Source organism: Diceros bicornis, chromosome 39 (assembly GCF_020826845.1).
Source record: "Diceros bicornis minor isolate mBicDic1 chromosome 39, mDicBic1.mat.cur, whole genome shotgun sequence".
Taxonomy (NCBI): domain Eukaryota; kingdom Metazoa; phylum Chordata; class Mammalia; order Perissodactyla; family Rhinocerotidae; genus Diceros; species Diceros bicornis.
Window position 1 is genome coordinate 19,179,809 of NC_080778.1, and position 72,089 is coordinate 19,251,897.

A 72,089-nucleotide genomic window follows, 5' to 3' on the forward strand; every position below is an offset into this window, starting at 1 on the left:
GGAAAATTATACTATCAACCAGTGTTAAATAGAAAAGCTCCAAATCAATTATAAATTGAGAACAAATAGCAAAGGCTGAATGTGCTCTGCATAATATTTAAAAATGCCTTGATTCTAATTAAGTCTCTTCTATCAGACATCCCTCGCCCTTAATGCCTCTTTCCGAAGACAGTCTGTTATGACGAGGATGTGAAGTCTGGAAGAAACACAGCCACTGCAGGCGCGATGAGCCTTAGTCTACTCCTTCCAGGCTGGTGTCGGCCACTCCGGGCAGCTGGGGCCCGGCTGAGGCCCCGGCTGGCAGCCCCTCTGCTGCTGCTGCTGGTGGGGGCTGCCTGCTGGGCTCGGGTCCAGACATCCCAGCTGGAACTTGCTCACCTGCTGGGGCGGTTGGAGCAGGACCATGTGCCTCCATCGCCTTGAGGGAGGCCTCGGCTGAGGACTGTGGGGCCTGATCAGAAGCTCCTGCCTCTGGCTGCTGGGGCAGCTGATCAGCCTGCGCTCCAGCACAGGGACCCTTGCCTTGGGCCTCTGCTCCCGACTCTGCAGGGGGACTACTGGCCCCGGAGGGAGATTCTGCCTCATTGCCTCCTTCAGCCTCAGCCTGGGGACTTGGGGGAGCCAGGGGACTCTCTGAATGGCATAAAGGGCTCAGAGGGGGTTGCTCTGGCTCCTTGAGGGCCGTGTCACCATCCTCTTGAGGAGAGCCGAATTCTGGCTGGAGTTCTTTGGACCGGTCGAGGGTCGACTCTGGCCGATGAATGATCATGAAGGCTGCAGCCAGATTTTTCACAGCATCGTGAACTCTGTTGGCTTCCTCGGCATCAGCCTCTTCCCCCACAGAGACAGCTGCCTCAGGCTCTTCGTCGGAGGTGTACTGACTTTGGTCATCCTTTTCAGGCATTTTCGCTTCACGAATTTTTTTGTAGAGTTCATTTCTCTCTTCTTGTAAAGCTCGACAGAGATTCTCTAGCCTCCCAATTTTCATCACGAAGCACTCATATTCTTTAGCTCTCAATGCTTTCTGTGATTTGAAAACACACACGCATAAAAAGACATGAAAAGCAACAGTGTCAGGATGCCCTCTGGAGATGAGCAAAACTGTTTCTCCAGGAATTTGTCTGCCAAGCTCTGGGACCTGGCCACGGAGCAGTGGCTGCACAGACACTTGATCACAGACATCCCTTGTCTTTTTGTATTGTATGTGAGACTCTGGTAGAATTTTAATCACTGTATTCTTTTCCTTAGGAAAGAAAGATGGCAAAGCTTCTCTCTGCTTCAGTCCAGGGCCTCTAAAATCGTAAAGTAGATGGATTTTCTGCTTCTAAGACTTAGGAGGCGTAAGCAAAAGCTTGTGGCAAAATGAATGAGATGGACTGAGACTTGGCCGTCAGCAATGCCGTATCCATTCTATAGATAAACTGCTATGTGCTAATCCCGCAACTGTTCAATTTATGTTGATGAATGATAAGCACATCTCTTTGGAATTGATTGCAATTTGGGCTGAATTGTTAGAACAGTCATCATAACCAGAGAAACTCACCACACACTAATTCATGAGGCCGGCTGCTCAAAGTCTTCCATTCTCCTTTTCTCTAGAAGTGCCAGTTTGTGCGTGAAATTGTCCCTAGTCATCTTACTCCTACATCCCACCTTTGTGCTACTCTGTCCCCTTCAAGACTTTTTTCACTTGTGTACATGGAGAGGCCTTCACCTGTAAGCCCTGCCTCTCAGGTCAAGAGCCGTGACTCGTTGCCTTTATGGTCTCAAAACCTGCTCAGCACCTGATGCAATACCAGTATTTAAATGCCTGTTGGAGGAATTAAACAATCTCTCTCCATATCTGTCTATAAAATAGCACATACCCTGGGTGCTTGGGCTGGTGGCTTCTCTCAGTGGGTTCAAATCAACTAATTCATTCATCCTGCACCTGTTATGTGCCAGGCACCAGGGGAATTCAAAGACATTCATCTTTAAGGAATTCACAGTCTGGCAGGCATGGTGCTGCTTTGGTGACAGCTTTGAAATCGACAAGGAGGCATGGACTTAGGGTCACAGGGCTCTTGAAGAGCCTGGACCCGATTCTAAATTACTTTTGCTCCCATAGTTTCGATTACAATTTCAAATATTACAGCCCAGAAAAACTCAGCTCTTTTTCAAAGGCAATGATTTGCACTATTAGGTTATAGTTATTTTCTGAGGATGAGTATTTTGACTGGATGGGGCAGAGGAGCAGAGGGAGAGGCTCCTCACCTCTTCGATCATGTCCAGCAAGGCTTTGTTGCAGTTCTCGAACCGGGCTTTCCACGTGGCCGTGTCCTTTTCGAGCTTCTTCATCTTCTTAGTCGTCTACAGAAATTAGAGTGTTTTAATATTAATCCTGAAGACTTCATCTATCAAAGAAGCGGTTAGTTCCATATGTGACATCAAGGAAAGCCCTTTGGTTAGCAGCTGCTGAAGCAAACACAAGCTGGATGTCAAGGGACGGCGATGGAGTGGGAGAGTCACGATTTATTTCGGAATCATCTAGGTCTGTGGTCAACAGCCTTATTTGCACTGGAGCCAATTCAGGAAAAAGGAAACCATTTAGGGCCACGCTGTTTTGTCATTGCCATTTCTTTCATTTAGAATAAAAATAGCTTTACTGAGTCCCAAGAATAAGCCTGCAATTTAGATTATTTACTTTATTGAATAGAAGACTATCAGTGAGAAGGTTGGCCTGGGTTTTTAGCCCTTCAAGTGTTGGTAATATCTGGGCACGTCTGAGAAGGAGCCACACAAAGGCAGCTTGGTATTTGCTGTCCTGAAGTGTGTAGAGTGCAGTGCGGTTCACAGAATGTGATTACACGCATTATTCATTTCATCCTTGAAAGAGTCCCACAAGGGCCTCGAGTTCTGGTCTCACCTCCACTTCATAAATGGGGGAACTGAGGCTCAGAGAGGTGGAGTAATATTCAGGTGAGTTAGCAGCAGAGCGGGACTGCAGTCACTTCATTCCATTTAACGCAACGTGTGCAGAGTGTCTGCTGGTCACCAGGCTGGGGCTGGGAGTGGGGGATACAGAACTGAATGACAGGCAGCCTGTCTTTTTTGAACCTGAAACTGCTCACGTTCCTGGTTGTAGGATCTCCTCTCTGCTCGGATGAAGTGAAGGATAAGGTGTGTAATCGGGCACGGTTTCTTGGAGGAACCACAGCCGGCACTTGCTGCTGAGCGCCAAGCCGCCTGAGGCTGGGCACCCCCGGAGGCCAGAGGCTGGGTGCTATAGGGAAGCTAGATGAGCCTCCAGTGGTTTTACATTTTGATCATTTCTTAACCATGTTAGTAGTCTATAAACTTTTTAAGGTCATTAACCCCTTTAAGAATTTGATGAAATCTATGGGATCTCACTCAGAGAAATGCAAATATGCATATCAAAGTTTTTTGCTAATTCTCGGGTCCACCACCAAAAGTCTATAAATGAACCCCAGATTAGGAGCTCCTGATCTTAATCTTTAAGATTAAAATTTCTCTTTAAGATTTGTGGAGAACAGATTGGTGGTTACTGGAGGGAAAGGAGATGGGGGAGGGCTAAAGGGGTAAAGGGACACATATGTACAGTGACAGATGGCAACTAGACTTTTGATGGTGAACACGATGTAGTCTATGCAGAAGTCAAAATATAACGATGTACACCTGATGTTTACATAATGTTACAAACTAATGTGACCTCAATAAAAATAAAAAATAGCAAAAAAAGATTTATTCTATCTTAAAACTACGTGATTTCGAAATAAACACATTTCTCTTGCTCTAATATTTATTCCTACCTTAAAACTCTATAATTAAAAAATTTTAAACAATAGATCAACCCATCCTGGGGTGGGAAAGGTGTAAATGTTAACAAGTGTTGGCCTACTTAAGTTTGCTCACTGATTGTGAAATTCATCATATTTTTTATGAAAATGTTTTGAAAAAGATGTTTTCTACACTTAAATATGATTAATGCCAGTGCTTGTTCAGAAACATAATTCTAATGCTGATTTTGTTTTGGGAAAATGCTGAATTGAATAAGATTTAAACATTACATCCCACAATAACATTAGCACCTTATACTTGTAAAAGACTTTAAAAAAGTTTAAAACCCATTTAAAATATATCAGTTTCTTCAAACTTCACACTCTTGTGAAGGAGGGAAGGGAAACAGCATCTTGATTTGTAGATAAGAAAAATGAAATTGAAGGAAGTTAAGTGAATTGTCCAGCATGACTTGACCAGTAAGAACACACCCAGAATTTGAATTCAGGCTTCCATCTTCTCATTCAAGGCTCTGTCAATTACATCATACTACGTATCTTCTCTTCTAGGAAGGATGCTATGAAATGGTATTTTCTACTCTAATATTCTACTCTTGCATATTTATACGAAAGCTTTTTTTATCTTTAGAAGATTAGATATTTTTTGATTTCAGTATAAACAACATAATGTTAAATTTAGCTCTTTTTTTAGCTATCCATGGACTAGAAGAAGAAAATGTTCTTCCTCAGAGTGAAAATATATGCTAGTGTTTTTGAGCTTTTCTTTAGATTAATTCACCAGATACTTACAAATAAAAAAATACAACCCAAATCTCATTTGCACCTATAAATGTTTCATTACTTCATGAAATGCACTGGAATATCTTAGTGAGAGAAAAATGAACCCAAAGGAGGATTGTCTGTCAAAATAGAAAATGTCAATATTCCGTCGGGGAGAAGGAATACTCACTTTATCCATTTCCTGTTTGAAAGTGGCAAATACCTCATTGCTTTTTGTCAGTGTGCTCTGGAACTCTTCAAACCTTCCGGAGTAGAGAGTAAGCTGTAAACAAAGGAGAGAGTGGATCTATTTTAGGGCTGCTTTCAGAACAAAACATTGTTCACTATTTGAGAAGAAAAAATGATTTAGGGGAATTTTCAGTGCAACGTTCATAATATGTTCAGTTCTTTTATTTACGCGAGATCAACCTAGGTCAGTGAGTATGACGGAAGTACTTCTTTAAAGAAAAATAATAAAATATGTCATCATCATTTCATTATATCATAACTTTTACCAACAAACATTCATTGAGCTCTGAACACATGCATGGACTCCATGTACAAAAGTATTGAACACATGGTCCTGCTTTTGAGAGACCTGTGCTCCTGATGGGAAGGCATCCCATAGACAATTTGACTAAGGGACAGTAAGAACAAGTCGCCATGGCGGGTAATCACGTGAGCCGTGTTTTTGCGGAGAAGGTGAGCCCTGACCTTGGTCTTGAAGGAAGTGAGAATGTAGACAAATGAAAAGAAGTGATGATGGAAACGTGGGCCAGACGGGGACTAGGGCCACTGCCATTACGTGGCTTGTGCTTCTCCAGGCAATTGCCATTCCCATTTTAGATACTGTGGTCTTGTATATTTATGAATACAGTGCTCTAGCCAATAGCAGTTACATGCCCCTTTTTATCAAAATCAGCTTATTATACCAATTTTCTACAGATGGAAATAAGGAGTCTTGAAGAAGGAATGCCTTTTTCTACTTTGCACAGAAAAACATCATATGGGTGAGCATTGGCAAGTGTGTGGCTCACTATGGGCATATAGAGAAGAGCCTTTGTATCTCCACATCCTTAATTCCAAGACTTACGTTTGGGGTGGGAATAGGGCAGGACAGGGAAGGAAAGTGTGTAACTACTTGATTGTTAGTGACAGTAATACAATAATAAAATCTTGCTTTTAAAAATAATTTTAGGGGGCTTGCCCAGTGGCGTAGTGGGTAAGTTCACCCGGGGTTCACGGGATCGCAGGTTCGGGTCCTGGGAACAGATCTATGCATTGCTCATCAAGCCATGCTGTGGTGGCGTCCCATATATAAAGTACAGGAAGACTGGCAAAGATGTTAGCTCAGGGCCAATCTTCCTCACCAAAAAAAAAATCATAATAATAAATAAAAAATAAAAATAATTCTAGGATAGCATCTTTTGAGTGAACAGAGATTTGATACAGATGATCCAAGTTAGGAAAGCCTCCATTTTATTTTGTTTTATTTTTTATTTATTTACTTATTTATTTTTTAGGAAGATTGGCCCTGAACTAACATCTGTTGTCAATCTTCCTCTTTTTTTCCTTTTTTTCTCCTCAAAGCCCCCGTAGATAGTTGTACATCCTTCTAGTTGCTCTATGTGGGACGCCGCCTCAGCATGGCTTGACAAGTGGTGCGTAGGTCAGCGCCCAGGATCCGAACTGGTGAACCCCCGCCCACCTGCCAAAGCAGAGTATGCGAACTTAACTGCTACGCCACCGGCTGGCCCCTGAGCCTCCATTTTAAAATGTGTCTTTGGTACCCTTGAGTGTCCGGAACAGCCCAAGTCCTCAAATGGGCACAAAAACTTCTTCTGTATGAAGAAACTAACTTGCAGCGTCCAGCAACAAACAAGAACCTGAGTCTGCCCTTGGTAGACCGGGATGGTTGGGTTATAGGCACAAACGGCTAGCTGGTTGTAGCTGTGAGACTGTCGTTTCAAAAGCAGAGAAGAGGGCAGTAGGCTGGAGACTTCCCAGTCTTGGGAGATAGGAGTTAGAGGGAGTGTGTGTGTGTCAAACTCAGAAAATTTGCTTCTCTAGAATGGCTCATTCTCAAATAATTCAGAGTAGCAGAGGTGTTACTGTAGCAAGTAAGAATAACAAAATGATAACATAAAACCTTTCCATGGGTTTCAGATTTTCCAAAAACAAGTCAAACAACGGCTGATCAGCATTTTGAAATCACTCAGTGCCATGAGTATGTGACAGAGCTTGGGGCAACTTGGTGGCCTAAAATTTGTTTCTCATGATTCCTTGGCATACAGGTTAAAGAAGACCGTGTGAAGGGCTCAGGGAATTTATGGCCAGGAAGGTACCCCAGGGTTTTACACACACGCATGCCCACGCGCACACACACGGTACGTAAGACAATACCTACTCTTATTATGTGCCATGCACTCCAGACATGTCCCATTGCATTCTGTTTCATTTTTTTCAGAGTACTGTCTGGGAGCCACTGAATTGATTTCAGGGTCCACGTATAGTTCAAGCCTCTCAATTCGAGAGGCTCTACCCTAGGTAAACTCCCGTGGGCCTGGCTACCTAGACTGCACATGATCCAGCGGCCTGGGGTGGGAACAACTACTCCCAGCTGATCCTCTCTACCTTCTATCACCAAATATGTTCATTTGCATTCTTGGCCAAATGCTCCTCTTAACTACGTTTTCTTACTTCCTCCCTTTTTCCAACTTCTCGGTAATTCCAGCGGAGTTACATGGGGGTCGCAGACACTACGGTCTCCTGAGCTGGAGTTCAAGGCTGCAGACAGGAGGGGGCAGGAGTGAGCGCATGCGCACTCTGTCTCACAGATGCGCCCTTGGCAGTGTCCGTGAGAGCAAACACACCTTCCTCACCTGCCCTCTCCCCTTTCTTTGGGCAAAATGTTCTTTTTGGCATATCACCTGGGCAGATTTTGTTTCCCTTCCTTATGTTCTCTTGTGACATGGAGAAGACAGACACACCCAGAGTGCCAAGAAGTAATGTCTAACTTCATTACCACCTCTTCTGGCCTTTTCCTAGTGACTGTTTTTTTTTTTCCCCTCAACTTTTTTAATTTTTTTAAATTTTTGTGGTAAAATGTACATGACATAAAATTTACCATCTTAACCATTTAAATGTACAGTTCAGTAGTGTTAAGCATGTTCACATTGTTGTGCAACCAATCTCCAGAACTTTTTCCTCTTGCAAAACTGAAACTCTGTGCCAGTTAAACAACTCCCCATTTCCCCTCTTAGTGACTGTTTTTAATATTCTGCTTTTCTTCCTATTTGACCTCTTCATCATGGGTGGCGAAACTGTATGGATTATACTTTTCTAGGTAACCAATGCTAACACTTTCTGCTTATCCTAACTAAAATTGTACACTTCCTGTTTACTTCATGGATACTTGTCGGTAATATTTTCCTTCTCACTCTTATGCTGATGTGATGGATGTTTGGTTTGATGTGTCATGTTCTGGCTCTCACTTTGGTACTTCAGAGAAGCATGGAAAGGACATCCAGAGTTGTCCACAGTACTCCTGCCAGAGGCAGCAATAGAAACAGATTATTCTAGGGTGAGTACTGACAACAATTGCCCCAACTTTTCACTTTTAAATTGGCTGAGTGACACACATGTTATACACACATTCTTTTCGTAGGTCACCGAATTTTAATCTCAAACATTCATCGCGTATAGGAAACAGAAGCATACCCAGGAATTGTCTTAGCAAACTTGTGAGATTTGGTTTGGGAACAAGTCCAATTATAAGAGGAGTTGCAGAGGAATCTCCTCTCACCCTACATAGATAAGGTGAGGACCTGTGAGTTTAAAGACTATGATTACCCATCTTTCACAATTTACTCACTGGTCTTTCCCCTTGGACAGTCTTTTGTGTCTGCATTGCTGCGTTGTGTTTGTATTGCTGCCTTTTCACATCTACTGCCATCTTTGTCCTTACCGATCCAATGAACACTCTATTTGTAGTGAAAACTGTATCCCATTGATCATCTCTGACATTTACTCTGTTGCCTTGGTTTGTGTAATTGAAAGCCAGACATCTCTTCCCTAAGTGAGAATCATGCCCCAAATTGGCAAGCTGTTGTCTTATGACTGAAAGGTGACTTCTGTCTAGGAAAACACAATCTTGATATTTCTTTTGCTGAGACCATGGAAATGGAGACTAGGCCTTCCTCCCCTTTTAAAGACATTGTAAAACCAAGGAAGTGTTTGAATGCTATGCAAAATAATCTGTGATAGACTATTTTTCAGCGTTTAAAAGTTTTAAAAATATAATTTTGATACTTTTCGAGAGGAACTTGTTTCAACATTATTATCCATAGGGATTCAGGGCCTTTATATTCTTTTGATGATTAAGTAGTCACTGGAGTTTTGAAAGTGTCCTGAAGACAAATAGATAGAAAAAGGAGAGTCCTTGCAGATAGAGCTGCATGCCACAGGAAACCAGGCAGGGGAGGAGAAGGCAGGGTTCACTCAGCTGAGGGCTTCTTCAGCTATGGAAGTTCTCCGCGTCCATGAACTAGAGCTGAACAGTCTTGAAATCATCTTTTCCAGTGGTTCTTAAACTTTTCTTGCAACTAAAGCCTCTTTTTGTGTCATAAATCTCTATATGGACCCTCGCCTGTAAAACATTAATATTAGCTCATACACTAGTTGTTAGCATTTCTATTAGTATTATTATCATTAGATTGTGAGTTTAATTAGGAAGGCTTTTTTTTTTTTTTTTGCAGGGAAAGATTTGCTCTGAGCTAACATCTGTTGCCTATCTTCCTCTTTTTTTTTTCCTCCCCAAAGCCCCATGCATGGTTGTATATCCTAGTTGTAAGTCCTTCTAGTTCTTCTATGTGAGCTGCCACCACAGCATGGCAACTGACAGACAAGTGGTGTGGTTCGGCGACCGGGAAACAAACCCAGATCACCTAAGCAGTGAGAGCGCTGAACTTTAACCACTAGGCCATCAGGGCTGGCTTTAATTAGGCAGGATTTTGACTCTCTCATTGATGCTGTATCTCCAACATCTAAAACCATGCCTAGCACTTAGAGGTGCTTAATCAATTTTGGTTGAGTTAATTATGCATACAATGGGCCAGGCACTGACCTAAGTGCTTTGCATGCATAGCTTGAAAACGAACTGCGTGTATTACATATTCATTAACTAGTTTTCCTTTTATAAACTTAATCAAACATATGAATAATTGCCATTCATAGCCACTGAGTGAGAGCTGATGCAATGCCAAAAGCAGCCACATTTTAGAAAGTAGCTACTGCCTTATGTGCTCTTACGTTTTGGAAATCCTGAAAAGTAATGGAGCTCCCAAAGGTCGGAGGACTCCAACCTGGATCATTGATCATTGCAGCATCCGTGTGTTACAGACAAGGACATTTAGGTCTGGGAGGTTTAGGTGAGTTGCACAGTCAGACAGCTTCTCAGCAAAAGAGCCAGGACTCTGACCCTGGTCTCTGGACTCAGTCCAGGCTCAGGGGATGAACATTGACAAGTCTAGAAGCCCTGGGAGGTGCTTTTTCAAATTTGAGGAGGCATAGGTGGGAAAGTGAGTCATACCTTTCTGTTTTATTTCACAGGTCATTAGAGGCCTAGATTCTGATGCCAGCCGAATGACTCACTCTCAGCCCAGATTCTATTGGTATTAATCTATTCTTCTCAAGTTCATTATCTCTGTGTAGCATAGAGGAGTAGAGATTGCTTGTAACAGACGATGTGAATGATGGGGAGCTGCTACTGTTGCCACCCGCCCCACACCATGAATGTGGTGGCTTCTGTGACTGCCTAAAGGATGACCCTGAGTTTGTAACTCCAGAATCTAATCTTTCAACTCCGGGTCCTTCGAGTCTATTAATGGTAAAAAACATTGTTGTTCCAAGTTCTATGTAGTCAGTATTTTAAAACGATTTTGATACATTATGTTGCTGGGAGGAAACATTCGGTGCATGTGTCGGAAAAGGATGCTTTAGCAAGGTTGGATATGAAAATGTTATCTGTGTTTTTATCTATGCAGTGGTAGAATCTGTGATTTCAAGTTTCTTATTTCCCTTATTTGCTTTTTTTAAATGAACAAGTATTCATTGACCTTGTTCATTCATACAATGAACAAGTATCTTTTTCTTTTACAATGAATGGGAATTCAGCAGTCAGCACATAAACATTTACAAGTGAATTACACAAGTCTTAAATTAACGCTGCCCAGCTCAGAAGGCTTCTGATTTCCTCCCCTGTTGTGAATTTGCTCTGTGAGTTTACAGTCCCTTCAGCACTTGGGTGGAAGGGGAGCCAGAGCCCCTCGGCCGCCCTCCATGGCAGGATGGCTCTCCTGGAACCTGACACGGAAGTTTGCCAGGAGGAGCAGAGCCCCAAGGGCATGGGAAAGACAGACTGCTCTAGCTTTCCTCCAGAAGCAGCTGTTGCTATTTTTGAGTCTGAATTGCTGTTATTTTTGAGTCTAAAATATGAATTCCCATTGTCTAATCAATACACACACATGACATCAAGAAGCCAAATCAAAATGGCTCCTGCCTTTCGGCCATTTCTAGTCATTTGCCACTGACAAGGCCAACCTCTGATAGCACAGAAACTTGGGCACTGACTCTATTTTTCTAATTTCCTTTTATTATAAATAATATCAGACAAGTAAGGACATTTTCCATCTTGACAGTTATAGATGGTGCATCTGAAGAGTTTACCTTTTATTCTTACCTTACGAGGGTAATGTGGGAGGTGAGAGAGAGGACGTAGGACATCAGCTTACTCTGATGGACCATCTTGGTGTCCTCACTTGTATGTCAACAAACCTTTTGACTGGAGGTTGTTGGTGCAGAGCATTTATTTTTCTTAGATATAACACTGTGTTGTTATTTTTACTTAAAAATAATATACATGAAGTTATTCTTCATTTCTAACTCCTGTCCCCTGTCGCCTGCCACATATGAGGCCTGTGCAGATTACCTTTGGTTCACAGCCTCTTGACTTGGGAACAGCAAGGAGAGCACACCCCATGCACTGTTGTCCCCCCACTTCACCTGAGCCTGCAGGACGGTCTCTTGCTCCTTCAGCACTTTGGCCTGAAGTTTCCACTCTGCTGCCTGGCTCAGCAACTGTGAGAGAGAGAATGCATGGAAAGACTGTCAGATTGTCTTGTAAATTACCATTTGGTTGTAACTTACATATACAACTTAATAACTAGCTAATTAACACCCTTAAGTAATTTTTTGGGAACTTTGTAAAGAATCTAAGAAAGCTGAGAAAACAACTAGTCTTAAAAGTTGGATTCTCAACGAAAAATTAAGGTTCTAATGGAAAAAAAGGGGAAAACAGTCTCCAACTCAAGCATGAATCACACAAAATTCAACCTCCCACCAAATTCTGGAATCTTCTCTAGCAATCTTGCCCAACGTCATTCAGCCTCTGCTTGAACATTTCCAGAACATTCCCACCTGGGGCATTGTTGTGAGCAACTGTTCTTTTATAGTAAACCCAAAGTTATTCTTTTAGACCACTGTTCTCCACCCGTAGCATGCATCAGAATCTCCTAGAGATCATGTAAGAATGCAGGTCCCTCTCAGAGAACATGAGTTAGAGAGTATAGGGCGTGTGGAATCTGCACTTATAGCAAATACCCAGGATGCCAGGATGGTTTGGATATTGGTGGTCCATGGTTTACATTTTGAGAGACACTGGCTTAGAAATTTGACCTGTTGTTCTAAATCCTATATAAAGTTTACAAAATAAGTCTCATCTCTCTTCCATAAGGCAGCTCTTCAAATACAACCAAGGCCCTCATACCAAACATGGTCAGAACTGGGAGCTGATGGGTCAAATTGGAAAAGTTGTTCTAGACATAAAAACGACACACATACATAAAAAACGTTATTTTAACTTAAGATATATGTTCACTTATTTATCACTTTTGATGTAGGGCTGTGGTCTCTGTTGGGATATGGATCTTTTGATTGGAATTCAGAGTTTTGTTTTGTTTTTACAATAATCATATCCATAATGTGCCATATAAGGATGTGCATATATATATATTTTTTAAAACAATAGTGCTAGAACCTAAAGTCCTAAAGATATTTGTGAAGTCTCTTGATTGGATAATTCTCTAGAGTTTTACACCTTTCTGTCTTCTATAGCTACTCACATTGAGTTTGACAATCGTTTTTTGCTATTTGCCTGCATCTAGTTTTTCAAAGCATTAAGCATAGTTTTCATAGAAATACCTTTCTTTTCATACATATTTCATCAGTTTATGTATCATTCTGTTGATGTACATGATACAAAAACAAGGATAACTGCAAACAAAAGGTTTGCGAGCCAAGGGCTGATTCTTGGTCAGCTCCATCTGACCTAACTGGGGTTCCATGTGAGGACATTCTGAAGTGGCTGACTAGCCGCAGGATTCAACATGCTGGGGGCATCTGTCAGGGCGTCTACAGAGAGAGTGGTGAACATCCGGGATTAATCTGGTTAGTCAGGCAGGTGGCCGTCAGTTAAGAAGTTTCTGTTGTATTTGAAGACAGGCTGATCTAAATTTTCTCCTTTTTTTAATCCTCATTGTAAAGAAATGTCTGTAAGGTCCATGTATTACTTTTGTAACCAGAACAGAAAACAATACAATCATTCTTTTTAAAACTTGAAGGCATCTTTTTTCTTATCCAAGTTTATCTTGTGCACTTGGCTTGGCCTCTCCATTTGTAAAATAGGTTCTCTCTGTTCTTCTAGGCCTCCCAGTAAGAATGAGGATTAATTGTTATAGAGGCGCACTTGACTTGGTGTACGAAGGGTTTGGGGCAGCTACGGGGTAGAAGACTGCAGTGCCCCCTCCGGCCATGTGAGCAGTGTGGTGGCAGCGTCCATGGCCTCTGCTTCCCCACACAGGCTGAGGAGCCCTACTGTGATGGGTGGTCCCTGATCGAGGGGGAGGCAGGTGGCTGCCTCTTCTGCTCGAGGTGAAGAAATCCCCCAGCTCTAACTTGATATTTCATCACTTTCAAAGAGAAACGTCAGAGCTGGAACCCAGGTAGGTGGCCAGCTTGGAAGAACTGAGGAGGCTACCTTTCTTTGACTCAAATCTGCTATCTTTTGCTAAACCAAAGTAGGAAAATAGGGAGCATGCTAGTTTCTTGCTAGAGCTGGATCACTCCGCGTCTGCCCCCCAGTCTCCCTCATGTGAATCTCTGTCTAGCTGTTCCTCTGTCCTGTCTCATATATTATGTACCAAAGGTACTGATGCCCCACAGGAAGCATATTTTACCCGAGGGCAATTACACCAACAGGAGAATATCTATTTTCTTAGATTCTGAATAACAATTAAATGCTTTATTTCTTACTTTGAGAGCTAGGTTATACATGGATTGAATAAATTAATCTTTTTATTAAGAGCACATGGACTTCTGACTTGAAATTATCCAATGTCCACCAGGTTGTGTTCTCCAAAATTCGTGCTTTTGTTGCCACGTTTGAAAATGGAAGTTATTTTTAAATCACTATTCTAACAAATTAGGGTGATTCTAGTCTGATTTTAGGTAAATGTGGATCTCGTGATCAGATGTTAAATGGCCAAATTGAAATAATTGGTCCATTGACTATGTCTTAATTCTCTGTCTCCCCAGCAACAGGCACACACTTCCACTTGTGGCTCTGAAACACGCCTCTGAGTGTGCTGTCCTGTCAGAGCTTGGATTTGGGATACACTGGGATGTGGAGGTATGTTGGAAGTGTGACCAACACGTCTTGGTCACTTAGCAGTATATGACCTTAAACAAGGTGCATATCCTCTTTGAACCTCAATTCTCTCATCTGTAGAATGGCCCTGCAGCTGTTGTGGAGTATTTGGAGTTAATGAGATGTCAGTAAAAGCCACCACTCAGTTTCTTAAACTAAAACCTCAGGAGTCATCCTTGACTCCTCCTTCTCCCCACTGTCACCATCTTCAGTCCAGAGCCTTGCCTGTTGGTTGTGCATTGCTAATATAACTTTTATCCATGTCCAGCTGTCCTTCTCCACTGCCACCTCCCTAATCCAAGCCATCACCATATCTCATCCAGATTGCTGAGGCGCCTCCCCACTATCTTCTTGCTTTCTGGCCCCTCTTTAGTTCATTTTCCACCCACAGGCCAAATTCATCTTTTACAGTTGCAAAGCAGATCATGTCATTTCCTTTGCTAAAAGTACCCAGTATCTTCCCATGGTGTTTCCAATAAAATCCAAAAGCGTATACAGTTACACAATTGGGCCCGCGCTGACCTCTCCAACTTCATTCTGAACTTCCTCCCACTGGGTCAACGTGCTCTTGCTTCCCTGACCTTTTCCTGTTTCTGGAGGATGCCAAGCTGGTTCTAACACCAGGCCTTTGTCATTGCTGCAGACACTGCTGCTGGAGCCCTCCTCTCTGGGTCCTTCTCGTCAGGCAGGGCTCGGCTCAAGCATCCTCCCCTCCAGGAGGCCATCCTGTCACCCAGTCTAAAGTAGATCCCCTCCTCTGCCTCTTGTCATTGCCTCCTCATTTCCCCTAATGATTAGCAGCACTAATCATTATCTGAAGTTATCCTTCCTCGTTTGTTTGCTGGTTTATAGCCTGTCTCTGCCCACTTAGACGCTAGTCTCCATGCTGGGACATGGCCTTCTCGGTCTTGTTCACCTCTATACCTCAGCACCTAGGATGGTGTTTAGCATAAGACAGGTGCTTGAAAAAGATTTGTTGAATGGATGCATGACTATGTTATGTACAAAATAGTGTAGGTACTGTGGCTTCTACTGGGCTGGCCAATTTAGTTCCCCACTGGAGCTCAGGCTCCCTCTCCATCAGTCTAGTGCTCTAGGACCATTATCAAAACCAACTTTCTCAGGGGCTCTCTGACCCCGAGGCAGACTGGACAAGCACACTGACTCGAGCGATAAGTACATATTCCTTCTCTCGTTTGTGTCGCTCCTCTGCGTCCTTCATCATTTCTTGTGCCTGCTCCAGTTTTGCGTCCACCAGCTTCTGCTGCAGTTCTCTGTGTTTAAATATTTTGTCCAGATGCTAAGGAAAAAATAAAGGGCGTGCATCAAGCTTGACTTATCATTGGTACCAAAAGATGTAAAATCAAGAAGTGTTATTCACATAAACACACATTCTCCAGGTTTTAAGAAAGAAAAAAAAGAGGAGAATTAATGCATTGGCATTACTGGTGGCTTTCTATAAAAGCCATAAATTGGTGGAGCCCCCATCATTTTGCACCACACAAAAGTGGCTGCAAAAGATAGAGGTGCCAGAGCTCAGCAGTGTGAACTCCAAAAGGAACCAGCATTGTTTCTCTAAATTTGGTAACTATTAGATATGATGCTAGCTATTACGCTAGATAACACAGATAATGATGGATATTGCAAGGGCTGCAGCACTAACACTTGGCATTTTGTCTCCTTCTATGAATAAAAAACCACTTTTTCTTTTTTTGATGAGGAAGATCGGCTCTGAGCTAACATCCGTTGCCAATCTTCCTCTTTTTGCTGAGGAAGATTGGCCCTGGGCTAACATCCATGCCCATCTTCCTCTACTTTGTATGTGGGACGCCTGCCACAGCATGGCTTGATGAGCGGTGCATAGGTCCACGCCCAGGATCTGAACCTGTGAACCCCAGGCCCTAAAGAGGAGCTCGTGAACTTAACCACTACGCCACCAGGGTGGCCCCTAAAAAACCACTTTCAATCCCAACATTAATACAATTTATCATGGAATTCTCCTCCACATTCTTGCCTCAAGTGTTGTGAGGAAGCTCTAGGGTGCCAGCACGTGGCCCTAGGTCTGGGACTGAGGCGGAAGCCCCCTGCCTTCAACTCTGTCCCTCTGATGGGAAAGGCCAAGCGTCATGGGTCACAGAAGAATTGATATGCAAATGTGCTACTGCCTCCTCCACATCTTGGATTTCCTCTATTGCTTGGTGAAGAGAAGCTTCCAACTCTGCCTGAACATGGAGAACTTCTCGGTCATTTGAGGTCCCACTGGCAGGAGGACATGCAGAGCTCTACCCTTGGGCCTTCCATACAACCCATCCCAGACACATACAACTGGTCTACCAGGCCATTCCCATCTGAGATCTCTCTGGAGAGTACGGATATTTTTTTTTTTTAGCTCCTTCCCTTTTGCTTTCACTTGAACCTCCACTCTGGAGAGGGACTGATCTTTGTGACAAGAAGGGGTCACGGCATGGCATCCTGGCTCACTGTGAGGAGTTTCTTGATTTACCAAACTGCCGCTACCATGTGCTGCTGGCTCCGTTTTCTCTTGATAAAATGTCAGCGTGTTGCCAACAGAGTCACTTTGACGATGTTATGTTACATTTTCAGGCAGAGATTTAAAATGTGGGTGGGATGGGGAAAGGAATATGATATATTAAAATCCTGAGGGGAATCTGGAGTCTTAAAAACATATTAAATATTAAAATACAATTTTGGAATAATAAATGATCCTTATAGTCCTCCTAATGTAAAGTATTGAAAGTAAAACCCTTTTGGTTTTTATGCCAGTGGGTAAGGGATGTAACTTTGTAGGCTCTGCTTCCCATCCATAAAATGTGGATGATGTTATTATCTAGTGCATAAGAGTTTTGAGACAATTAAATAACATAGTGTATGTAAAGTATAGTACTTAGCACATTGTCTGTCACAAACTAAGCACTGAACAAATAATAACATTATTATTACAATTATTACACTATTAATACTATTATTAAATTGTTGGGTATATAGAATACAGACCCATAATTTAGATGACATGGGGATTCTTAAGAGGAAGTGTGTGAGATATTTTTTGGCTCTAAAGAGAGGGTTTTATAAAGGCTAAGAAATACTGTTTTCAAGGCTAACTGGGCTCATGGCCTGCCACTTTCTTTTTTTATTATTGTAATTTTCTTTTTATTGAGGTCATATGATTTATAACATTGTATAAATTTCAGGTGCACATTATTATATTTCAGCTTCTGTATAGAGTACATCGTGTTCACCATCAATAGTCTAGTTGCCATCTGTCACCATACATATGTGCTCCTCTACCCTTTTTGCCCTCCTCCCACTCCCTTCCCCTCTGGTAACTGCCTATCAGTTCCCCTTATCTGTGTGTTTATTTGTTTATCTTCTACATATGAGTGAGATCATACAGTAATTGTCGTTCTCTGTCTGACTTATTTCACTTAGCATAATACCCCCAAGGTCCGTCCATGTTGTAGCAAGTGGCACGATTTTGTCTTTTTTATGGCTGAGTAGTATTCCATTGTGTATATATACCACATATTCTTTACCCATTCATCCACTGATGGGCACTTTCTATTTATTGCCTTTGCTTTGCAGTGATTCCAGTTTTGAAGAAATCTCATATGGATTTCAGTCAGGTATTTGGCAATAGATCTGTTTTTATTTTGGCTAGTAAAAGAAATCCAATCCCAAATATGAATCATGTGAGAAGGCTGGCCATAACTTCCTTATTAGCCAAGTTCCCCACCTTCACAACCCCAGATCCAGATCTACCTACAGTGCTTCTAGGCAGTTTGGTGTGGTTCTCACCTCCTCTCTGAGCTCGTATTGATCAATGATGCTCTTCAGTTTCTCTGCAAGTTCTGTGTTCTCCTGACACAGCTTCATATTTCGCTCACTCTGCTGCTCAATCTGGGCCTGGATATCTGTCAGGGTGCTCTGGAAATGATTCGTGATCTCCTTCCTTTTCTCTTCCTCCTCGCGTGCCCGCTGAAGGGTTTCCTCCTGTGGATAAAAAGCAAAATATTTTGTTATGCTGGTTTGCATGCACCCTGGGTTCCTAGAACTCAGGGTTAGGTCAATGAAAGGAGATGAGTGTGCAGGGTAAGGAGGATGTTTTTCCTCAGTTGTCCAGAGTTCACGTTGCTCAGCCCCAAAATACATGTCTGAGCAAATGTCTCAGCTGTGAATACACAGTCACTTCGAGCAGATGTGGTGGGGGCCTTGAATTTGATAGTTGGTGATGAATAGGCTTGTTTCAAAGATGACTGGACTCCTGCGTAGTGAATAAACTGCAGCGATTTCTAACAAACATGCAATTGCACAGTTTTGATCTCTTGGCTGTGGCCTGGAGAAAAGGTCACCGGGTTTTACTGATTGATGAGACAGATTATGAGTTCCCTTGGTTTAGTACAGAAAGAAGAACAATAGATCTTAGATTTCTCTGTAAAAATTTATGGCATATTAACCACATAATTGTATTATCCAAGTTTTGTAAATCTAAGTGATCACAATATAAACTTTTTCTTAGTAAGAAAAAACTTTCATCAAAGAGCTTAAAAAGGAAACTAGCTGTAGATCAATTACAGTGATTCAAGAATGTAAAAGGAAATCTTTGAAAATAAGCTGGATATTTTATTTCTGAAAGAACAATTATCCCATATGTCACACAGGATTATTGAAACGTTCAATGTAAATTTTGAATCTGAAAGCAATAGTGAGTTTCAAATTTCTTTAACTCTAAAATGAAACATCTAATTTTCCCCTCTTCTACTTTGTTAACATTCAGAATTGGAAATTAACTTTTACATCATTTCTGTTTCTTTTCTCCTAAATCAGAACTCTCCCTTCACTGCTAATCACTAATAATGTATCCAAATTTTCCCCATATCTATATTGAGAATTGTTTGCTTTGTGATTATTCCTCTCATTCTTTTAGAATAAAAGGGTTTAATCTTGCTACATCATACCAAAGATAGAGACACTGCTGACAAGTGGTACAGACATTTTAGGATTCCTTTCAGTTCTGATTAATTATTATTATAAAAGCTTGCTCCATTGTTGGCAAGTAAAATTATACTGTGTTTAGTTGCCTACCATGATCAAATTATGTGACATGATTTTTAAAAAGAAATAATGATTTAAACATAAGTAATTGCACAAATCTTTATTATGACAGTAGAATAATGTGATCAAAATAAAAACTGATGCTGAAAATATGTGCTCTGGAAATATTTTAATTTATCATTAGGTATCCTCTTTCCACTACAATAGTAACATAATTTTCTAACTCTAATATAACTTCTGATATCAGAATCATAATTTATTCGTGGTATAAACATTTACTGAGTGGCAATTTCTTAGGGATATTATAGAAGATATCTGTACTTGCTAAACTGAAGAAATTAACTGAGATGTTATTTCCTTGAACTTTGTATGCTAACACTTGCTATACATATTTTACTAAAAATGATTATGACCATCTGTTAAGTGCCACTGAATATACACATGATAGTGATTGTCTCCTTATTGATCCTGATTAGCTTAGAAGTCAACAAGCTCCTAGTGGTAGATCTACAGACCATGATCTGAATGCCATTTGCATTTATAACTATTCCAACTATAAATGAAAGAGTAGATGAAAGAACCATTCCATGCTACCCAGCAAGTCTGAGTTTTTCACTAGCAACTGGCTAAAGAAGGTATGGATGCATTAAACATATGTGAAACCATCATAGCACCCAAACTTGGCCCACAGAATGGCAGCTTGCATTTGACATTACATTGTTCTTCAATGAGAGAAAGATAAATCCAGCAAAATCTTATAAAATTTGTGTCCATTGATAAAGAATTTACAATCATTTGGATGATGTCTGAGACAAAATTTTCTTTATCAAGCATATTATTCAAAGTAAAAATTAATAATGCAAATAATTGAGGGACAAAGTCTGAAATAACTAAGAAAACAAAATTTGCAAGCATCATTATGCATCTTAGAACTGGTGCTGTGCCTGGCACATAATCCATAGGTACTCAGTAAATGTTTATTTAATGAATCAATGACATTAATTTACATATAAACATATGAGTAACTTGGACTAGGTGATTCCTATATTCCTTTCCACATTAAAATGCTGTGATATTCTGATAACAGATCCTACTTCTTTATTAAAATCATGTTCCCTGAAACACTTACCCATTTCTTACTGGGCAGTTCTTTTTCAGTATAATTTGAAGCTCAGATTTAGTGCTTCAAATATGTATAGTATTTTGTTGAAATAAGCCCATGTCTCAGACTTTCATTGGTCTTTTTCTAAACTATCCTAAATTGTGAGGTTTTGTGGGATTTTTTTTGACTTATTGAAAAATCAAATTTAATAAAGAACAGTAAAAGTTAAAATTTATGGTAGTGGAAAGGGTGTTGGTATGCATTCTCTTTCTATATCTTCCCAAGCTCCTAGCATGTGGATTTTTGAATCAGATGTACTTAGACTGTTTCACTAGTATGGCCAAGGAAGCTTATACCATGCTGACCCTTCTGCAAATAACAACTATAAACTCTGGCCAAAATGCAAGAAACAACTAATTAAAGACATTGGAGAGTCAACAAAATCAGGCAGATTCTGAAGGGAAGTTGACACCTGTAAAAAAGAATGGTATGTTGTAAGTTTCCCATTTTTTAATAGCTTTTAGCTTGAGGGAGGACTGCAATTGGCAGCTGCACAGGATGGGTAAAACTCTCATAGAAGCCTACCATCATTCTGGTCTGAAGAACAAAAGCACAGAGTTCTGGGCAACTATAGCTACTGGAAGGTGAGGGAGATTCTCTGGAAAGTCAAAGAGAGAATGAGAGAGAGAGCCCTAAATTCTGTGAATAAACTCTGCCCAAATCTTTGGTTGACCCTGAATCACACATGTGCAGGGCAGACTCAAAGTAGTCTAACTAAGGAAAAAAGAAGTGAACTGAAATTTGAGCTGCTGCCCAAAAGAGAGTTTGCAGCTTGATTCTAACCAAGTTAATTGCCTTCCTAAGAAAAAAAAAGAATCAGCATTCTTCAAGGTGTATATTAGAATCCATCTTCTCCACAACACAACATCCAGGATACAATCTACGATCACTTGACATATGGAGAACAAGACCCATTCTCAAAAGAAAAGATAATCAGAGGAGGTCTACTCCATAATGACCTAGATGTGGAATCAGCAGACAAGAATTTTAAAACAGGTGTTATAACTATGTTCATTGATATAAAGGAAAATACTATCTCAATGAATGAAAGGATAGGAAATCTCAGGAGAGAAAAATAATCTGTAAATAAGAATCAAAGGGAAATTCTGGAGTTAAAAGTTACAAAACATGAAATTTAAAAATCACTGGATGGACTTAGAACAGAATAGAGATGACAGAGGAAAGAGTCAATGATGGTGAAGATAGACCAATAAAATGATCTAATCTGAAGATAAAAGAGAAAAATGATTGGTGAAGAACATGAAGAGAGACTCAAGGACCTGTGAGACAATATCCAAAGGTCTAACACAAATCCAGTTAGAATCTTAGAAGGAAAGGAGAGAGAGGGAATGGAACAGAAAAAATATTTGAAGAAATAATGGCTGAAACTTCCCCAAATTTGGTGAAAGACATAAATTACAAATACAAGAAGCTCAGAAAATTCCGAAGTAGGATAAATATGAAGAAAACCACACCTGCGCATGAAGCAGTCAGAGTTCTAAGAACCAAAGATCAATAGAGAAACCTTGAAAGTCACCAGAGATAAATGACATCACATACAGGGGTACAATAATTCAAATTATTGTTGATTTTCATCAGAATTATGAAGGCCAGAACACAGAATCTATAAAAGACTGAGGGAAAGAAAGAAAAGAAAAAAAACCTTTATCAACTCAGAATTCTATATCCAATGAATATAGTCTTCAATAACAAAAGCAAAAGAAAGACATTTTAAAGATGAAAAGCAAATAAGAGAATTGATTTCCAGCAGACCTGTACTATAAGAAATATTGAAGTGATTCTTCAGGCTGAAGGGAATGACACAAAACAGAAAAACTTGAAGCTTCTGAAGGACTAAAATGCATCAGAAATGGTAAATATCTGGGTAAAAAAAAAATAGTTTTTGCATTTGATTTTTAAAGAAATATTGTTTAAAGCAAAAATTATAACATTGTCTCATGGGCTTTGTAAATGTATGTAAATGTGATACACATAACAGTTATAGGCTAAAGGTGGGGGAAGTAAATGGACCTATTTTAGCTGCAACGTTTCTACATATTATGTGAAATGGAACAGTATTAACTCCAGTTAGAGTGTGAAAAGTTAAGGATGTATATGGTAATCACAGAACAACCCCTATAAAGACCAAGAGGTATAATTAAAAATCCAAGAGATAAATTAAAATATAATTTTAAAAGCATTCAAATAATCCAAAGACAGGGGTAACAAATAGCAAATAAACAATAAAATGGTAGACATATATCCAACCACACTAATAATTACAAGATATGTTAATAGACTAATACTCTAATTGAAAGGCAGATACTGTATGAACGAAAGTAAGCAAGGTCCAACTCTATACTGTCTATAAGAGATGCACTTTAACATAAAGACCCAGGTTGAAAATAAATGGACAGAAAGAAATGTACCATGCAAACAATGAGAGTAAGAAAGCTGGAGTGGCTATTTTGATATCAGATAATGTAGACATCAGAATAAAGATTATTACTGAAGAACATTTCATAGTGATAAAACAGTCAACTCATCAAGGAGACATAACAATCATAAATGTGTATATACCTAATGTCAAGCCTTCAGAAAAATACATGAAGTAAAAATTGACATAACTAAAAGGAGAAGTCAACAATTCCACAACCACACTAGGAGATTTTTAACACCCATTTCTCAGCAATTACCAGAACAAATGGACAAAAATTCAATAAAGACATAAATGATCTAGAGCTAACTGTTACTTATACATTACACCTCTCATCTGAAGAACAGACATTCTTTCCAAGTACATAGAGTATGTTCATCAAGATAGACCATATATGATGGGCTATAAAAATTAAACGACACTTCTACATAATTCACGGGTGAAAGAAAAAATCAGAAGAGAAATTAAAAAATAGTTTGAATATAAATCCTAATTTTGACACTTAAAATATGCGTGACCTTGGACAACTGATTTGGATTGCTGAGTCTCAGTTTCTTCACCAATGAAATGGAGATATTAACTCTCACAGGGTTGTTGTGAAGATTAAATAAAATAACATCTGTAAAGCACTTAGCACAACTCCTGGAATAATAAGGATTCTTAATTTCAGTTCATAACTGTAAGCGAGGACTGAGAGTGTGTGGCTATATCTACAGGGTCTCCTGACGCTTCCACCATTCTGTCCTTGAACGCTACCCCAAGAGACCCAGCCACATCATCCCACTCGTTAAACCTCTTTGTTGATAAATCTTCCCACTCGATTTAATTTTTGTCTCTTTGCTATACAACACTACCGAAAGCAGGAAATTTATATAAACACAGAGAGCTATTACTTGAATACATATCTTGAGTTGAGGATGGTGCTCTCATCCCAGGCCCCCATCTGACCTGGGTTTTGATTGTCCCTAGTGCAAAGATTGAAGAGATGCCAGAAGCTCATCTCCTACAACTCATAATTTGAGAGTTAGAGTTCATCAGTTCAATAGATATCAAAAACCAGTTCTGGACTATGAGCAGCCATTGTCCTCTTCTATTTTTCTTCCTAACTCCGTTGTACAAACTCAGCAATGATCTTAATCTCTCTGTTTCTTAAAGTATCTCCTTTTAAACACATGTAATAACAATTATCTCACAGGAATATTGGTGTCTAATTAATTCTTGTTTGTCAAAAGCTTTAGGATCTTCAGCTGGAAAGGGTATTGTGAACACATGCAGGGTTATCTTGGAGAGCCCTGCATCTTGCTTATTGAACGGAGCTAGTGCCTGTGTGTAATCAAATTAACCACACTGCTAGAGGCTCACGCTGTAATTAATGAAGCCCATGCAGACTGAATGAAGTGATCAGTCTATTATTTTTAGATTGAATAATTAAATCTGAAGAGCTTCAGTGTTTTTTCAAGTAGCTTCTTTTTTTCAGCTGACTATTAACTTTTTGGCTCTCAATCTTGCTTTCTCGTGTAAATTAGCTTTGTGTCAATTTATTTCATGTCCTGCAGATTTCATTATCATACAAAAAATGTAGAACTTTTCCAAGTTTGTATTTTAAAGAACAGAAGAAAGGCCTACCTTAAAAGACAAAACAAAACACACTCAACGTAAGAAAAAGGTGAGGGGCTGGCCAGATGGGGCAGCGACTAAGTTCACGCCTTCCGCTTCCTCAGCCCAGGGTTCGCCGGTTCAGATCCTAGGCGCAGACCATCAAACGGTGATGAAGGCGAAGGTGGTGACAAAGGTGATGCCATGGGAAGGCGATGTTCCACACAAAAGAACTAGAAGGACCTACAACTAGGATATACAACTATGTACTGGGGCTTTGGGGAGAAAAAAGAAAAAAAATAGAGGAAGATTGGTAACAGATATTAGCTCAGGGCCAATCTTCCTCAAAAAAAAAAAATGAGAGAGGGAAAAAAAGATAAAGGTGAGAGGGGAGGGGAGGGCACATATTTTACTGAGAGCCTGCTCTGTGTCAGGTATTAAGTGGCACCTTACATTTGTGACCTCATTTAATTTTTCCTGGACCACACAGTGAAGTTGGTACAATCTCCATTTTATGGCTGAGAGAACAGGCTCGGGAGGTAAAATAATTTATGGAAGGTCATAGGTGAGCACGTGGCTGGGCTAGTATTTGAACCCAAGTCTTTCTGGTTCTAAAACTCATGCTCTTCCCACGGGTGGCAGAAGCCTGTGTCTATGCAGCAGGCAAGAAAGAGTGTTATGCAGACACACGTGGTAGCACACACCTTCAGCGTCTTGTTGTGTCTCTGCAGCTCCCGGCACAGACTCTCCAGTTTGCTCCGGGCGAGGACAGCTCTGCTGTGTTCACCTTGTAACTGGTCCTTTTCTTTCTGGATCTGTACCTGTTTCTTTTGTAGGAGTTTTAGCTTCTTTTGCTCAGTGCGATGTTCATCGAGCTAGACATGAAGTGCAAACAGGAAAGAACACGGCAGGAATCTCTTTTGAGTTGATAGAAAAGGAACAAAACAGGAAATGCCTAAAGATCACTGTCTGATTGTTTGGAAACATTTTGCTATTATCACTGTCCCTCGGGAATCAAATGAACCCACAAATGTTATCTTTGAAATAATTGTAGATACGGTTTTTAAGGCATAACTTTTATAGGTTTTTCCTTATCATCCTTAATGTTATTGATCTCTTCCTACTTTGAGCTTCTTTTTGGTGGTCTATAAATAGTTTTTCTCTCTTGAGTCTATCTAATGATGCCAGCCAATATAGAAAGGCATGTGTCAGCATCTGTAAATTGCCAGAATTCCCGATAACGCCTTGCCTTGGGGCAGTGATCAACAGTGTGTCTCCTTGGTTTACAGTTAGTCCTCCCAATTCTTTCTCAAAACAAGTTTATAGCAACTATTTTAAAAAATAGGAAAGAGAAAAGCAGGCTCCTGGTAAGTAGAAGATGAAGTCCTCTTTATAATTTTGGGCTATGAGTGTGAGAAAGTGTCACTGACTAGGTGCCTCAAGAAACTCAAAGGTGGGTTTGGAAGTAATTAACTGTTTTTCCAAGTTGCTTCTTTTGCCTTTCTATGTTAGGGAGATGTAACCACCAGCCATCCTGAAACTGACCAAGCCTCACCACAAGAACTATGCCCATGACCTTTGCTTTATTTTTAATGCAAAGATCTCTCCAGGAGGAGCTTAGGCCTCATTATGGGGAAGCATGTTCTGCAACTGAGCCTGTGCAAGTGAACACTCGCCTCTCCTTTTTGAATGTTCATTACCGAACCAAAATAAAAGTTCCTGCTTCCCTTTGTTCGGGGACGCCACGACTTTGGAAATGATTCCTTGTGGCCTCCTATTTGCTGCAAATACACTTTACTTTATGAGACAACTTCCACTGGCGTAGAGTCTTATTTAACTCACCAGGAGGCGAGCCCACTTGGTTCGGGAACAAAAGGGGAAGAGAAAGTACCCCCAACTACCTAGCATTGACGATTTTTCACTAAAGCTTCAGAAATGACCACTGCACAACTCAACAGCATAAATGGCAAGTATCTGTAACATGCCCTGCAACCCCGATCCCAGACAACTTCCGTGCTTTTGGTGAATAAATCATGATGCTTTTTTCTGCTGAGCACAGGCGGGGCCTCTTCTTACCGTCCTCCAGCAGCCACAACTGAAGTACCCGAGACAGCATGGAAAATGAAACCGGTGCACCACCGGGCTTTCCATCCCGGGATGCTAAAGTTCTGGAGTAGGGTTGCGCAATAAAATGTAGGACACCCAGTTACGTTTGAATTTCAAATAAATAAGGAATAATTTTTTACTAAAAGCATTTCCAAAGTATTGCATGGGACATACTCTTACTAAAAAAATGTGTTTACCTGAAATGCAAAGTTAACTGGGCATTCTGTATTTTTTAGTTGCAAAATTTGGCACCATTTTTATGGAATTCTAGTCGAGGTGGGGGAGTTTGGGGATCAGAAGCCGTCAGAAGCTAGCATACTCTAGGGGTGTGGTCTCAGCCTGTCAATCACTGCGGCCATAGCATGCTGGCAACCCTCTGTCCAGGGCCATTTCCTCTCTGGACCCAGTTCCCTGAGTGCCTGAATGGTGCCTAAGCGGGGTAGGTGCTTGTATTGATAACAATCTTGTTGGCTCCTGAGGAGGAAGAGCCCTGGGGAGCCCTGGGCCCCAGGTGTTCCTGGTGCCTCGCAGAGCCTGATGCAAATGGAGACACACGCCACAGGAGCCCTGATACCTGTCTCAGTTTCCCTGCCTTGAAAAAGCGTTTGTTCTTTCTGAACTAGATGAATGGGACTGTCATCCTGTCCTCAAGTTCATGTCTTATTTGACTCCGTTCCTCCCTTCCTCCTCCCACACTGATATGTCCATTATAATAACCCTTGCCACACTAAGCTGGGGATATTCACACACCATATTCTGACATCATACTTATGGGCAGTTTTTACTTATGAGTGAGAATTAGCATCAGGAAAAACTAGGCCCATATTACTATAAATATTGATTGAAAGTGACATCTTTCTTGAGGTTCAATTGGAAAATCAATGATATTTTATTATATATTTCTCATGCTAACTTGCTCATAGGATAGATGAGGTTTTTACACCTTTCATTTTGCACCATAGTTAGTAGAGAGAGGTGAAACTTTTGTGCTTATATTTGGACTTTAAATGACCTATTGTCCTTTGTTGAAATTTATATATTGTTATTATTGTTATTGCCATTACAGTTTAGACTTTACCTTTTGAAGATTAAATCACATGTCAGTGTTCCTCAGCCTTAGCACTATTGACATATTGGGTCAGATAATTCTCTGTTGTGGGGGCCTGTCCTGTGCAATCTAGGTTGTTTAGCAGCATCCCTGGCCATTACCCTCTAGATGCTGGTAGCACCCCCAATGGTGACATCCAAAAGCTCTCCAGATAGACATTGCCTATCGTCCCATCGTGGGCCAAAGTGCCCCTGTTTGGGGAACACTGCCCTGTGTGGATTCATCTGAGCATCAGGAGGAGGATATCCCACATGTGTTTCATAAGTTGGAAGAGATGATTTCTGCTTGTTCATCAACCATTTAATGTCCTAGTTTTACAGCAAGATCATCCACATTTGAAATTTAGCTACATCTATCTTGCTTTGCTCTAAATAAAAACTCAACTCTCTGACAATTTTTTTTTTAGAGTGTGGCTAATTTTACTCAAGTACTTCAGATGTATGTGAATGCATATGGGGTTTCTTAATGAATGAAAGCAAGCATATTGCCACTGAATCAACTCCAGTCAAATGCTGGCGTTGTGATTTAACAATGCACTTAGATACGGTTCTTCTGTACAATTGTAATAGGCATATAGCATTTTTACCTGCAATTTCTATTGCTCTCCCTTTCTTTTTTGTTATTAAGTTAAAAGAGTAAAATTAATGCCAAGTACAAATTTAGACTAGTATTAGTGATGTTGTAACTACACTAAAATTGAGGAAATTTGCAAAAAATATTTCTCCCAGGCCATTTCTTAATTTAGTCATGAGGTATTCTTATTTATTAATGAATTTACCCTTATTTATTAGTGAATACAATAGTAGATAATACCACAGGATTCAGAATCTGTAAAGGTGAGTGAGCTAGAGTGGCAGTTTGATTCACAGCTTTGAATGTGATGACTTATTCTTTGTTAACACTTATATTTCAAACACTTTCTATATTAATATCCAAATCAATGAGCAGGGAAATAGATTTTAGTCTCCAAGTAAAAGATGGAAATTCTTCATAATTTTTCCTTTCCGAAGAGGAAATGTAATGGGTTTTTTGGGTCAGTTTTCTCCAATTCATTTTTTTCTAGAATGATCTTGTGGGTTTTAAAGTTTATTATAGGACATGAAACAAATGCCCAAGTATAGCAATGAGGAGAATCTTTGGAAAAATACCCTCTGTGGGGGTGACTGCTTGGCTAGGAGGGGGAGTAGGTGCAGACAGTTTCCAGAGACCAAGGTGAACAGCCCGGGCTCCTGGGCAGACTGGAGAAGTGATTCTCCTCCCATGTACTGCTGTGGGGCTGCAGCATGGTGAATGGCTTCCTGTGCTAGTCTAGAATGCTATCCAGTCTGGCCAATTACAGAATATGGCACTAGAAACTAAACATGAATGGCCTAGATATGAGTAGATAAATTGAAGGGGCAAAAGGAAAATGATGTGTAAAATATTGAAAAGAGCAAGGATGGACAGGTGAAAATGGGGGCCATATTTTTGGTAAAAATATTACTATTCTTATTATTTTTTGCTGAGGAAGATTCACTGTGAGCTAACATCTATTGCCAACCTTCCTCTTTTTTTTGCTTGAGAAAGATTAGCCCTGAGCTAACATCTGTAACAATCATCCCTTATTTTATAAGTGGGTTGCTGCCTCAGCATGGCTGCTGAGTGGTGTAGGTCTGCGCCCGGGATCTGAACCTGCCAACCTGGGCTGCTGACGTGGAGTGCGCCAAACTTAACCACTATGCCACCAGGCTGGCCCCCGAAAAATATTATTTTTGTTGACACCTAACATTTTATGGCATTGAAATTGTTCATAGATGGTTAATAGCTGATATTAAACAAGTTGCAATAAAATTGGTCCACTGATACTTTATAAATTTCTGCCATTCTTTTGGAAAGTAACAAGGCCATTAAAAAAAAAAAGCATTCATACTTGTTTGATTTAATAATCCCATTTCTGGAACTTTTTCATAAAATCATAAAAAAGAAGGAGGAACAAATCTAACGAAGATAATGTTCACTGCAGCAATATTTGGTAAAGCAAATAGTCGAAAGATTCTAAACGTCCCCAAATTAGAGAACCAGTAGATATGGCCACTTAATGGGAAATGACATAGCTTTTAGAAAATGTAATTATGAAGACTATAAACTGCATGGGAAAATGTCTGTCACATGAGGCAAAAAACCAGATACCAAATTATATGTACCTTACCCTGGTAATTATAATAAAAGGTATCTGCACATATAGCAGAACTGGAAAGGAAGATGGATAAATCAAAGTTTGTGTTTAGATTATGGGACTAGAGATGTTTTAACTTGTGTTGTGTATTCAGCATTTTTCTTATATCATCATGATGTGATTTATGTGATTAAAAAATAATTTAAAAGTATTGTTGGGAGAGTTGAGCAATCAGCCAGTCTCTCAGGGTCTCAGAATCTCTCTGGGTCTATTGCATGACAATTCAGCATAGAGGAGGCATGAATACAAAGGAAGAAAGGAAAGAACAAATAGGGATTACAGGACTAAAGTGATAAATAAATGGCAAGCAATATGATATATTGGAGCATATGAGGAAGCCATTTGGTGTAAAACTAATTTGGCCTGAGCTTTTTTCTCCAAAAGGGCCTGTAGCCTTTGAACATGCATTGTATATCTGCTTTAAACAATTAACATGTCCCAAAGACAAGAACAAATGGCCTTAAGATAATGATGAAACTTCCTCCACATTGGCATTTCCTTAAGGATAAGCATCTCTTCCTAGGCTAGGATTTGATTGCTGTGCTCATCCTGTGACCACCCAACTTGAGGCAACAGGCCTGCTACCTGCCGCACCCATCGAGACCTGATACCTGCTGTGTCCATCAATCACTGTGCTGACAGGGCAAGCTGACAGGGCAATCTCGTGACTATTGTAAAAGGGACATTGCAATCATATGTGATACATGCTCTTTGAGGGTATATAACCACTCTGTACACCCGACATCTTTGGTGCCCTTCCTTCCTTGGGGAAAGAAGGCCCCGGGCTATATGATCCTCAAATTTGGCTCATAGTAAACTCACCCCAATTTTGATTGATAGATTGACTGTGGATTATTTGTGTCAACAAAAGTCAGAGTGAAAAAGAAAACAAGTCACTCACTAAACTCTACTCCATCAATAGGGATAAGATGCAACCAGGGTCCTGACGGCTCTGTGGGCCTGAAGCTTATTCGGTTTTGGAGGCCTTCTTTTAAAAAAACACTAAACAAAAAACAAAATTAAGAAAAGAGAATTATGTCCAGGGCTTCCGAGGGGCCCCTGCAAGTGGAAGACCCTGACTGGAAGCTCCTTTAGCTGCACAGTAAATCTGCCTGCGGGAGCAGTTCAACTACTGCTGGAATTGTTTTGCTGTGTATGTGGACTTAAGTTTTATTCTCCTGTCACTGCTTCTCCAAAAGAAATAAGTAAGTGAAAAAAATTTTTTAAAGAAAGGAAGCAAAAAGGAGAGAGAAGCACATTGCCTAGCTACACTTAGAGAGTGCCACAACCCAGCTGTGGGTCTCGTGCACCCCAGGGTAGTGCACAGACGTCAAATGTAGTTCCTTTATCAAGTTCTTGTGAGAGTTCATGGAAACCAGATATGCTGGCTTCACTGAACTTTCGCCTTTTTCCACCTGGCCCATGAAAAGAGGACTGGCAAGGAGACAATCCACTTCACGGATTCTCTGGCGTCTGGGAGGGCTTCCCTTCCTCCAGTGGGGATTGAGAGTGATTGAGAGGGAGATTGCATGGGAAGGACCTAAAACTGAGCACAAAGCAACCACATCAAAGGCTTTGCCATTGTGGGGGAGGGGAGAAGAATATAGAGCAAAGAGAAAAGGAAGGAAGGGAGGGAGGAAGGCAGGAAGGGAAGAATGGAGGGAGGAAGGAAGTTGTCAAGACCAAATGAGATTGTGTCACCAACTGAGGGCTGGGATTAACTCAACCCTCTGTCTTCCTGAGTGGACACCCTGAAAAACCTTGGGCATGAAAGTTTGCCTTTATGTTGGGTGTGTTAACCTTTTATTGCACAACCAGAAAGAACTTTTAAATATCCACAATTTTTAATTATCTATATTTCTCTCTTCCATCCCCCACATTATACACATAATGGGAGATGGAGAAGACTCCAATTCTATCCTCTTTCTTCCTTTTGCTGTTATTCCTCAGTTTTTCTGTTTCTTTTTCCTTTGAAAAAAATTCTGCTTTTATGAATTCTAGCTTTGGTTTGTCTGAATTGACTCACCATGGTCTATAATGAGGTACCAGAAAAGCTAACAGCCTCCTTTCTTGGCTCTAACCAGAACCTGAATCTTTCTGACAAAAAGAGCTAATCAAAGATCTTACCAATTCAGCATACTTCTTGAATAAGAAATCAAGCTTTTCTTCAGGGGTTTGCAGCTTGTTCAGATTTTGCATTAGCAGGTTGGCTTCTTTGCCTTAAAAGAAAACAAAAACCATAAAGACATTTCTAAAAATAAATGTTGAACTTGAAGTCAGATGATATGGGCTAGAATCTTAGATTGTTCGCTCGCTAGTTAGTATCCAACCAAGGTTGGCCAAGCCACTTAACCTAGGTATAACAATAGAACCTCAGATATAATTTTCTTTTCCTCTAAGAAGGGATGACACCTACGTGATAGAGTAAGTGAGGACTGGCTGAGAAGTTTGTGAAAATGTGTGGTACAGTGTCAGGCTCATGGTAGATTCACAATAAATGTCTGCTGTAACAGGAGTCCCCAAATTTTCATCCCAAGAATCCATTCTTGTTACTTCTCCCCATAGTCTAAATATTTGAAAGAATTTTGAGTATTTTGAAAATATGAACCATGGAGTTGCTAGAATTCCAGCCCAAAGAGGAAGAATTTGACAGCTGAGTCTGCCCATCTTTTTGTTTGTTTGTTTTGTTTTTCTCCTTTTAGTACTTCTTTCTTTGTTTTTTTTTTTTTTATTTTTGGTGAGGAAGATTAGCCCTGAGCTAACATCTGTTGCCAATCCTGCTCTTTTTGCTGAGGAAGATTGGCCCTGGGCTACCATCTGTGCCCATCTTCCTCTAGTTTATACGTGGGATGCCTGCCACAGCATAGCTTGATTAGCAGTGCATAGGTCTGTGCCTGGGATCCGAAGCTGCGAATCTCAGGCTGCCAACGTGGAGTGTGTGAACTTAACCACTACATCACTGGGCTGGCCCCCCCGTGCTCTTTTTTGGGGGAGAATAATTCACTTTTGTTCATGAGCCCCATCCGTGAGATTTGGGTGGGAATAACTCTGATCACATTTCCTATGAAGCAGAGAATAAAATCAATGTAGAGAGAAAAAACGGAGCCCAGACATGGAGGGCCTTTTCCACAGGCCTTTTTGTGTCTCTGTGAGAGAGTGTAACCTCCCTGGGCCTTCCTTTCTCCCACCCACGCCTTAATCTTCACCTCTCCTGACAACCTCTCTCTTTAATCAGAGCAGGGAGGTCAAGACACGCTGTAAAGCCCATGTTTCCTGATATAAATTTGCTTAAGAATATTAACAATTTTGACAGTCTTTCCCCCAAACAGGCATTTTCCCTTTGCTGGAATATTGGCTTTCATCCTGGAGAGGCAGATATATCATGGAGTTAGGGTGTGGGATGTGAACTTCGGGATGTGGGACATACTTGGACAGTTGTGTATCGCTTACCAACAGGGAATCATTCTGAGAAATGTGTGGTTAGGTGATTTGGTCATTGTGTGAACATCACAGAGTGTACTTACACAAACCTAGATGGTACAGCCTACTACACACCTAGGCTATGTGGTACTAATCTCATGGGACCAGCGTCGTATATGTGGTCTGTCATCGATTAAAACATCGTTATTCAGTGCATGACTATACTAAAAAATTACTCCTTATTTATCTAAAATTCAAATTTCCCTTGCCATTCTGTATTTTTATTTGGCTAAATTTGGTAACTCTAGTGGCATCAAGGAATTTTTGGTCTAGAAGGAACCTCAAAGAGCATCCAGACAACTGGTTAATTTTATAGATTAAGAATCTAAGGCCCAGAGAATCCCAGAGTTACATAATCAGCACTGGCAGAGCCGAGGCTTGAATCCAACGTTAGTCTACTTGCCCTAAATCACTCCACTCTCATATGGAATTCTGATGCCAGGGAAACCTAGGGAAAAAAAATGGAAACTTTTTTTGAAAAAAATGACCTCATTCTAACAGCTGGTTTCCGTCTATCTTTGCCCAGCGAGTCAGTTCCGACTAGAGACAAGGCCTAAGAGGGGAGAAGGTGGAGTGAGTGGTGTTCCCACCAGCTCTCCAATTACAGCCTGCAGCATAACGTGCTGCGGCCTTTAAACTGACAATCACGGCTGCCCCACCCCCACTGGGACCATGCCTTCCAGTTCTTTCTCCAGCACAAGAATGGGCTTGCATCCATCATCCTTGTACCGCTGATCAGATTTGGCCCAGGACCCAGCACCCTGGCCCATGGCAAGTGCTCAGTAAATGTTGGTAATAATGGAACAAAACACAGCTGACTGGTGCACACTAGTATCATGTAATCAAATGAACACTGTCCTGAACACAACTTGGTGACGGACTAGATGAAAGACAGGTCTTACCCGCACCTGTGACATGTAATGTACGATGCCTCTCAGTGTGAGTGCCGACATAAAAAATTATTACAGGTCTCGTTTGGGGGAGATAGAAACACTTGAGAGAGTCCAGTGGGTCTCTTTTTCTCTCCACATTAAGTATCTTCTCTCCTTTTTGTTGTCTTTAACTGTGAGAAGAGGGTTTTTTTTAATCGTCACACTCATTGAGGTCTCTTTCTGCTCTCATATTCTATTATTTTGTTTAGATTAACGTTTAGATGCATGACTACCCTTCAAAAATGATTTCTCCCTTCAATAAAAAATCCAAGAAGTTGGAATCAGGCAGGTATGGAATCCATAGATTTGTGACATCAGAGGGCTTAGCGTGTAAACTTCCATTGGTTTTGCTGGGCTAGAGTGCTGTGTGGGGTTACTGTGGAAGAGGAGAATAGAAAGAAATTTGCTCATCTTCTAAGAAAAGCTGTAATTACAATTCCACGGAAATGGGGTCATTTGGTGATAGTGTCAGACACAAGAGGAAAAATCGACTTCATTCAGGGACATTTTATCAGGAGGGGATGACCTGCCTTCTTCCCAATGTGTCATTCTAAAGCAATGTGATTGTGATTAGTCATAAGGAAAGCAAAGGACAGACCTGAAGTCCCCATTAAAGCTGGGAAGTCACGTGGTGGGCATCTGGCCACCACCCCACAAAATGCTCAGTTTGGTAGCAAGTCTACACAAAAGTAGAACCACCTGGACAGGAAGAACAACCACGTGACAGATGGCTGTGCCACTGGCACAGTCATAGACTGAGGGAGTATTCATTATAAAGGAATTATTTTTACGTCAAAGAATTTAAAAACCTTAAGTGAAGACAATGAAATTAGCTATAGAAATGTAGACTAAGATTTTTCTTAAACTTTTAGCATAGTAATAACTGTTTATACTGCTTGGTGATAAATTATGCAGATTTAATAAGTGTTCCAAACTATGCTTTTTTTCTTCCAAAATTACCTTTTAGAACTTTGGGGCTAAAATTTGGTCCTAGATACACGTGTCCCTCTCTTCACCCTTCCTGATTTCCATGGGTTGTGGCAGAAGCTTAAAGCAGGAAAAGATGGTGAATGTTGTGTTTCAAGCATTAGACCCAGATTCACATTTTAATGTTAATTTTGTTTTCTTTCTAATAATTTAAAAATAATGAGTGTGATACAAATAGTTCCTGAGCATCTATAGATATCTTTTAAGGGAAATAAGATTCATGTACCTAGAGGATAGGAAGGACAGTAGAGTTAAATTCACACTGGACATGAGTTCTAGAACTGACTCTGCCATCAACTAGTTGAGTAACCCTTTTTTACAGATTTTTAAACCCTCTGAGCTTCAGTTTCCCTGTCTATACAATTAGTAGGTTGACTAAATGGATTCTGAGTTCAGCCTCTAAGATTTGATGATTCCATGACTGAAATAGCTTTAATCATTTTTAGCTTGATTTAACATTGTTTGGATGTTATATTTGTCTTCCTAAAATGTTTTTGTCCACTTTTTGAATTTATAAAGATTCTCTGACCCCTCCTGGTTATGGTTTTTGTTTGTTTCTCTTGGTTTTATTGACTCTATCAGTTTTGAAAATACTACTTTCATGTATTGTCTAGTCACATTGTTTTCCAATTGGCCAACATTTTATATCTCTTGTATTTTAGTGACCTTGGTGTGTGTATTTGGAAGTTTGGTCTCTCACTCTGTTGAGGGGTGGATCTGGACCTTTTATTAGGTCAGTTGATGATGTGTTTAAACTACTGGCAATTTCTCGGCTATAACTATAAAGAAAACTTTCTTGAAGAGAAAAAACTTGAAGAGTCTAATAATGAAGAGATTATTCTGGGAAAACAAAATAAAGCAAAATCTTATAATGAAAAAGAAAAATATCAGAAAGAGCAGTAAGATGCTGATCCATCCAGTCTCGACTCTGGTCAGAAGAGAGAACAAATCATTTTGCTCAGGATGTTTTTCTCTCCCCTTCCATCTCCTTTTCTCACACCTCCTCTCCTTTCCGGATCTGGCCTAAGTTCTAGCTTCTCTAGGAATCTACTCATGAACCTTTTAGTCTCTGCTGATTCCTCTTCCCCCAGAATTCCTCTGGACTCCTGCCATCTCTTCCAGAAAATTCAGCACCTGTATCAAAGCAATAGATTATGTCCCTCTCAGAGTGAAACTAGAAATCAAGCTAGAATGGATGAAGCAGACCATCTGGGAAAGTGACCATTCTAAGGCAGAGTAAGTAACTGGCTGAAGACATTTCAGAAGACAAATGTCCTAGTCAAGATGCCTCTCAGAAGGCAGAACTGAAACTCACCTGTAACTAGAAAGACCAAACCCATTAACTGAGCTACAGTAAACACTTCTCAACAACAGCTCTATTGTTTTTATATGCCTTCTGTCCTGCAATATTAGTGACTTCAGTTCTGCCCCTTGCTTCCTTTATGACTAATCTCACAATCACGTCAACTAGTTGAGTAACCTTTATTGCAAACACTTAAACTCTCGAGGCTTCAATTTCTCTGTCTATAAAATTAATGGGTTGACTAGATGGAGTCTGAGCTCAAAATGGACCTGTGGATAGGCTTTGTTTTTCTCCCAGGGTATTCTATCAGTTCTCAACCTAAAAATCAGAAAGTATATTATATTTTACCATTGTTTTGTGCTTATGACTATGTGCTGCTTCGGCAGCCCATAGAATATTGGCAGAGACGTGATTAATAAGACACTTGTGAGCCTGGAGGATGGAGTGGGAAGCAAGGGGGATACTTTAGATGTTAACAGGATGTGTCATGGTGCTGTCTAATTCAGAATCTGTTTTTGTTTCTTTCAGTTCAGATGCAAAGGAGAAAGTGGCTCTACCAACTAAAGAGATTTTAAAATGCTCCCCCAAGCGCTGTGGTGTGTAGTGTGTTGATTGCAGGAGGATGTGCAGCCTCTAAAGGAGATAGAGGTCTTGATTGCTTGGGTTGTAGAGACATTTCCCAAATATTCAGAGAAGTGAAAGAAGGGTCTTTTAGTCCAACAAGCTTCGGAAATGTTATAAACTATGCCCATCACTATTGGAAATTTTCATTGTCGTATATATTTAAAGTCAGAGAATTTTGGCGATAAGGAAACTTGAACTTTGTCTGAAATCTCAAACAGCCCAAAGTGGACACTTTGGAAATTTTTGGGTTAGAGAGTCAGAATATTTCAGCATCTCAAAAATACCAATAAAGCAACTATTATCTGATAAACATACAATAATTAAAGACTCGTCTTTGATCAAGTATGTGAGCAAAGTCTAAGGCTATATCTTCAGGTACAGGTTGAATGACTTACTAAAATTCTACTGAAGGTCCATATAGGTTCTAAAAGAAGAACACAGATGCACTTCATATTTCCTCCAAAAGGGTGGAGGAAGCACTTTCTGAAGCATCAGACCTGTTGCTTCCAAAAGCTGTTTATGTCAAAATTACCCTGGGTGACTTGGCCCCACTCCAGACCTACCAATTCTGTGTTCAGGAAACAGCATTTTTGACAAATTCTGTACTTGATTCTAGTGCACACTTAAGTTTGAAAATCATTGGTCTAGACGATGGTGCAGTGTCATTTAATTGATAAACAGCCAAGAAGCCTGCTCAAGTCCCTTGCGGACAACTGAAATAATATTGTCATATTTTGATTAGCCTAAAAATGTTGTTTTAATTCATAATGTAGCTGAAATGGTACAGTGTTTAGAAGAATATGCTGATAGTATTCAGAGAAATGCCAAGGAAGGGTCAGCAGTTTACACACATGTAATTAGGTGGACCCACCTGGGCGCTCTGATACACAAACATTGGTTCTGATCAAACACATTCAATTGAAATTTGGTAACCTGTAGATAGTGGCAGAACTAAAGTTGTGGAGTTTTTTCTTTCTCTAAAATATTTTGATTATTGGTAATTATAAGGTTACCATAGATTTTGAAATAATTCAGGGAAGACAGAGTAGTGGTCATCTTGAACTTTACCTCTGCTTTCTTCATATCCATGCCCCCAAGACAACACATACAGATTCCTATATAGAAGTAGTTTTAGAGTGATAAGCAAAAGAACTTTCCTGGTTAGGTACACTTGAAATCATTCATCTCTGCCACGTGACTTTGTGTTGTCTTATGGAAAGTTTAACAATGACAAATGCAAAGGGATATTGCTGAGATGCTTTTGATAGAGAAGGAAAAATGGCTCTGTAAAACAAAGCAACTTCATTCTCTTTCCCAGAGTTCCAGAACACTAGAGTGATGCTAATCTTGCGATTTGGAATTTGGTATTAGTTGGGTTATTTTAATCTTTACGCTGGGTAGGTCAGGTGTGCTATTTGAATGTGCCTTTCAGCCCTTCTTGAAAGTATTGCCAACAATGGGTTTTAAGCATCATAGTGATGTCCTATGTCAGCATAGACATACTTTTGGGTTTACAGATAACCTGTTACTGGAGTCTGAACCCAGTTCTCACTCCAGTACCTGTGATCCTTCACTCTGCCACACTGTCTTCCAGAAATGAGTAAGACATGGTCACTGCCCTTGATAGATTCTCCATCCAGCTTGGGAAGTAGGCATGTAAATAAAAGATTACTGTAGAAAAATTAATGGAGAACTAAGGAAGGCGATGCTTCCTCTACCTGGGCATGTCAGAGAATGTATCACAGAGGTGGCATTTGTAGAGAGTGCTACAGGGAAATTCACCAAGGAAGGAAGACAGAGGGACTCTCATGTGTGCAGTAACATGCTTTCACTCGTAGCTAGAGAACTAACTCTCTCACCCTCTTTCACAGCCATTTTTGGTGTAAACAATCCACCATGCTCTCCTAACAATTTTCATGTGCCTGTTCTCACACTGCCCTATGTAACAACTAGTTTGCATGTTTGTTTCTCTCTCCATACCTAGAGTGCCTTAACCAAACGGTCTTGAAGATTTATTTATCTTTGTGCACCTAGCACAGTACCTCATGAAGACTAGACATTAATGAATATTTTGCTGAACCAATTAACTAACCAGAGTAAAAATATTTTCTGCAATTTTTGACATTCTATAATTGATACATTTCCTAAGTTTTGTTAAATAAAAGAATATATAGTAATGGAACATACTACTAAGTGATCTAATTGACAATCATTTTATATACAGAACCATCCCTATATTTATATTTTGTTTAAATCCAGATTCCACTAGCTTTGCTTTAAACAGTTTTCCTTTCATTCATTCACTCATTCATTCATCCTAATAACAAACATTTATTGAGCATCTAACATATGCCATCCACTGTTCTAGACACCAGGCATCCAGTGATATCCAAATATACACAGTCTCTGCTCTTGAGGTAAAAGAGCTGATGGGGAAGTCATGCATGAACCAAATAATCACAGAAGTAAATGCATACTCTCAAATGCTGATAGACACTAGGAAGGGAAGATGCATGGTGCAATAGAAACAGAAAACAGGAAGACTTTATCTAAGGTTGGGCTAAAAAGATGCCATTTGAGTTGTGAGCTGAAAAATGAGTTAAGTGTCCAAAGGGCTGAACTGGGGAATGGGCAGGAATTTCTAGGTGGAGAAAATAGGAGGGACCCAGGCCCTGTAAGTGATGGAGCATGGCATGTTCAAAGAACATGTTTCAGTTCAAAGAACTGAAAGAGAAGTTCAGAATGTCTAGCTGTTAGGCTGTAGCAGTGGTGGTGGTGACAGGGGCAGAGTGTCCAGGAAGGGGACGTTGTGGGGTAAAGTGATGGGACACAAAGCTGGAGAGATGCTTAAGGCCTGAAAGACCGTATTAAGAATTCTGGCCTTTGTCCTAAGAGCAGTGGGAAGCCATTGAGGACAGAGGGTAGGTGGGTGACATGTTGAAAGTTCACTTTAACTCTATCTAGGGGAAACGCCTGGGGACAAGTACAGTAAGAGAAGATGCAGGGAGATCCTAAAGGAAGCTATTGTAGTAATCCAAATATGACATGTGGCTTCTAGTAAAGGCTAGAGGAAGTGCCCCTTTTAGGAATAATTCAAAGAAAAGTCATACATTAGAACATAACTACTTGCCTAATCCTTTTAGGATTTTCTTTTCCAATTTTTGCTCTTTATTGCTGGCAGGCTCTTTGGCTGTGAGGGGCTCTCCAGAAGCCACGGGTTCTCTCTCCGTCACTTCAGTGGCCTCCTCGCCATCCCCGTCCTCATTGTCAGGTGGTTCTGGGTTCTCAGGCTGTTCCTGGGCCTTGGTGGGACCCCCTTTCCCTGCCGTGCCGGCAGTAGGCCCGTACGTGTTGATGATGTCTTCCAGTTGTCGATTCAACTCTTCAGAGATATCATGAGCTCCCTGCTCAGGCTGCACACCTGCCTCCTCCTCTGATGCTCGGAGTGGGGTTGAGGAAGCCTGATCATCTTGCTTCTCCAGGTCATTTTGAGCGGGTAATGATGAAATGTCCCCAGGAGGTGTCGATTGGGGGTCCCCCGGGAGTGGCACAGAGTGATTCGTCTCCATACCGGGAGTAGAATCTAGTGGAAGCCCAGCAGGTTTTATGTAGTTAACCTAGTTAAATGTAAATGGTAAGGATAGCCTCAAACGGATACCTACTAATTACAGTTTCTAACATAGAGTGAATGTACTTTCACAAACCATCAATATTGCAATTAAGTAGGTAGGAACAGTAGGAAGCCATTTTTCCAAATTGGGTCTTTTAGCATACTTTGGTGTTGGTCTTTTTGGTGGACATATTTGTCATTTTGCTTAGAATAGCCCATTTGTGTTGCAATTCTCATATAATTCTATGTTGATTTACAGTCATTGGAAGTACATGGATGTATACATTTAAAATGTTTAAATTTTAAATGTTGTTTTTTTCAAAGTTAAAACATTTAATGCAAAATCCATTGAACTTACTAAAATTATTCATAACAATAACATTCCTAAACTATTTTAATCTATAAATGAAGGTTTGATTAATATGAGTACATTGATGTAAATGAATTATTATACTGGTTACAGGAGATACTTTGTTGCTTTTCTGGTATTTTCCTTTTCCCAGATGAGTAACGTGTAATTATCAATCAGGAAAACACTATTCTTGAGGTTCAAACTAGCATCGTTTTTGAAATAAGACAGAAAATGAGGGAAGATATAAGTTAACACACAAACTAGTATGAAAACATGGTGATACTCATAATAATAATTCCTTGAATTTCTATAACGTATTTTTTGTTCCAATATAAAAACTAACTTTCTTTTAGAAAAAAACATTGCAACCTTCCCTTCTCAGTCAAGAAGCCCTAGGATAAGTTAATTTTTAAGAAATAGCAATGTTTAATGAACAGGGAGGGAATGAACTAGGGAAATAACCCAGATATAATATGGGCTCTTTGGAAATAGGGGATAAGGGACTAGCTGAGTCAAGGGTTCTAGAGTTTATGGCTATTGCCATTTCTAGGGTTGTAATAGATTTGGCTTAGGCCTTTAAGTTATGGTGCGTTTCATTTGTAAGTGATATTTAATGGTGATGCTGCTAATTAGCAGCATAAAAATATGACAGGGTCCTCATAATGCACAGGTTTTGCTGCTGTGTGGCTTGAGAGCGAAAACAAAAACACACTGTTCTGTGCACTGCACAGCTTCCTCCCCCCAGCCTCAGGGCAGCTGATGTCAAATGCTTGAACACCAAGAACAGAAAACTCAACATACAGACATTGCCACCCACTTGTGACCCCCAGCAAGGACTCATTAACTTAGAAGGAAGTGCTTTTTCTCTCGCCCATCTTAATTCACCACCTTTATTATCAAATGATGCAGTAGACAGCTTCACTGTCTCCATCACTGCAATCTCTTTATCCCGACACTTACTTGTTGGGCACACTCATCTATATATAACTTACGCCTCCCCTGAACTTGGAGAGAGACACACGGCACCTGCTGTCCAGCCAGGAGTTATTTTAAGCTCTTCTAAAAGGAGCCCTGGCATTTAGCACTTCATCTTTGAAAATCAAAGGAAGAGAATACTTTTTAATACAAATTGAAAACAGCAAACATTTACTGGTTTAAATCCAGATGTGGGTTTTAAAGTGTTAGGAGGCTTCTTAGGATGAAATAAAATCTAAAGTTAACCAAACTTCAAAGCAAGGAATTTAAACTGATTGTCTAGAGGAGTTTTAGTGTCGTTAGTCTAAATGCAAGTGTTTTGTTTGTATTTGATCTATTCTTCATTCATCAGAGGCCATAATCATTGATGTTTTTTCTACTAATTCCGTGGATATCCTTTAAACTCATGTTCCACATTTGCTTTAAAATAGAATAACTGAGTTGTTATAAACCACAGGACAACTCAATTCGTAAAAGTAGCCTCAAGATAAATCAACAAGAGGAAAAAAACAAAATCCAACACCTCTGTTACTTTTAAATTGTCTCCTTCCATGTTGATTAATTTAGCAAGAAATTATTTCTAAATTTTATCTTCTATAAACTTTATTGCCTGTCTTTTTTGTCCTCTGAGAGAATTTTTCACGTGTACTGGCAGTCCCAGCAGATTATCACACACACGTCCCTTCCTGAGCAACACAGTTTAATTATAAATACAACAATGGAAAGTTCTTCAACAGTTCACTGGCAATCTCAAAGGTGCAAGTTTCGAACACCACAAACCGCACCCAACACCTTCTCACAGGGCTTGGGGGAGTGTTTGTCACACTTACCAGAAGGCAAGGAGCTGAGCAGAAAGAGAAAGGAGAGGCAAGAGGCAGCAGAAAGCTAGTCAAAGCAGCAGCAACAGCAGGAGACAGGCGGGCAGCTGTGTTCTTACAGGGGAGAGAGACCAAACACACACACACACACACACACACACGCACACACACACACAGGCACCGAGGCCGCAGGAGAGCAGGGAGGGGGCGGGGAGGGTAGAGGCACATCCTATGACACAGCAAGAGAGAAATACACCCAAGCTTCTGTAGCAGTCTCCTGGGCAAATGTCTCAGAAAAGAGGAGCAGCTGATAGATCTTATCAGACTCCCCATGTTTCATCCTTTTGAAAATGTAAACTCTCAGTATACAGCCTCTTTGCTAGCACGATTTTTCACCATTGTTGTTCTTTTGGGCAGAGATCGGTTTTTCTTATTTCTTGGTTCATTTCCAGTGTGGTTTCTGATTCATCTCCTTTTTTTCCCCTCTTACGCTAGCCTAATTAGTGTCAGGTTTCTTAAAGGAATCATGGAAAACAAAAAACAATGGCATAACAAAAAGGAGGTGCTAGAACTACTTTTATTCTGATGTCATTGTTTGGTTTGTTTGTAAAATTTGAAATAAAAATTTAGACGGTTATTTAGGCTGTGGGTTTCGTGTCATTTTCACGTTCATGGTAACTGGAGGGACCTCTGATCCCACCTCTTACTCAGGTGACTGCCTTCTAGTCTCAGGTACTGCCTTCCCATCTCAGGTAAGCCCTGGGGGAGGCAGTCTGCTTTTTCTTCCTTAGTTGGAGGCTTTCCCACCGTACACACCCAAGACTCCCCACCTCCAAGACTTGGAAGCTTTTCCAAGTCTTTCCCACTGTTTCCAAGCTCTCAACCTGCTCCTTAATTCTCCCCAGGAAAAGCACCTCCTCCTCATTCACCATAAAATGCCTCTTTCTTTTAACCTGCATCCACTCCCCTTTTCTTTCTGTTTCTGGAGAACGTGTTCCCATACTTTGCAAAGCAGATTCCTCCATCAGTGTCTGCTCTTGGTACAGGCTGGGCATTGTGACACCCCCCTTGTGGTAGGCAGAATAATGCTATCTGAAAGATTTTCACATCCTAGTCTCCTGAACCTGTGAATATGTTACTTTACATGGTGAAAGAGACTTTGCAGGTGTGATTAAGTTAGAGATATAAGGGATCATGAGATGGGGGGATTATCCAGAATTATCCGGGTGGGCTGAATGTAATCAGAAGGGTCCTTACAAAGGAAAGAGGAAAGCAGGAGGGTCAGAGTCAGAAAAGGAGAGTTGATGACTCCAAAAGAGGTCGGAGTGACGTGGGGCCACAAGCCAAGGAATGCGGGAAGTTTCTAGAAGCTGGGAAAGGCAAGGAAATGGATTCTTCTCAAGATCTTCCCAAAGAAATGCAGTTCTACCGACATCGTGATTTTAGCCCAGTGAAACTCATTTTGGATTTCTGACTTCCACACTGTAAAATAATAAATTTGTGTTGTTTTTAAGCCACTAGATTTGTGGTAAATTGTCACAGTAGCAAGGGGAAACGAAAATATTCCACCCCCAAACATTTTCCCAACCCTTTCTCCAAGTTCAGAGTAGGCATAAGTTATGTATAGATGAGTATACCCAACACGTAGAGGTCAGGATAAAGAAATTCCAGTGATGAAGAGAGTGAAGCTGTTTATTGCACCATTTGGTAATAAAGTTGGTGAATTAAAATGGGTGAGAGAAAAAGCATTTCCTTCCAAGTTAACGAGTCCTTGCTGAGGGCCGCAAGTACATGGCATTCCATATTGGATTATAGCAAACCGACTCAGTCAGATTGCTCAGTAAATGCAAACAGTAGGTCAGCACTTCTCAAATTTAGGTAATATATAGATTCTTTCAACAAAATAACTAAGTGTTGAAATTAATTTAAAGAAAAGAAATTTCTCACCATGATTGGACTGAGTTATTATATTATTATTTATACCAATATGTACTAATACCAAAATAAGTATAAACTTTTGATGCTTAAGTTATTATGCAATACAAATTTTTAAAAATATTATTTAATAAACCCTACAAAACCAATAAATACAATTCAAATTAACAACATTAGTTTTATGTGACAATATTTAGCTGAATCCAAATTGCTACTTGTAACATGAATACGGTGCTGACTGTTGGCCATTTTGTGTTCATGGCACTCTTCCACAATGTGCTTTGTGAAGTGAATCAATTTCTTCACACTTGGTCTATTCAAATTATTCCATAAGTTTCGTTCATATGACCTGCCACGATCTCAACTGGACTTCCTTTGACACTAATGCACCATGTACTGCTCTTACTCATTTTCCTGTCATAATTAAAATAGTGCTCTTGGAGCGAACTCGATTATACACATATGATAATGAAGGCACCAAAATGGCAGAAATACATGGTGACACCAAAATGACAGCTACCCAGACAATCCAGAATAAGCTCATACACTTGTAATTACAAGTGTAATGAATACAAACACACAAACCTGTGGCTCCCAAGAATCCATCTGTGGCCTGCTAGAGGCCCAAAGAACTGGAGTGGGTGATAAGAAAGACAAATTAATAGAGCTCAGTGCTTTATTATAAAATCAACCTTTGAGCTACTGTAAGGAATAAATATCTTTTTTTGAAAATATTTTAATTTTCATGAAAATATTAAAAGAAAATAGTTAAAAAGTCAAATGACAATAAAAAGCTTATCACAAGAAAAAATAACCCCTTGTCCTCTCTCCACCCCTTCCTCCAACCTTGTCATGCTCCCCAGAGGTAATAATATTGAACTATTGCAGGTATTTCTTCTTTAACTTACTTTCTTATTTGTAAATAAAGCGCCTACATTACTGTCTGTCAACTCATCAATTTTTGACATCACCTATTGTCTTCCCATGATAGATGAAGATTTAATTTATGTATACCCCTTTTCCTGGCCTCATTTCTCAATAAAATTACATCTCAATTTTTAATTCATGTTCTACGTTTTCATTATTGAAATAAAGTTCACTGCTAAATCAGGTAGAACACTGTGGTTATAGGTGCATTCCTTTGCAACTTTTTGTTTTTCCTGGAGTTAATGATTACCTTTTCTTTTCATTGGCTTAGTTTTGAGAATACTCTGTCTTCCCAAACTGCACAAGAGCTCTGTAAAATGCCTCTCTAAGCTGTTTTCCCCAAGATCAAATCTGTGAGACAATTTGCACATTCTAGTATTTGCTTGGAGATATTACCTCCACATATAAACACCCTCAGAGCTTGACTTCCTTCTCCAATCTGGTTTGGTGACTTTCTCCACCTGCTGCCCAGCTGTGGTCCTAGCACTTCCCGTGCCGTGATCCTGGGGATTCCCTTTACCTCTCTCCTGTTTCCTCATTCCCATTCTTCCTCTTTTTTGGTTTACTTCCTTGCTTAGTGAAACATGTCCATTGGCTTCCTGAGAAAGCATTTATGGGAGACTTTGTGTGTCTCAAGTGCCTTTTTGCTACCCCTATACTTACTTGACTGATAGTTTGACTGGATGTAAACTTTTTACTAAACGTAAAAAAAAAAAAAATTTTTTTAAATTCCTGATCCTTTGTATGATCTATTTCTTTTTTCCTCTCTGGAAACTTTTTAGGATATTCTCTTTATCCCTGATATTCTGAAGTTTCCCAATGATAAAATTTGATGTGGGTCTTTATTCATTTATGATATTGGATACTTAATGGGTTTTTAAATCTGGAGACTCATGTCTTTCACCTCTTTCCCCCTTTATCAGTTTTCCTCACTCAGAGGAGGACAAGATCCTCTGGGCCTCATATCCCTGAGTCTGAAGCCTTTCTGGTTAAGCTTCTCCAGAGAAAAATCCTCAGATATCCTGAAAAGGTGGAGAGAGGTTACTTGACTTTGTGAGGTGAAATAGTGGATCCTTGAGTCTAACTGTTCATTCTCCTAATTAAAAAACAACAAAAACAGGGGGCCGGCCTGGTGGCATAGTGGGTAAGTTTGCACGCTCTGCTTCAGTGGCTCGGGGTTCGTGGGTTTGGATCCTGGGTGCAGACCGATGGACCGCTTGTCAAGCCATGCTGTGGTGGTGTCCCACATATAAAGTAGAAGAAGACAGGCACAGATGTTAGCCCAGGGCCAATCTTCCTCAGCAAAAAGAGGAGGATTGGCAACGGATGTTAGCTCAGGGCTAATCTTCTTCACAAAAAACAAAACAAAACAAAGCAAAAACCAATCCAACAAAAAATTAGTCATCAAACAATCCTGCCTTATTACTACTTTTGATAGTATCTCCACTTTCTGAGTATTAACCTCAAATTCCTTAATCTTTGTAGAGTCTACCAGGCAAATTAGCTAGCTTCTCACTCTCCTGCAGCCGTGCAGTCCCATTTCTGTCAAGCACATTTGTTCTGTTGGATCATTTACCATTACAGCCTTTGTTCTAGTTCTCATTCATTGTGGTTTGGGGTTTACAGATTCAATTCTTCTGGTTTCATTGATGTTAGAGTTTCTATTTCTGTTTCTCATTCTTCTTGTTTGCTAGTGAATTTTAGAGGAGAAAGAGGTCAAAAAGATCTTTACAATCCCATCTTGGAGTCAGGCAGATCTGTCTAACCATTCTAGTGGTCCAGTGATGAAATGAAATATTCCTCAAAATAAGCAGCTCCAGTTTTAGAAATATCCAACAGAGTCTGGTTGTTCTTTCTTTTAGGGATACTGAAGAAGAAATTTATGCATGGGGGGAGGGGAGAATTAGATTAAATGACTCACTTAAGATCTCTTTCAAATATAAGAGTTTATGAATTCTCTACTTTTCTACCATGGGCTTAAGGGAAACAGAAATCATATAATAATTAAGACTCTAAGCTTGAAAATCAGGCAGCTCCCATATGAATTCCAGATCTGTCTTTTACTTAGGCTGTATGTTAATTTCTTCAGCTTCAATTTCCTACTCTGTAAAATAGGGAATACCTATTTTATATGGTTTTTATGAGGCTAACACAGTAAACATGGTATATATTATGAACACATAATCTGTGTTGACTAATTCCAATAATGATGTGTTTAAGTGAAGCCTGTGAAATGAGAATTAATATTTTCCACGCTGATAGCATTTGAAATTGTTGCTGTCTTGAACCAAGTTTAAGTCTGATAACCTATTGTGTCATCTCTTGGTTATGGTATGTATACACTTGACCTGGGTTAGATCTGGCTTGGGCTGAGGAGCAAATCTTTGTACACTCTGTTCCTACTCAGCAGACATCACTTCTGTGTTTCTAGAATAGGGGAAAATGTGGGCTTGTAACCAAGCACAGATTATTTTCAATTAGTCTAAATACAAGCCATGCAGCAAATTACAATATTCGATGTCTAGGGTGACACCTCTTTAATCTGTACCAGTTGTGTGCGGTTGATCTCCAGAAGTGAAAAGTATGATTCACATCCTATAAAAAGAATTTGGTTTTATTACTTTCAAGCAAGAATTAGGCAAACAAAGTTTGTCTCTAGTGAATGGCAACGTGAACTAGCTTTCGTGAACAAATCATTTGAAATTTGCATAAATATTGGGTGCTACATTTGTGCTTAGAAAGAGCTCTGCTTCTTAAGTGGCCTTATTTAATTACATTTAAATATTTTCATGACAATGTAATCACGAATTTCTTTTTATAAATAATGCAAGTAAATTTTGGGGATAAGAACCTTTACAGTGTTTCTCTGGTTTACATGAAGTAACAAGATTTTGCTGCATGCATTCTGCAAGGCAGATTTGGCTCATGTCAATATTTTGCTCAAGGAAGGTCAGAATAAAGTCTGCCATGTTGCAGTAATATTGGACCCCTCATCTTTGAAAAGCCCCTCCCGACTGCATTGCCAAATGTAGTAGAGATCCAGGAGCATAGGACTGTGTTTCCTGGTTCATCCAGATGTGCCCACTGAAAGTAGAGTTGAGTTTTAGTGGCCCCCAAGGGCTACAGCAATGACATTCTCCTGGAACAGGCTTCCGTGTTCCAACCGCTGAGCACTAGAAAGTGGGCTTGAAGACCACATGGCCGAAGCATGGAGACGTTTCTCTCCTTGGTCTTGTCTAGCATCAGCGGTTTGCCCAGCACAGTTCCAGGCTGCTCCTTTGGATAGGGGTTACTTGTTGCTTCAGATTGGCAGGAAAACCCTGCTGACATATGAATACTCATAACATAACCCTGGGGGAGGAAGTGCCTGAACTCCAGGGACACAGTCACTTTTTTGTGGTGTCACACTTCCTCTGGCTCATGTTCCCTACAGGAAACTTGGGAAATATGTCCCATTTGAAAGAACTCTGGTCACAAGATACCAAAATTAATGACAACAAGAAGGCAATGACGCAGATGGACTGAAATGTGAAATGCTGATGGTCCTGACTTTGAGGTTGCCAAGCCACCCATGGTTTTGGACAGGGACTCTCCCATCAGGTATGTTTCTTCCCACCTTCCCCTCTTCTCCTTTCTCCTTGTTCTGAGGTTTGATGGCTACTGTGCAGTCTGCAGAATCTTGGTGAGGGAAGAGACCTCACAGATCATCTTCCCACCTCCTTTGGACTCAGAGATCCTGTCCAGAGCCATCCTGACCTGTCCTCGGGTAGATGACATTTGATGAAAGAAATCTGCCTTTCTTAATAAGAAAGTACTACTTGCCAAGAGTTAAATAAAGGAATAAAGTCTCCCAAAATGATAGATCCATGATGTTTACCACACAAGCACTGTGCCTCCTTTCAAAGTCTTGACAAAGGCATCTCTTTCAAATAGCCTGTCTTGGCTTTGCTAAGTAATGACTACAGGTTCATCTTTCTCTTCTCTGTTCAGTGTCAGAAGTTCTTTTGATTCTCCTCCCTAAGGGTAATGAGTCTTCTTTCCTCTACCTGAGTGTCGTGAGGCCCCTCTTTCCCCACTGAGCACAAAGCAATTCTCAGTTGGGGTCTAAGGTTGAGCTTACGCTTAAAGGAAAGCCTAGCATTTTGATGTGTTAAAAAACAGTCGTGCGGTGGTCGTGGACCACAGATGAAAACTCTCCATCCTCTCGAAGCGGACTGGTCTAGCTCTTGGGCTCTCTTCCAAACCTGAATATTAGCACCAAGAAAGGAGTAGTGACCTGCAGCCTCCACTTCTGAGATCGCAGAACTGGCATCTGTGAGGATGCAATGGCCTCAGACTCAAAATCAAGTGAAACCTGCCCTCTGCCAAACAGGCACCTACACAGCCACAGAGAACGAAGGGTGAAGAACGAGGCTGGAACCAAGTAGCTGTGATGCACGTCCTCTCTGAGATCCCCACTCAAAACAAAAGCAACCAGACAGAAGTGTTGAGCTTCATTGATGTTGGGTGAGCATCCTGGAACTCCTAGTCAAATAAAGAAAATAAGAAATTATTCTTACTTGTGTAAGAGAAAAGGTGCTGTGATGATAGAATCCCTCAAATTAAGTAGGAACATTGTCATTTTAGAACAGAATCAGAAATACCAATACAGACTTTAAAGGAAAGCTTTTTCAGGTTTGATACTGAAATAACCTAAGAACAATGGTACCCCATGTTGCACCCTATCGCCCAGTTCTTGGTCTTTCTATTTTTTCACTAAAAGAAGCTACGAATCCCTGGAGAACATCTCAGTCAATGCTTGGCCTAGAAATATACAAGATAGCTTGGATCATCTTGTGTCAGGAAGCAAGACAGCTTTCAAAGACTGATAAAGTCATCAAAAATACATAGGAATCTGCCTAAAAGATGCTACCACTGGTCAAAGCTGTGATATTAAAAATTATAATAAATCCTCCAGTCAACTTAAATGCATTTAGTCTATTAAAAAGCCATGATGAACAAAAAGAAAAAAAATTGCATGACCTATCTGAGGAAAGATGAAGGGACCAGAATTTATTACTGCTGAGCCTTATTGTTTATTTGGCATTATTGGCTCATTTATTGTACGCATAAAGATTACAGAAATGAGCTAATCCTAAATATATCAGTTAGAAGGCATTTTCTGACGCAAGGTGGGAATGTCGGTAGAAAGACGTGTGACTACAAGTCAGACAAATGCCATGGGAAGTATCCAGAACTCATCTGTATCAGTTTTTAAATGAAGCCGAGAAAGAGAAAGAACGCACGATGTGCAAATGTCTTTACAGGTAAATACACTCCACGTTGCGGAAACGGCAAACCCTGCCACAAGGCACAAAAGGAGTCAATAAAACTGAAGCAGCAGGAAAAGAAGAGATCGAGAGGTGATGGTGGGGCCGTCAGCCAAGCCTGCTCACGCAACTTGAAACAAAGCTGCAAAAGGCAGCAAGACGGGATAAATCTTCAGACAAAAATAAATGGAAACAAAAGAGAAAAGGCTGAGCTGGCCAACCCAGAAACTACAAAAGGCGCCCCTGCAGACACCAGAGAAACTAACAATGAAGGGAGTCCAGCCGCTGAGGAAGCAAGTGAAAAAGAAGCCAAATCTAGTGAGTGTCATATACCAAGTCTCAGCAGTGGTCCTCGTACGTCTCTTCTTGTTAATCCAGAGGTATTTGTATCAATTCTTTTATAAATGCAAATTTTTGGTAGCTCTAGGAGGACATTTGAAAGGAAAAAAATCCCACGCCTTATTCTATTGTTTTCTTTTTTTACATATTTAGGCGGGTGCTTTTTTTAGTGCAAATCTTTTTTTAAAAGTGAATGATTATCTCTTGTGTCAACTTAACATTCCATAGGCAGCAAGAGAGCAGTTTTAATAGCCTACAATAGGAAGTGTATAAGTAAATAGCAACTTGAAGTCACAGTCTTATATTCAATATCACAAATATTTTAAATGACTTAACTTTTTTACCCAGTTTTTAAGTAGAATTGTTCCCACAGATGGCTGCTCCCTGTTCTTAGCTCTTCTATTAGAACTGTGCCATCTTTGGTAGTGGTACTCTAATGGCCCTTATTACTTTATTAATGTGTTGGGAAAGACTGGAAATTTTTGAGCATGTAGTGTGTATGTATTAAATTGTAAGATGGAGGAAAGTTAGGTCTAACAGCTTATCAATATTTTTAAATATTGGTATTTGAGATCCTCTATTTAAGAACAGTTAGCCCACAAATTTTAAGGTAGAAAGTCACTGGAAAATTTGCTATGGATGATAACTCGTGAATTTTTAAGTTTTCAGGATTTGTATTAAGAATTATTTACAAATGGTTTCATAACATCTATGGGCTGATCATGGAACAAAAATTTCTATTATGAAAAAAAAATTTTTTTTGTTCGTTTTTATGTTTTTTGTTTTTGCTGAGGAAGACTGGCCCTGGGCTAACATCTGTGCCCATCTTCCTCTACTTTTATATGGGACGCCACCACAGCATGGCTTGATAAGCAGTGTGTTAGGTTCCTGCCCAGGTTCTGAACCTGTGAACACTGGGCCACCGAAGTGGAGTATGAGAACTTAACCACTACACCACTGGGCCAGCCCCAAATGGAAAGACATCTATATATTTTATGATGCCATCAACTTATATATCTTTAGAGTCAAAGAGACATTTACATAACCTAAGAATCCCAAACACATCAAATGGATCATCCTGGATAGGAGCTGCACATTTCTTTAGGTAGATGGAAGAATGAGGTATTGTGTATAATGCAAATCCAGGAAAGTGGGCTGGGTGATAACTTCTATCCGAGTTGAGGAATTATTAACATAATAACTGTTCGTAGAATTGTGCATTTATCCTCAGGTCTTGGGAAAGATCCAGGTCCTCTATCTGTCTCTAATAGTAAACAACTTCAATTAATTAGGAAGGGAACCGTCTTCCTCAATAAATACGCATCTTTTAATTCCAAGGAGATTTAGAATTAAGTATAGAAAAATTTAAAAGAATCGAAATGATTTATTAATATGAGTGTCAGGTAGGGAATTATAAAATCTACCTGGCATTTCATCAAACTTCTGATCTATTTGATCTATTTTGCTATATCCCCACTAGACTGTGAGTTTCTTGGGAACAAAGGTGGTGTCTTTTATCCCAGCATTCTCAACACAGTGCCTGGCCCAGAGTCAGTGCTCAGCAAAATTTTAGGAATGAATAAATGAGGTCCTGAAGGTTGTAGAGAGATTTCGTTCTCACAGCATCTGCTTCCAAAGAGATCAGAGAAGTCTATTTCCTTACAGTACTTCTGAGCTGCCGTCACTTTGGGGGCTCCGTCCTGCAGCCATTTCAGAATGTGGTAGAAACAGAGGAAAGGATTTCTCCGATGTTTCTGATGTTTAGTCCGGGGCATGTTTACAGACGGGAAGGGTCAAACTTCAAGGATGCTCGAGAGACTGCAGCTCTTGACATCCTCTCTGAAAGGATGCGCTGTACAGAGATCTGCCCTCCAGCAACTTTGCTTGAATGCCACGTGGTTGAGGCATGGAGACAGTTTTCCTTTGAGACCCTGGCTAAGCATCTGTTATCGGGTGTAACAGATAATAAATTTCAAACCACTTCCTCATGACAACCCTTCAAATGTGTGAAAACCATATCCCTTTTACCTACTGATTCCTCCTTTCTTCAATTGTTCCTTGTTTGACACAGTCTCCAGACCCTTCCTCCACCAGATTTTCCTCTTGTAGTCTGTCCATGTTTCTCCTGCATATTGTCTCAAAGATCCAGAAATGAGCACCACATGTGGGTTGCGGCCTGACCAAAGCAGAGAGCAGTGGACCCTTGCTGCTCTCCTTCTGGGCACTGCACATCCATTGCTGCCAAGATGTCATCGTCTGCTTGGCAGCCTTATCATGTTCTTGACTCTCACAGACAACTCAAGTCCTTGTGTTCTATGTTGTTGTTGTTTTTAATGTATGTTTTAAATATGATTATCTAATTCCGTACTTGCATATTTTGAATTAAGTTGCTACTTTTTTTTTTTTTTTTGGTGAGGGTTTGGCTATGAGCTAACATCTATTGCCAATCTTCTTCTTTTCGCTGAGGAAGGTTGGCCCTGAGCTAATATCTGTGCCCATCCTCCTCCGTTTTATATATGAGACACCGCCGCAGCATGGCTTGATGAGCGGTGCATAGGTCTGCGCCTGGGATCCAAACCCATGAACCCTGGGCCACCGGAGTGGAGCGTGCGAACTCAACCACTATGCCACCGGGCCAGCCCCCTAAGTTGTTATTTTGAACCTAAGGATTTAACTTGTATCACTACTAAACTGATAGGTTTGTCTAATTATTCCAACTTATTTTGACATTTTGAAATGGTGATTCTACCATTAAATGTTTTACATTCCAAGCTTTTGCCATCTATATTTTTTTATAAGCCTACTGCCACATTTCACTCAAGTACTGATAAAAGTACTGAATAAGATAAGCTGAGGGAAGAGCCCCTAGCACACCACTAGTGCTCAACAAATATTTATGAATTCAATCATGAATTTGACAGAGGGAAGAGGAGATCATTGTAGTTATTGTCTCTAGTACTGTACTCAGGCAAGATTGTGCCCTTTCAATTATCCTCATAAAAGAGTGTAATATACTTTTCCAAGGGATGGTTTTCTTGACTTTCTAGAAGTTTCCAGGACAATCTTACTATTCCCATTCATTCTTTTTTCCTCTCATTGATTCTTGTGCAACACAAGATCCAGTATTGATAACACATGATATTTGTAACATATTCTATCAGATATCTAATGCTGCATAAGAAACCACCCCAAAACCTAGGGATCTAAAACAACGACAATTTATTTATCACATTTCTGTTGGTAGGCTAGTCATTTCTCCTGCTGGAGTCACCTGGACTTACTCATGTGGTTGCATACAGCTGATGGATCATCAGGGTGCTGGGCTCAGCTAGGACAACTGGTGGCTGGGTTTCTCCTTCCATGTGGTCTGTCATCTTCTGGGAGGCTAGTTCAGGCTTCTTCACATGGCAGTGGCTGCATTTCAGTAGGAGAAAGACCTATGTGCAAGCCTGGATCAAGTCTCTGCTTGAATCACGTTTGCTTATGTCTCATTGGTCAAAACAAGTCACAAGACCACATCCAGAGTCAATGAGGAAGAGGAGGAGCCAAGGGTGGATAGCAGGAAGTGAGATTTATTGGGGGACGTTAATGTAGCATTCAGCACCAACACTTGCAAATGTTTACAGCACTTTTAGGATTTAGTATATCATGGCTTGTAATTTATGTTTCCTTACATTGAGCTTTAGTGAGAATCTGTATTGCTATGAAACTTTACTTAGCGTGTTATATAAGGGGACGTTTATGAAAAAGAACTGGGTATTGGGTAAGTATAAAAAAAACTGAAATTAAAAATGTTCAGCTTAAGTAGAGTTCATACAAATTTGCTAATATTTGAAGAATATTTTCCATTAGCTTTTGTCTTGATGAATATCTCAAAATGTCCACCCTCCTGTGCCCATGCTCTATTCATGGAGGGTTAAATAAAATGTATTACACTTCCTTTTATTCTTTGGGAATCTGAACAAGTGACTTTTTAAAGGCAATATTGAGTTTATTTCAAAAATTTTAATTCTTCAAAATATAGGAATTATCAAAGCCTAAGAAATAATTATATCATTTTATCTGTATAAATGTCTTAAAAACATTTTTGATAAATTGGTTTCGTCCAGGTGTGTTTTAAGACAAACTTGTTCCTGACTAGACAGAAAACATAGGTCTGGGAATCAAGAGTAGAAGTCAGGGGGCGCACTGACACCTGGGCTCTATTGCACTCAAGATTTTAGAATCTAAGTGAGCAATGCTACCATGGGACTACAACGGTTTGGTGAAAATTAAAGCTGACTTTGATGCCTGGCTACTTGGAGCTCTAGACGCTATTGAACAAAGAGGCAAATAGGCAGAGGAAGGGGGCCTGGTGGTTGTTAAGAGGTTGTTTGCAGTCACTGATTCTGGCTGTCAGGGGCATGTAAGGTTGCTGCTGTGTAACGGGGACAGAGAGAAGTACTGATGGAACCTAAGTTATACATCTGCCCGGCTGCAAAAATTAATGAAGACCGCTGCATGGCTATATTGGAAGGACCCCCAAAGCCAAACCCTGACCAACCAAGATGCTGTCTGAAAGCAAAGGGAAGATGAAGGAGATAGTGGAAAAGGGATGTCACACACCCCACACATCATAAATATCTTGTGAAAAGTTACAAATACGACTACTCTAGCCTCTACTAGTATTTACTTCTTTGTTTTGCTATGTATTTCAAGTAATCTCTTTTCTCTCTTTCCCACCACGCTTTTGTATGTGGATTATGTTTGTGGTTTGCTTTACAATTTAGTCCACAGTTACATTGTATAAAGATGGGATTTTATCATCACATGAGGAGGAATAAGTAACACCAAGAGGTCATCAGTTTGAAGCCGAATGCAGAAACTATTGAGATTTTGGGTCATTTCTCTTTGGGAAGATGAGTGCATGTTTTACTCTATAATGGGTCATTGTATTATATTAGGCAGGAGCATTTATTTTAATATGTAAACGTTTATTTTAACACAAAGAATGAGTGGTGCGTATAGATATCAGGAAACCCAAGTGGTAGACAGCAGTGAATGCTTGCCATTTTGTTGGCTGCCCAACGTCCAAATCTTCTTTCCATTTCAAACCTCATTCACCAATGAATAAGTCTTGGTGGGCTCTGCTTACCCTTGTTAAGGTAAAGGGGGCATACATTCGATTTCCTACTCCACAGCCGGAAGTGAGCACATGACCTAGACTTGTCCAAATGCACTCCCAACTAGAACTTTGAATCTGGGGAGTTATGCAATGGTGCAGGGAACAGAGATTATTTCCTGGGGTGGTGGTAGAGAATTTCCAGCAGTCCCAGTGCTACTGCAAGAGATTTTAGCAGCATAATCTTAATCAGAGTATTTCTGAGCTGAGACTCTTCTGTTTAGATTTCCTTGATTCCTCACCATTTCCCAAACTTGGTTCTCCATATTTCTTGGATTCAGTAGGCTAGCTGTAAATTTCCTTTCTGTTTAAATATGCCAGAATCAGTTTCTATCACTTGCAACAAGATCTCTGAGCAATACAACACATTAAAAATAATTTCTGTTCCTTCCTTGAAAACCGTAACAACGAGAAGCCACCTTATAGGCTGCCGTCCACAGGATGGTTCTGAGAAGTCCTCTGTGGAAGTGACATTTGAAGTGAAAGCCAGATGATCAGACAGAATTAGATGTTCAAAGCACCAGGGCAGAGGGTCCAGGCAGAGGAAGAGCTGAGCCCCTGACATTTCCCGTCCTTGGCTAGGGGCCTGCGCCTTCGCCTTCCTCACCCAGGCTCCGTGCTCCTCCAATCTTTTTTCTTGTCAGATCAGGGAAACTGACAATCTCCTTGGAGTAAAAACATCCTTTATTAGAGATGCGTGACTTTCCATGGGGCAGTCTTGAACATTATTAAACAGAATACTTAGTGTCTCAGGCTAAAGCATTTGCATCTGGGTTCCTCCAGCCATGCCAGAGCTACCCAAAGGGAAACAATTAGGTTCTTGATCTTGACAGGCTCATTCAAGTGATACCTCCCAAAACAGAAGGTATCCATCCTAAATACAAATTCCCACTCCTGCAATTCAGTCTCTCGGATGCAAATTTCCGGCAGTTTAATTATCACCGTTCTGTCTCTCCTTCCAATTATGAAGCCTTCACACCAAGCTCAGACCACCTCGCTACCCAATGAAGAAGGGTTTAAATTATTAGAAGGGACATTTATGTGTCTTTTTTCGGGAAATTTTGCTATCATTGCCCTGAAAACCAAAATGCTATTCTGTTTCACTACGAGACATTGTCAAGCCTTATTACATTTGTTTATAAGTACAAATATATAATAATTGATGAAATCATGGTTGAAATAACAGATAATCTAGAGCTAAGGCAAGAACACAAGTTTTCCAGCTTCTAGAAGAGCTTCTAGCCCTGTGCCCCCTCTGCCTGCCCTGCATCCTGTGTTATCAAGGTCAGGCCTCTGAACAGTACAACACGCAGTACCCACCACAGAGCTTTGTAGGTGCACATTAAATGGTGATTTCTTTTCCTTCTGGTTGACAGCGTGGCCCCAGTGCTTTTTGCAATCTTGATCAGTAGAAGCTGGAGAAAATTTTTAAAAAGTAGCAAGCATTTAGTCTTGCTGAAATAGAGGCTCTGCTTGTCTTTGAGCCATACTATTCTTTTATTTTGCATAAAACCTCCTGAATGGACAACTGAGTTATAGAAATGTACATCGAGCATCTGCGGGCAGATCTATCCACAGGAGGACACTGCTGCAGAACGCTTTGTCTGGTGATGCAAACTGTATGGTCTTCTCAAGCCCAGGCCACGCCTCTGGGACTTTGCTATTTGAATATCATTTTGGGGAATGTCTAGGGTTATGAATTTAGTCTGTTGCTGAAAACCCTCTTGCGTGACCTTGTGAAGCTGCATGTGCTTTTCCTTAAGTGGATGGTGGTGGTTTTGTTTTTACATGGGATGCCCTGAGCTGGAGAAAACTGAAGGAAGGACACCCAGAAAGAATTTTGACCTCATGATGGAGCACGATCAAAGAGAACAGGATGGGGTTTGTTGCAGCTGCCTCTGGACTGGACTGTTTGTGTCCCATATGTCACATGGGTTAGGACATAATCCAGGAGGAGTAACGCTGCGCTACTGTGTTTTGGTGTCATTGCTCTGATGTGTGATGCAAGGTCACACTCCTGTGAAGGAGGGCTGGACTTTCCTGCGAAGGAGATATTTCTTCTTCAGTCATCTGTGAGCAAGAGGAGCCACTCTCACCACCCTAGAGTTGAGGAAACATAGAAATCTTTCTCTCTCAACTGGTCTGAAGTGACCTTGACTCTTAGGCACAGTGATGTTGAGAGCATTCCTGGGGTTGGAATAACCTGACCCGTACTAGGTTCAGGCTGGCTGGGGGTATCCTATAAGGACCCTGAAGGCAAGTTTAGACTTAACTGTGAGGGCAGCCACCTCTAGTAGCATTTGTAAGATACTTTTCCATTGGATACCTTGCATCGGAAAATCTACAGTACAGTTTTGTTAAATGCTACAGTCTGAACGTAGCCGCATCATGGAGAGTTAAGGGAAGAGTCTGTCCCACAGGCCAGTTGGGTGTTAGCAGTGATCCAGGGAGCGTAGCTGCTCCTGCATCATGGTGCTCTCAGAACACATATCAGGAGAAGAGAAAGGGAAAGAGTGCCTTGACCAAGAGTTTGGGCCAGGAGGACCGCATGTAGGGTCTGTTGTAGAGGACGTATGAGAAAGGGCTCAGTGGTGCTTTCAGAAACAGCTGAGGGCAGTTTGACATGGGAAAGTTCATGCTGGGAAGGTAAATTGTGGATATCAACAGAGCTGCAATCTTATTTTTAGAAGATAATGTTGTGTGGCAGGCACCCTAGTACTCATTGGTAAGATTTTTCCTCCACAAAACAGGACTTCAAACTTTACAATGACTTTATCTGGAACAATACTAAGTAGTTTTTTTTTTCTTTTTAACTTGTAACTGGCATGAAAGAGAGTAAATTATGAGTAAAATTCATGATATTTGCATTCTTTGGATGAAGTCTGCATCCATGTAATTATTTGTCATACTTCTCACTGAGAATATTACTTACATGAATGAAGGAATAAAGAAACAACTATTTGAATATAAATTTCATACAAATAGAATATTTATAGCATCCCAGAAAAGTTCAAGTTTCAGCTTCTCTTTAAGCAGAATATATTATGAAAACTGAAAAGCAAGGATGGATATTCAGGCAAGTGAGTTGGAAATTCTTTATGAGAATAAAATAATTGATAGAATAAAAAGCTTATACTGACATTAATAAAATGTATGTGGGTCAGTTTTTTAAAAATCACAATTCCTTTAGTGTAACTTTAGAAATAAGACATTTAATCAAGAGAATTACAATGGATGCTATTTTAGACACAGAGAATTTACAGAGAGAATTTGGATTATGAAATTAAGGTTATAGACCAAAAAGAAACAGAATGTATAAAAGGTATAGGCTTAAATAAATAGAAAGGAATTTGAAAACTAAATTATATAATGTAATGATAATAGTAAAATCTCTTTCAGCTGAAATAATAAGTGAAAAATGACAGGAAAAAATATATTTGGTAAGAATATATAGAGAAGAATGCAAGAATCTTATTAGAAAATTTCCACTTCTAGCTATGGAAGAGTAGCTTGTATCAGATCAATTCCTTCCCCTGACAAGAACAATGAGAAAAGATAGTAAAATGTATTAAATTAAAAAAAAAAAACACAGCTTTTGGAAGCATCAGAGAACAACTAAGCCTGTTAAGATTAATGGGATAAGATCCTGGAGACGAGAGCAGTGCACTGTAAACCTGACTTTCTTCGTTGGTTATCCTCTCAAGTCATTTTCTCATATGTAAGTGGCACGGATGAGAGGATAAGCAGAAAGAAAAGACATGGAACTTTTGGTAGGCTCACCAAGCTGGGGAGGCAGAAGTTGGAGTTTGGTGTGACCAAGGTAGCTGAGACTTGAGGGGTCAAGACTCTGGAGAAAAGGGAATCGCAGAGAAATCAGCCTGATCTTCTGCAATTCTTTTTTCCCCTCAGGCTACAGGCATACCCATTTTACTGTGCTTCACTTGATTGCACTTCGCAGATATTGCGTTTTTTACAAGACCCTCCACCAGCAAAAAGATTACTACTGGCTGAAGGCTCAGATGATGGTTAGCACTTTTTTAGCAAGAATTTATTTTTTAATTAAAGTATATATATTGCTTTTTTAGACATGATGCTATTGCACACTTCATAGACAACAGTATAGTGTAAACGTAACTTTTATGTGTGTGACTTCCTTTATTGTGACAAATGCTTCATTGCAGTGGTCTGGAACTGAACCTGCAGCCTCTCCAGGGTGTGCCTGTATTGGATAAGCTGCACAGGGTGAGAACACAAGTAACAAAGCAGAAAGTGGAAGCTAAGATGCTAGACAGAACTTGAGGTAGTTTCGCGGTGTTTGAGAGAGACAAAAAGTGGATTCAGACATTTCCAAAGACCTCTTGGATTTTAATCATCTCAATCTTTGATTGGGTCAAGGTGATCTGTAACTTGTCTGTCTTCTGGAAGCAAAAAAAATCCTCTCTAAAGGAAGATATAATCAGGAACCCTTATAATTCATCAGACACAATGACTGGCATTCAATAAAATATTACCAGGCATCCCAGGAGACAGGAGAAAATGGCCCAAAACAGCAAATAACAGCAAACCCTTGGGTGATCTCTATATTGGAGTCATCAGACAAAGGCTTTTAAATAATTATGATTAATAAATTTAAGAAAATAGATAAAAAGAGAATTTTACCTGTAAAAATGGTCCAATGGAAATTCTAGAGTTGATAAACACAAATATTAAAATTAAGATCTCATCAGGTGAGTTTAACAGTGGATTAGAGAGGGCAGAGGAGAGGATTATTAAACTGCTAAGTAGAAAGTATGAAATTAAAAAGATGAAAAATGCAAACAAGAACAAGACATATATGACAAGTGGTGAGAAGTTCTTGCCTGTGTGTAATTGGCGCCCTGGAAGGAGAAGAGGGAGAGGATGGGGGATAAGCAATAACTGAAGAGATACTGGCTGAGAATTTTCCAAAACTGATGCAAGACATCAAGCCGAAGATTCAAGAATCTCTATAAAACCCAAGCATCTCTAGGCACATCATTGTAAAATTGCTTAAAATCAAAGATGAAGAGAAAATCTTAAAAGCATCCAGAGGACAAAACACATTACTTTCAAGGAGAAACAAAGTGATGAACACTAGATCACGATGGGGTGATACTTTTAACATGCCACAGGAAAAATAACTGCCAGCTTAGAGTTCTATAAGCAGTGAAAATATCCTTCAAAAGTTAAGGTACGATAAAGACATTTTTTCACACAAACAAAATCTGAGAGTATTTGTTGCAAGTACACCCACATTAAAATTGATTGATATAGGGGCTGGCCTGGTGGCATAGCGGTTAAGTTCGTGTGCTCTGCTTCCGTGGTCTGGGGTACGCAGGTTGGGATCCCAGGTGTGGACCAATGCACTGCTTGTCAAGCCATGCCGTGGCAGGAGTCCCATATAAAGTAGAGAAAGATAGGCACAGATGTTAGCCCAGGGCCAATCTTCCTCAACAACAACAACAACAAAAATTGATGTAGAGATACTCTCAAATATTAATTTACATTAATGAATAGACTAAAATGATGAATTCACCAAAGGTAGTTAACTTTTTTTTGGAGCTTAAGAAAGTGTAGCTTTTTTCAGGATTTATTAGGTCACCTTTCTCTCTTTTTAAAAGGAACAACAAAGGAACAACAAATAAATCTTTTGAATGAGTACTTCACATTAATTAATGAGTGACAATGTGGGCCAGTTTTTTTTAAATTTGTAGAATTTTGACAAACAATTGTAATAGGAAATGATGGGCAAATTTAGAAAGGTTTAGCAATACACAATCACTAAAACGGTGATTACGTGGGTAAAAAGTCAAAGATTATCAGTTTAAAAAATACATTTCTACTACTTTACAAATATTGTACTTATAGCCATAAGAGAGAACTGAAATATTTTATAATTTGTGGTTATTTTTAAATACAATGTTTTCTGTCTTTTGTTTTAAAGTTTCTCAAAATTATTAAAATCTAATTGATATTAAATAACTAAATCTTTTAAATAGATGTTAGTGCCTGGTTACCAACTTCCCTTTCTCCCCATTTAAATAAAAGTTATTGAGGTAACACCTTTAACTGGTAATTAAGTCTATGTGTTTTCCAAAATATTGTATAATACATATGTTCTAATTTACCAATTCAGGAGTATAAAATTAAATCACATCTCAGTTAACATTAAAATTATAACAATTCTGAGCACTTATCTACTTTCTCTTTAGGTTTCTGCTCCCAAAGAATTTCTGGAAGCCTGTAACGTGCAAGTTTCAGTCCTGGAGAAAGACAACTGTTGCCGTGAACTCAGTTTCCTTTCTTAACTTGCTTTTGTCACCTAAAATCCAAATTCTTGGACTTGGGTTGGAGATGAGGTGCTGGTAATCTGAGGAAAATTTTTCTCATATTCCTGTTTTAGTAAGAATGTGGAAGGGCTGGCCCCCTGGGTTAGTGGTTAAATGTGCACGCTCTGCTACTGGCGACCCAGCTTCGGACCCCGGGCGCGCACCAATGCACTACTTGTCAGGCCGTGCTGAGGCGGCGTCCCACATACAGCAACTAGAAGGATGTGCAACTATGACATACAACTATCTACTGGGGGGCTTTGGGGGAAAAAAAGGAGGAGGATTGGCAATGGATGTTAGCTCAGAGCTGGTCTTCCTCAGCAAAAAGAGGAGGATTAGCATGGATGTTAGCTCAGGGCTGATCTTCCTCGGGAAAAAAAAAAAAAGAATGTGGAAGAACCTTAGCTCCAAATGTTTCCACTTCTTCTGGAAATCATACAGGGCAATATGGAAAGTGCAGAAACGCTCTGCATCTGACCAGATGGAATTAAAGTATAAACAGAGGACATCACCACAAAGCCTGCAGACATTAAAAAGATAATAGGTAACACTACCAAAAAGCTCCATGCACACAAATTTGACAACTTAGGTGAAATGGACCAATTCTTTGAGATTCAGAAACTACCAAAACTTACCCAAGATGAAATAGGTAACCTGAACAGTCCTATAACTATTATAGATATTGAATTTGAGGTTTAAAACCTTCTGAAAAAGAGATCTCCAATCTCATATTGTTTCACTGGCAAATGTCACTGAATATTTAAAGAAATAGCACCAATTCTACAAAATCTTTTCTCAAAAATCAAAGAAGAGATAACACCTCTCACTGCATTTTATGAGATCAGCATTACCCTGATACCAACACCACAGATGGTACCGAAAAAAGAGAAAAAAAAGGAGAAAACTACAGACCAATATCTTGCATGAATATAGATGCAAAAATTCTCCACAAAATAGTAGCAAATTGAATCCAGTAATATATAAAAAGAATAATACACCATAACCAAGTGAGGTTTATCCTGGGAATGAAAGACTGGTACAGTATTTGAAAACCTATCAGCCTAATCCACCATATTAACAATTTAAAGAAAAAAATATGACTATATCAATTGATACAGAAGAAACATTTGACAAAATTAAATACCCATTCACAATAAAAACCTGTTTGTGAATGTTTATAGAATTCTTCATAATGGCAAAGTACTGGAAAGAACCCAAGTGTCTTTCAGTGGTTGAATGGATAAATAAACACTGGTACATACATGTACATAATGGAATACTCCTCAGCAATAAAAAGAAACCAATTATTACTATGTGCAAGAACTTAGATGGATCTCAAAGGCATTATGCTGAGTGAATGAATCCAGTCTCAAGAGTTTATATACTATACGATTCCAATGATACAACATACTCTAAATGACAAAACTTAGTGGCAGATAACAGATCAAAGTTGCCAGGGATTAAGGGTGTGGGAGGGTATGACTGTAAAGAAATAGAACAGAGTAGATTTTTGGGGTGATGGAATTGTTCTATATATTGATTGTGGTGGTGGTTACACAAATATGTGTTAATATTTGTGGAATTTTACATATTGAGACTTTACATACCCCCCCAAAGTTCAATTTTACTGTATAATAATCTTTAAAATAATAATAATAAAAACACAGTATAGCTACACATTCAGCAAGGAAAATTAATCTTTAAGAAACAAATAAATCATACAAACTCCATACTATATGGAAATATGGCCCAAAGCAATTGAGATCAGCAAAATCTTCATGGGAATCCTTGATAAAGTATTGACTTTATAGGGAAGAATGAGCAGTGTGAAGAGGACCTAGTTGTAGAAGATACTAGAAATTACCATCAATATTCATTTTCTAAAGGAGAGGGCACTACTCTGAGTGAGCAGGACTGAGAACAAATAGGAATAATTACCGAGGGAGACATAGAATATGTCACAGAACATGCAGAGACGGGGGGACAAAAGTGGCAGATCTCAGAAAGCACCACTTTCTAAAAGGGAAGAGATGGGTTTGTTTCTCTTGGTAACCAGAGCCAGTGGTTCCTTCTTCCACCCACACTTCATTGGTCAAAACCAGTCAGGTGGCCTTAACTTCCAGGGGAAGTACAAGTCCAAAATGGGCACAAATGACCATCACAGTTCACCTCCCTGGTAATTAATTCAGGCCACTTTCCTTCTTGCATGCAAAACACACTCAGCCTCTCTCTGAGGATGACATCCCCAAAGCACACCCAGTCATGGTATCAAATTCAAACTCGGGTAGGTATCTCTGGTGTGGGGTTGTTTCTTCATTAGGGGGTGGTTCACAGGGATCTCTGTGTCAAATCCAAGTGGGGCTCCTCTTAATCTGGAAACCTATGAATGAAATGTCAACATATCTGCCTCCTACTCCAAACTACAATGGCAGACTCAGGACAGGGTAATGCAGAAGCTCTCCAAGTAAGAAAGGGAAATGAAGGGAGATACTCTGAAGACAGTGGCCCAAAGCTATATATACAAGAAAAAGAATTTGAGCAGAGTATGGTTTCCCTCATAAAATTTTATGTATGAAAATTTATTAATAATGCATTCCTAATGCACTGAAGTAAAAATAGATCAAGATTTCTGATGGTCAGTATGGCAATATGTAGCAAAGGCTTTAAAAGTATTCATTCCCCAGGATTTAGTATTTTTTGCTTCTAATAGTTTATCCTGAGTAAGTTATCAGAGGATGTAGAAATATTTACAGCCACAAGAACATTCATTGCAGACTTATTTATAATAACAAAAATTGAAAACAACTGAAATACTACCCACAGGATAAAAATAAAATTATTACACATTTATGAATAGGAATGTTTTTCAGCTCTTAAGGACTATTTAATGACATGGGGACATGCTCACGATATAAGGTCAAGGGGAAAGGTGAATTAAAAATTGTTCTTCTATGGGGCCTGCCCTGTGGCCTAGTGGTGAAGTTTGGCATGGTCTGCTTCAGCGGCACAGGTTCGCTTCCTGGGTGTGGACCTATGGCACTCGCCAGCGGTCATGCTGTGGTGGCGACCCACATACAAAATACGGGAAGATTGGCACAGATGTTAGCTCAGGGTGAATGTTCCTCAGCAAAAAGAAAAAAAAAAATTGTCCTTGTACTTTGAAGGCGTTATGCTAGGTGAAATAAGTCAGAGGGAGAAAGACAAATACCGTATGATCTCAACCGTATGATCTCACTTCTATGTGGATTCTAAAAAAACAAAACAAAACAAAAAAACAAAGCTCATAGACATAGAGAAGAGAAGAACAGGTGGTTGCCAGAGGCGAGGGGTGGGCAAAATGGGTGAAGGAGGTCAAAAGGTACAAACTTTTACTTATAAAATAAATAAGTCATGGGGATGTAATATGCAGCATGGTGACTATAGTTAATACTATATTGCATTTTGGAAAGTTCTCAACACAAGAAAAAACTTTGTAACTATGTATGGTGACAGATGTTAACTAGACTTATTGTAGTGATCATTTCACAACGTATACAAATATTGAATCATTATGTCGTATGCCTGAAATGAATATGATGTTATATGTCAATTATACCTCGATTAAAATAATTGTCCTTGTAGAATGAAATATACATTCATATATATGTGAATGCTTACGTACACATACACACACAAAGGAAAAAGATGTAAGGAAAAATACTTCACTGCAACTAGTAGTCATTTCTTTATTTTTATTTATTTATTTTTTTAAAGATTTTATTTATTTATTTTTTCCTCCCAAAGCCCCAGTAGATAGTTGCATGTCATAGCTGCACATCCCTCCAGTTGCTGTATGTGGGACGCGGCCTCAGCATGGCCGGAGAAGCGGTGTGTTGGTGCGCACCTAGGATCTGAACCCGGGCTGCCAGCGGAGCGCGAGCACTTAACTGCTAAGCCACAGGGCCGGCCCAGTAGTCATTTCTTTATGATTGGTGGGATTATGGATAATTTTAAGTTTTCCTGTATTTTTCTCCAATGAAAGTATGTTATTTTATGAAAAATCTCCTAAATTATAAAAAAGTCAAGTTGTAATATCAGAAGGAGAAAGCATATGTAGGATTACAATGGAAAGGAATCTTACAACGATTAAAATACCCTACTTCCTGTAATCCTTTACAGTATACGAGCCCTTTCACAAACATCCACTCCTTTGATCGTTGCAATATCCCAGAGAAGGAACCTGGGGAGGCGTTTCTTTTTCTGCTTAACAGATGCCCATGTCATCTTCAGAGTGGTTGAATGACCTGAGGCTCCACACTGACGGAGTAGCAGAACCAGAGGCAAAACTTCAGTCTAGAGATTTTTACACCATCCTCTTCTTTGACAGCCACTGCTAGTGTCTACTCAGAATCCACTCTCAGTATTATGTGGGGAGGAATGTGCCCAGCTGAAATCTACATTCCCAGCCTCCCTTGTACCTTAGCTTGTCAAATAAGACATAACCATGTGAAACCATTAAGGAGTATTACTGTGGGCAGGGAATTTTCTAAGCTACTATCTCGTTTATTCTTCACACCAACCTAGACGTGAAAACTATTATGGTTCCTCCTAAAGGAAGACAAATCTGTGGCAGAGATTAATCATCTTGCCCAAGGCCCCGCCGCTATGAGTTGGTGGAGGCGGGATTCTCACCCAGCAGTTTGGCTCCAGAGACTGTATCTCATTTTGCCTCCACGCTGTCTAAGCAGAAGTCACTGGGTGGGACTTCCACGAAAGTTCTTCCGCCCTTTCCTGCCTTCTCTTTCTTCCCGCCTAAAACAGACGTATTGCTTAGAGCTACAGTGGCCATATTCCATCTCTGAGGCAACTGTGAAGATGGAAGCCATGTGCTTGGAGTGGCAGAGCAGAGAGGTAAATGGAACAGGGTCCCCGTTGATATCGTGGACCTGCCTACTAGTCCTAAAAGGCTGACCTCCAGACTGCTATGTATTTTAAGACACTGCTGTGTAGATCTTCTATTGTATCCAATGGATTGAATCCCAACTGATACACAGCCTCTCAGTGTGGGAGCATCCCAGGGCTCAGTCACTGGATCTCCTTTCTTTTCTATCTATATTCTACAGACTTTGACATTTATGCCTTCAGTCCACACCACTCGCTTGAACTCCAGATTCATATATCCAACTGCCTAGTGACATCTCTACTTGGCCATATTTAATGGACATATACAATTCAAAATGTTCAGAACATATCCCTTAATATTCCCCTCCAAAAAAGTTCCTCCTCCAGTCTTCTCCACTGTAGAAAATGGCAACTCCATCCTTCTAGTTACTTGGACCCAAAACTTTGGAGTCATTCTGGACCCCTCTCTTTCTTTCCCTTCCCACGTCTGATCCAGCACCAAGTCCTACCAGTTCTGTCTTCAGAATTCAACCACTTCTCATCATCTTCATTGCCACCACCCTGCTCCAATCACCATCACCTCTCCCCTGAATTAAGCTAATCTCTGACTTGTCTGCCTGCTTCCCCTTTGCCCCCTTCCATCTGCTTTCTTTTTTTTAATAAAAGGGAACAATGTAAATTTATTTATTTATTTTAATTTTATTTATTTATTTTTTTCCCCACAGCCCCAGTAGATAGTTGTATGTCATAGCTGCACATCCTTCTAGTTGCTGTATGTGGGACGTGGCCTCAGCACGGCTGGACAAGCAGTGCGTTGGTGCGCGCCTGGTGTGCGCCTGGGATCCGAACCGGGGCTGCCAGCAGCGGAGCCCATGCACTTAACCGCTAAGCCACGGCGCCGGCCCTCCATCTGCTTTCAACACGGCAGTCAGTGTGATCTGGTTCAAATGTAAATCCCGTCACGTCACTCTTATGCTTAAAACCCTCCAGTGATTGCCCATCTCCTCAAAGTAAAAGCCAAAGCCTGTACAATGACCTCTAAGGTGCTTTGTAACCTCTGACCTCATTCATCTCTCCCTAGTTTACTCTGCTTCAGCTACATTCCCCTCCTTGTTTTTCAACCAACACCCCAACATACTACCTGAGGGCTTCTGCATTTGCTGTTTCCTCTGTCTTAAAACCTGTTTTCCCAGATATCAGTGAGAGATCCTTCACTTTCTTCAGTTCTTCATACAAAAGATACCTTAGTAGCAAGCGCCTCCCTGTCACCCCTCTAAAGTATCAGTGCCCCCCACCTCAGCTTTATATCTCCATGGTTTGTTTTGGTTTACTCTTTAGGACTCATCTAACATACTGTGTATTTTCCTTATTTACTCTGTTCTATGTCTGTTTCTTTAGTCCCTGTGTTCCATGGGGGCAGGATTTTTGTCAGTTCCCCCCGCTCATAGAAGAGTGTGTGTCCCAGGACAGAGACTCTGGGGGCAATCACTTTTTTGATGTCTGCTTCCCTAAATCCCTTTATCTCTTCTGGACCTCTCCTCGTTTTCAAATACTAAGTCAGGATATCTGTGAGAGATCGGGAGTAATTTCAATTGTCTTTTTCAGTAAGAAGCTTCATTTTGGGACTATGACTTTCTTTCCCTTAAAGACACAGGAAATCATTTTCTCAGGGTTGACGATTCTGGTCAGCACAGGATGAAGCAAGGATTTGGATTGGTGTGTGGTTCGGGCTTCTTTGTTTGCAAGGAACCTCTGGAGATTTATTATTGTGACCCCAAGAGAAAGTGTTTGTTTACTTTTTTTTTATTTATATAACAATAAGGACACATATGGACTTGAGCTGGGGTGAATGAGAAAGTCACCAAGAATCTGAGGCACGGTCGTTTGCCTCTCAGCATCTTCTCTCTGTGCATCTGTTCCATTTTCCTCTCCAGGCTTACTTACCAACTTCCGCTGCTGACTCATAATTTCTGTTTTCTCTTCAGTTTGCAAGGGCCTTTGTCTGTCTCAGAGCTTCCTTTCACATCTGTGCCCATCCCCCATTTCTGACTGACTCTGTTTCTCAAAATTGGTCCACTCTAGTTTCTAAGAGGGGACAGTCCATGTCCAGTCTGGTGCCTTCAGGGTTTGGAAAAGGTCCCAGAAACCAAAATATGCCTGCAGGAGCTTTGAGCAGAGAAGGTAAATGGAAGACACCCTCCTCACCATTGTCATCTTCATACAAATGGGTTCTATTCAGATTATTGTTTATTTCACTGTTATGACTCCACTTTTGACCTTGAAAAATACTCTGGGACACTGACATTGATTTATGATTCCCGTCTTTGATCGCCTTCTCCTACACCACAGGTGAAACACGCAGCCTTAATGCCTGAGTTTGCCTTTGGTTTTGGAAACCCCTACCCAAAGCTTTGAGGAGGTTGTCCTTCACCTGCTTTCCAAGCTCGAGGGACAGAGAGTAGTCTCTGTTTTGAGGAGCGTTATTCCATGTATATTTATTTTTGCACAGTAACTAGCTCAGGACCAGAGTTTACAAAATGCCTTGCTTTGTATATTATCGTCTCTGGAAAGGAAAGTTCTATTAAAATTGTTTTAATTTGAATATAGAATAATTTATGTTTTTTAAGATTAGGGCTTATTTTGAAAGAAATCCTGAGTTTAGTTCACGTGTATGCCAATACTTTTCAGAGTCAGGACATATTAAGAGACTGTTCTCGATCAGATGGCATAGAGAAAATTCTGGTATATTCTCATCACACAGATGAACCATTGCTGGAGTCTTGTCTTCTGCTGCCATAAAAAGACAGACATGGAGAAATATGTGGATAAGAGCAGAGCCCCACAAATTTCATATCTGAATATTAGTCACATGTCATTTTGATTCTCAACGTCGCCTGTGACTAGAAGATAAAATTAGTTCCTTTCTTTCTGGGCTGTTATGATACTGTGTTTGATTCCTAATGTTCTGAAAAGTGCTAATCTGTGTTTTTCATAGTGCAAACTAAAATATATTTCCTTTAAGAAAACAACGCGCTGAACCCAACTGTAGAAATTATATTTACTGTGTAAGTCAAATTTGTTGCTAGCCTCTGCTTTTGTGGTCAGAGACCGAAACAACTCACTCATTTCAAGACTTACTTCCTCTTTCTTCAAGGGGTGTTAGTTTTTAAGCCTGCTTATAAACCACAATTTCCCTCAAATGCAAACACACAGAGTCAAATAATTTGACATTTAATTGTCAAATGTTTTACATTATAGTAAAAAAGTTAAATTGTTTTCTTAAAAAAAACAGATTCTAAGCTGCATGATTCTCCAAGTCAGTCGTACTGCCATTTTATGAGGGAAATAAAATGAAGCATATTTGGATAATCAAAAAGTGGGAGAGGTTTGCTCTGAGCAACGCTGACATGGTGGCACCAAAACAACCCCTCCCCTTACTTGTCAGTCCATGTCTCCTGCCTGGGGAATACTTCCTTTGTCCAATGGAGCTTTGGGCTCCTGTCCAATCTTCACAACAGCTTTACCCATGTGCTTGCAGCCCTTGTTCACCACTGCCTTCCCCCTCCCTCCTCCATGGAATGGCCACCTCCACCATTGCTGATGTGTGAAAAGGCCCAGCTGTGTGTCTTGATCTTCCGTAGACGGCAGGCCCATGAGGGCAGGAGAGGTGTCCATCATATCCATCATCATATGCCCGGCCCAAGTGCAATAAATATTTGATTACTGATGAGAGAACAACTCAGCATTAATTAGCAGCAAGCAGTCATGTGCTTCTTGTCTCTCTTTTGAAAGATTCACTTTATTAAAAATCAGTACCATATATATATACATATATATATATATATATATATATATATATATATACACACAATGGAATACTACTCAGCCATAAAAAAAGACAAAATCATCCCATTTGCAACAACATGGATGGACCTGGAGGGTATTATGTTAAGTGAAATAAGCCAGACAGAAAGACAAACACTGTATGACTGCACTCATATGTGGAATATAAACCAACACAGGGACCGAGAGAACAGTTTGCTGGGTTCCCAGGGGAAAGGGAGTTGGGGGGTGGGCACAAGGGGTAAAGGGC

At 40.1% G+C, this 72,089-nt stretch overlaps 1 protein-coding gene across 1 annotated transcript; it reads right to left on the minus strand.

The window, feature by feature from the left end:
* Positions 1 to 232: 232 nt before the first annotated feature.
* TXLNB (taxilin beta) lies at positions 233 to 40,911 on the minus strand. Its single transcript, XM_058534313.1, has 9 exons — positions 40,473 to 40,911; positions 32,144 to 32,235; positions 25,292 to 25,462; positions 18,136 to 18,330; positions 15,500 to 15,619; positions 11,619 to 11,693; positions 4,747 to 4,839; positions 2,254 to 2,349; positions 233 to 1,024 (listed from the first exon to the last, which is right to left on the minus strand). Exons 1-9 carry the CDS (start codon positions 40,909 to 40,911, stop codon positions 233 to 235), a joined length of 2,073 nt encoding a protein of 690 aa, XP_058390296.1.
* Between the last annotated feature and the right edge of the window lie 31,178 nt (positions 40,912 to 72,089).

Coding starts and splice junctions, on each gene's coding strand:
- TXLNB (XM_058534313.1), bottom strand. CDS start 40,911: ATGGAGACGAATCACTCTGTGCCACTCCCGGGGGACCCCCAATCGACA. Junction 32,236..40,472: donor GAAAATCCTAAAAGGATTAG/GCAAGTAGTTAT, acceptor TTTTCTTTTAAG/GCAAAGAAGCCAACCTGCTA. Junction 2,350..4,746: donor TCAAACAGGAAATGGATAAA/GTGAGTATTCCT, acceptor TAATTTCTGTAG/ACGACTAAGAAGATGAAGAA.